The sequence below is a fragment of the Episyrphus balteatus genome, chromosome 3 (genome assembly GCF_945859705.1).
Source record: "Episyrphus balteatus chromosome 3, idEpiBalt1.1, whole genome shotgun sequence".
In the NCBI taxonomy this organism is placed as follows: Eukaryota; Metazoa; Arthropoda; class Insecta; order Diptera; family Syrphidae; genus Episyrphus; species Episyrphus balteatus.
This window is the reverse complement of record NC_079136.1, coordinates 77,939,182-78,000,129: the sequence shown is the minus strand read 5'-3', so window position 1 is coordinate 78,000,129 and position 60,948 is coordinate 77,939,182. Positions and strand designations below refer to the sequence as shown.

The following is a 60,948-nucleotide window of genomic DNA, read 5'->3' as shown; positions in this document are numbered from 1 at the left end:
GTTTCTTTATTAAAACAATCCAGAGGCAACACACAACAGCACCATCCTCTATTGCATATAAAAATTTAATATTAAAGGCATACTGAACTGAAACAACAAGATACATTATCTAGTCTAGATTTATATTGAAGCTTTCCCCTTTTTTCCCACCACACTTTTCTCGACTTCTTTCTCTTCTCTAATGCCTTTTCTCCATGACGACATTATAGCTTCTTCGTTGGTGTTTTTTTTTTTTTTTTTTCTTCTAACGGTGCAGAGAGCTGTAAGTAATGTGGTGGCTCCATCTATCCAACATCGTCTCCAAAAAGATACTCATGCCATGCTTCATGCACCACCACTACCTAACTCAACCAACAAATAGCAACCTCGCTGTACTCTCAGCTGAGTTGTGGATCGATATAAAATGTTTTCCATTGCGCCGCGCTACGTTCAGTTGAAAGCTTAATTCCATACCGATAGCACACTTTATACTAGATATACTACCACCACACATACCAAATTCTTTGGGTATATTTCAGTTTTTCTTTCTTTTTGTTCAATAAAATCTACCTTCCCGAAAAGCAGGAAAAGTTTCCTAGGTTCAGTTGCATTTACCCTAAGTTATCTGACGGATATAATTTAGTTTTGTTCTTGGTCAATTTGGAAAAAAAAAGGACTTTTTTCTCTGTGTTGAAATTGAATCTCTACAAAAAAAAACGTGAACTATATAAAAAAAAAAGGGTGCGATATAAACATAAAAGTGGAAATAAGATTATTTTTTTAAATATAAAATCAAATACAAAATAAAACAACAAAAAAATAACAAAAGATTTAATATATTTTTATTATATTTTACTAAACTAAAATGAGTGTCCTTTTTTTTCGTACTTTACTTTGGTGTGTATCTTTCATAGAAGCTCTTTTTTGCAGCTTCAGCCTTACACAAATCTCTTCTTCCACCCTGTCCTGTCCCTATGCGGTTTTCATTTCACATCTGTATGATTCGAAGGACTTTATGTTTCCTCACATAATATCGATTACCCACTGCAGCTTTTTTCCCCCAAACACCCACACGTTTTCGTTCTATAACGAGATGCACTAGAGCTGCAGCAAAAATAAAAAAAGGACACTCATTGACATATACATCAGAGTAAAACAAAAATAAAATTGTGTTTTGAGTACACCTTGAGATCTTTCGATATTATAGTGTGTTTTACCTGACATCTTTTGTTAGTTTTTTGTTTTATTTTCTTGTGTGTTTTTATGTGTATATAGTGCAAACGAGAGGGAGTAGAACCCTCTTATAGTATTTTGTTTGTTCTCAAGGACTTTTTAAGAAAATCCTTGAAAATAATATAAATTAAACAAAAAAATTGTTCTCTATATTCCCTGCAGGAAAAAATAACAATAATATATAAAAACAGTGTGCTGTTGATTTTTATCGCTATAAAAAAAATTTAAATAAATCAAAAAAAAAATGGCAACATACGCTGCATTTAAACACGTTGAATTATACAATGTTGGTAAAACAAAGAAGAGGTAAGAAAAACTAATTCTATATCCTATCTATTTTTTTTACTGCATAAATTTAGGGTTTTTTTTTTACCTTCATAAAGTTATTTTAGTTTTGTATATCTATTTTTTTAATTATAATATAAAACCAATGTTAATGACCCGCAATGCGGTGATTATTACAAACGCGAAGATACGGCGACGTCACTCCGCAGACCATTCGTCGTCGGCGTTGTTGTCTTGACGTTGTTGCCCCGTTCTGTTGTTCTTGTTGTTGGTCTCTGGCACCCTATAAGCTAAGCACTACTCTTCGTCATTATTATTTTTTTTTCTTCCTTCTTTGTTTTGTTTTGTAATTTTTTGTTTTGTATTTTATAGGAGAATCTCTGGAGTTGTTTTTGGTATAATTTTCGTCTTTTAAATATTTGTATCGAATTATGAGGGGTGCAATTGGGTTTGGTTTCCTTCCGGGAAAGTTTTTATATACAAGTTTTTTTTTTTTTTTTGATAAGGGGCCCTAAGTATTAAAGTTAAACATAACAATGGTGTCTCTTCTTGTTGTTGTTTTTGTTGTAGCTCATGATATGAAAACATAAAAATTCCTTTGTTATACATAAGTTCCAATGAAAGTATTAGATTCGATGAGGGAAGTTTTTTTTTTGTATTTATTAAAAACTCCAAAACATAATGTAATTAAAAACTGTTTTTGAAAATAAAATGGGATCGTTGCCCATAATCGTATATAATTAGGTATAATTCATTGTCAATTTTCTTGTCTTTTGTGGATATGAGTTTTTTTGTTTCTTTGGTTCATTGGTTTTTTCTTTATATGGACACAAATGTGTTTTGTGATGTTTTCTTTTTGTATAGACATAATATAAATATTGTTTGGCCATGAATTTTTTTTTTTTTTAATTTTCTAGACATGAAATTCAACTGCAAATTATTGTATCCACTATTAAACAATTAAACAAACACAAAAATGCTTACTCACTCACTTTTTCTAAATTTATATAAAGTTATTAAATTTTTGTTATTAGCTCTTTAATATTGGTTTTTCGTTTTTTATAACAAAACACAAAAAAATCTTAAATAATACAATCATTGAAAAATATGGATAAAAATTTCTCAGGAAAAAATTTCCAAGCAACATGTCAAACCATTATTTGTGATAATTTTAGTTTCATATGGAAAAATTATATTGTCGAAATGAAATTTTGATGATTTTTGTAGGAAATAACATCAAAATATTGTCATTTTTCTGGTTATAAGATATAAAAGTAAAATAATAAAATTTGAAGAAAAACTGAGTAAAATATGAAGTTTTTTTGCAAAGAGAAAATAGTTTTTTGTCAAACATGTATGTTTAAACGTTTCAAAATAGTCATTTTACTGATTCAATATCTTCTACAAACTGTAATTCTACTAAAAGATTATATATTTGATTCATAAACGTCGATTAAAAACCAATAAATGCCAAATAATCATGGGGCTTTTCGATGATTTTGGGCTTAAAACAGAAAATTTCAAGGGCCAAAATCTTTCTTAACTGAGCCAACTTTGAAAAACTAAGGACGCCATCGTGTTCAGCATACTCGAATTATCTTTAGTAGATAGGGGCGCCATCTGTCGGTAAAAAAAAGTTGCATTTTCAAGCACAGTGTAATCAGACAGAACTTTAACCAAAAGTATATTACCTTTCTTTAACTTCTTTACTTCTCAAAAGCCTTATCATTTCATTTTTTATTGGAAGATGCGACAATACTTTGGTTTTAGTGAAATGACTTTAAGACTTTCTCGGAATTCGGAGCATATTTCAGAGCAAGTCGTTCATCTAGAAATTAAAACAATATTTTTCTCATTTTTTTTGGAAGAAAAAACTTTTTTCTATTAAAATTATTATCTACTTTGACTTTCAAAAAGGAACTTGTCCATAAATTATTTAAAAACAAGACATTCACTGTCCCATAAAGTATTAGAACATTTTTCACATAATTTAAAAAAAACATAACGAAATCTTTTTACTCAATATTTCCCAATACTTGTGTTAAATAAAGAACTAGGAAAACGTGAAGTTTAAAAACAAAATGATAGATCCATAAGATTAAAGGTTATCTTTTGCATTGGTTCTCTGGTGTTTAAAGATGAGTGTTTTCAACACTTTGTTATTTTTAGAAAGTAGTATTTATTTATTTATGGAGAAAATGTTGTTTTTTCAATTCTGTTTTTGTTTTGTGTTTGATGTGGATTATTGATATTGTGACCTTAACTGCCTGGAATTGGAAATGAAGAATTAGAAGAAGAAGTTGCATGACCCACGACTTCTCTGATAAATGAATATATGAAAATTCAATATCGGTTACATAGTGGCACGCAATTATATAAAAGTAGAGTATTAAAAAAACTCTTCATAATCTAATATGAAATTACCAAATCAGAATAATTTGTGTTTTTTTTTTCTTCAAACAACATTTATTTGATGCAGAATTGAAGAAATGTCAACAAAATAACATAAATCATCTTTCTATATATTAAATCACATTATTATACCATAGTTTTTGGTTGATTTTTTCTTTTTAATAAATTGAAATTAATTAATGAAATTAATTTGTATTTTTAATCAATAAATACTATACATAAATATTTCATAACGTTAGTACAATCTTTTTAATTTGATTAGAACAAACACTTCCGCAAAATCTACTGCCAGTCAACTAGGTCTTACAAAAAAAATTACCACCTGGGCTGTCTCGTATAGTTAGTTACTTTTGCCACAAAGTACAAAGTGCATTAAACCCGTCTAACTATTACGTGCTAGAGCAGAGTTCAAAACAAAACCATAAACTTCATCCACCTTCATACTAGCATTCCGCCTAAATACATATTTATATACTCCTCCTGATATAGACTGTTCGTTAGAAGTGTTAAAATAGCCACATCCAACTATGTATATATATACAAATCTATTGGGAATTTTACATTGATTTATTTTGATACAATATACCGACTCGTACACCTGTTTATTGCGTGCGCCTTTAAAATTTCACACTTTGTCACACTTTTTAATACTTTTCCCATGGGCCAAATTTAAAATTATAATTCCTTGTTTTGAGTGTACATTATGTACATTTTTTATAGATTGACATTGGATGAGGGCATTATCCTTTTGATTTAACTACAACGAAAAAACATACAAAAAAAACTTACACTAGCCAAATATGTGTTGTGAAAAAAAAAGGAATAGTTTTCCTATTATCGTCCTGTTTAGTCCTTCTTGTAAAATGTACATAATACAAAAACGTCCACGAAGCGAAAAGAAAGAGTCTTAACAAAAAAGGATTTGTACTTGAGTGAACTCCACAGTCCACAGTATAGTATACAAGTATTTATATATCTATGTAAATATCTAGACACAAAAAAGAAGAACATAGACTTTGAAGGGAGTATAGACAAACAAAGGGAAGTGCACCGTGCAGTAGTAAATCTGCATTCTATATAATGTACTTTCTCTGTATACTTTGAACTAACTGCAAGAGGTAAAATTATGGTTTAACTATAAGAAAAACATTTTCTAAGGTTTCTTAGACATAAATAAGACTTAGTATTAAAATAAAATTATCATAGTTTGTGTAATGTATACATGTAGAAATAACCTTAGAAATACTGGGGACAAGAACTGTCCCATCAGTTTTAAATTATTTATCCGCTCTTTTCCAAGGACTAAAATCAATACCAGAGAAGGATATTGAATCTATGTATTTAAAAAAATAATCTGTTAAAACACACTTAAGTTTCTCTGCAGTCAATTTCGGGTGAACTCATTGTTCATGTCATATAATTTGAGATGAAACATCTAAGTTTGAAGTTGTACTTCCATCGCCATTTTAAAATGGGAAAATGCAAATTAAAAGTTAAAAATTTTTGCACCTCACTAGAAACGATATGGCTTAGTGGTTTCTTAGTATGTAAGAAGACAAAAAAGGACAGACAAACTAAAAATTTAAAATTTTAAAAACGTTTTGGATTGAAGTTATAAGTTTTTTTTTGTTCAAAATATGAGAAATATGCCGATTGCTGATAGGAGGACTTAAGGGCTCTCAGAATTTGATAACTTGTTATCCCGAATCCTTACGGTTTTCGATAAAATGTTCTTGTAAAATTTTGAACAATTTCTACTTTCAAACGGTATAATAACAATACAAACTTACTAGATTATGTTAGTTTTTTTTTCCAGAAAGAAAGAAGCTTTTAATTTAAATTGCCTTTGGATCGTTTTGTGAAAATTTTTTCAAAACTCAAAATTTTCAAAAACAGATCTAAAAATTTTGATAAAACTTTGAACTCGAAAGCATTTAAAAATAAATAAAATCTAATAACGAAAACAAAAGCGTTTCCTTCAGATCGAGCTAAATTTTAGATCCCTACAAAATTGTCTCCAAGCCGAGTAAAAATGTATTCAAGAATTTCAGCTGAAAAATCACGTTTTCGTTTCCAACCCACATTTTTTATGTCACAATTAAGTGCACGGAAAATAAGTGAAGAAAAATGGAGAAAACAATGTCAGCTAAAATTTAGCTCGATCTGTGGACTAGGCATTAATAAAAAAAATGTTTTTTCCAGAAGTTAAAGACCAAGTAGAAGTGCACTATCCAATTAAAAATTAAAAAAAAAACTTATTAAGATATCAAATATAGAAGTTGTACAAAAAACTATCTTATAACAAATACTTACCTTAATTTATTGATTTGGTAGCTTTTTAATCCCCAAGAAATAAATAGTTATTAAAAATTTAAATATTGGCTACCTAAATCAGATCAAAATAAAAAATAATTTAAGAAGCTTTAAATGCAATTAATTATATGAAGCGGCATTCAAATGTATCGCCATCCAATGTGTTTTAGATCTGGATAACCGAAAAATTATGCAAATCACTATTATAATATCGTGAGAAAGGTAAAGGTACAAAAAATCGTTGAAACTTATGTTTAACATTATAAATGGATTAGGTATTATACTATACCCAAAAAGAAAAGAATAATCTGAATAGATGAATTAAAAGCGATCTACTTTAAAAAGTTTGTTTTGATTTGTAACAGATTAATTCATATTAATCAACGGTTTAGATGTAAAAAATGTTGTTTTTTTTTTTGGTGATTAATTACCCATCTGCATGGTACAGACTTGGAAATTAATATGAATGGTTGGTTATGCTTTAAAGTTGTAATAGAATACTTTCAAAAATACCAGTTTCATAATAAAATTTAATCACATTTGGCTGCTTCCCTGCTACACTATCTGTTTTGGCTATTTGCGAAGCAAAACCGATGTTAATTTAGATTCACTTGTCTGCACATAATTATGCAAAACCGTTTGAATTGAATTTTGTTTTACATACATTCCTAAGCTTTTAAGTATTCCACTAGTTATTTTACTTAAAAATTCCACTTAATTGAGCTTCGCTACAAAAAAAAATTAGTTAATTTTGCTAAATACCATCAAAGAATCTAAATTGAATTTAAGGCTATCAAAGTCTGAGCTGTAGTTCAATTCCTTGAACTGATTTCTTAAATTTTAGTTTTGCAGGCGAAATTGTTTGAATTTAAGAACATTTCTTTCAATTATTTCCTTTCTTTCAAAAAGCTTCTAACTACAAACTACAAAAAAGGTCTAAACATTCGGTTAAAAAACCCGAAGGCCAAAAAATCATTTCATTGATTTGAGCACATTGTCGTCATATTTAATGTATATAACAATAAATTGCCTTAGTCTGTATTTGATTTGCTTTTTTTTTTTTTGCTACTTAGAAATAGGAATATTGATCCAAGTGGGATTCACTTCTTTCTTTTAAAAACACGTGATACTCAATGGTTAGCAGAAAAATTTATTCAGGACAAATACGATATAAAATATTGTATACAATGCCTATCAAACTCGTCGTGTGCCAGTCACGGACAATATCAAACATTCCTAAAAATACCTTTGAGCAAAGTTAACTGGCGTGTTCAAATCTGGCAATAAGAGCGAAATAAATGTTGTGTCCTTATGTTCATTATTGTGGGTTTTTATTTTTGCATGTAAAAATAAATGTAATTGTTAAATCAATTGGAAACTATGTACCATCCCACTGTTGCTTACAAAATGAAAGAAAACAAAAACTAAAAAAGAAGGACTAATTTTGATGCGTGGGTTTAATTTATTGATAAAAATGAAAAAGTTACTAATGGAAAACATAATTTATGAGGATTAATTTATACGCTAAAAAACAAAATCAATCTTGTGACAATTTATTCTAAATAACTTTGGTAGAAATTACTCATTTTTCTTATTCATCTTATGTTGTCGAATTTAAAAATAATAATTTTTGTTTATTTCTTTTCTTTGCAGGTAAGGATTTTTTATACGATATGCTTTGTGTGAAGAATGTAATGGTAAATTAGTATTAAGACTGCAATCGAAAGTGGAATCATATTTACAGCCCTATTCTGCTATTCGATTCATGTGAAAGTCTAAAATAAGAAGTGTTTAAAAGGTGGTTAAAATTATATGTAGACAATTTTTTTTTTCTTTAAAATTTCTAAAACAGACGGGAATAACACTTTGCTATCGAAAATTAGAAATTTTTCAAAGCCAATTTGACATGATAAAGAAAGGGAATCCTTCGATTCACGTGAATCGAATAGCAGAATAGAGCTGTTAAACTTTTTATGCAAAAATTTTAAAAGCGCTAATAGGACTAGGAAAAGAAATTTGAAATAGCAAAAACTTCTAATTACACAATTTTTTTTTATAAAATGTCATAAAATTTTAGTTATAAAAAATATTTCATTAATATTGCATAAGTTGTAAAAAATGTTTTATTTAAGAATCAAAATTAAAACTCTTATATCCTAACCCCTAATAAAAAAAACCGTCTTCAAACTCCTTAAATTAAAACAAATGAACATTTGAAATCAATACATTTTTATAGTTAATAAATTAATAGATCTAACTAATACCTATTTGAGAAAATTTGAGTAAAAAAGATAAAAAAATGGTAAAGAAGTTTACGTACATACGTATTTATCAAAGAATATATATATACAAGTAGATTCACGAGGAATGTGCAAAAAAGCTAGTTGCCCCTCCTTTAGCCAGGAGGGGAAATTTTCCAAAAAAAAATTGACTTAATTTGGCAAAAATTGACTTAATTTGTGAAAAAAAAATTAATTAAAACCAACGGTTTCACCTACAGCAATGTGCTGTACCTTTTTGTAATGCCTAAAACCTTAACTTGCTTTGGCATCCATGTAGGTATGTTGTAGACAGATATCTCGACAATTAGGCAACAAAAAAAGAAGCGAAATATCTAAGGGTAATTCCATGAAAAAGTGGACACGAATTTTGAACAAATTATGCAGTCTTTTTTACTTTTTTTATAAGCAAATTACTATTTACAAACGGCAACGCTTTATGCAAGTTGCAAGAAAAGATTCTTTGTTGTATTCCCTTATGGATAGACATAAAATTCAGGGAGTTTAATAATCTTAAAGCATTTTTATAGCATAAGCTTGCCAACAACAGAAGAATTTCACATGAAAATGACGGAAAAACAAGCAAACTGAAAATATGATGAGTCTTATAGTGACGATGACAATATCCCCTCGTGAGTGCTAAAATAAGTTAACATTTAAGCAAGCTTCGTTACACACTATTCGTTTAAAAAAAACTTGAGTGAAAATGCATCTTTTCTTTACTTTTGGAACCACAAATCGCAGGTAACATGAGTTACCAAAATAATGTAACGTGAGTTACCTAAATATTTTAAAATTTTTCCTCGAAATATTGAAAAAATGTTTGGTTTTGTCACTCATATTAAAAGCTTGTCATTTTGTATGTATGGAATCTTCATTGAAAACAAATTAAGATTCTTAATTTCACATAAAAACTTCATACTGTCGGACTCTAAAAATTCGTGTCCGATTTTTGTAACGTGAGTTACCATCAAACTTTTATTTTTCCCAAGCAAATGTTAAAAATATAGACAATTTTTTTAGTTAATTATGAAAGTAATAGTTATGCTCCTTTCATGGATAGTAATTTCGTATCAATTTACATTAAAATTGAAAAAAAAAAATTATTTATTTGTTGGAAATTTTTGTGAATGTAACGTGAGTTACCATGGAATTGCCCCTAAGCATGTTTTTTTTTTTAATAGGAAACTTTTTATTACTATTCTTGCGAAACTACACCAACGTCTTCTACTTGGGTGTACTATTTATATACAATAGTGCTTGATTTTTTTTTTAGGTCAAAAGTAAAAATGTATTAGTGTGTTTGACAAATTGTTTTGCTTAGAACTTTTTTAAAAGAATATATTATTAATAATTAATCAATTTTAATTGACAATTTAACAGAATTTTCACAATAAATAACAATGCTTCTGTTAAATTTTTCATTTTGCAATTGATTTCTTTGGCTGTAAGTGCATGTAAAATGTACATACTCTGTCATGCATAGAAACATTCTAATTAAGGACTCTGTTATTTCAATTAACTTCTCTCACAAAATTTTTTATTTGTAACTTATGCAGAAATCTTCTGTATTACTTCGGTGTAGGAGACGTTAAAATATGCACATTCGACCTATATCAAATTCTTCTATGTTATTGTGTCCTAAGCATATAACATACAAACAAATTTTTGTTTTAAGGCTTGATATCTGGCAGTAATCCGGTATAAAAACTATACCACACAGTGAAACAATGATTGGGATATTTATATAATGTTAAAGGTCGCTACAACACTTTACAGCTGCAATGGTAATTTGAGAACCAAAGAGATTGTTTCAGGGACAAGCAACTTTTTTCGACCTTAATTCCTTCCAAAAATATTTGCTTTGTCACATTTCAACCGATTTTAATTTTTCTTACAGTCTTAAACTATAAACGAAATATCGCCGAATTTTTAAAATCACCCTTATTTCACTTTGCGAAAGTGAAATAAAGCCGAACGTTCGGACTTATTTCACCATGACAAAGTGAAATAACGCCGATTCGGCAATATTTCACGTTTTCGGAATTTATTTTTAAATGACTTCATATTTCCACTTACATAAATTCACATTCAAATTTTATCTATTCGCTCCACCGTTGATCTCATATAAATTGCTTTAAGGCATAGTGACAATTATATACACCAAAATTTTATTTTTGGAATTTATGTCCTAAAATTTATTAAAACTCGAAAATCGCGCGAATATTTTGGTTTTATTTTATCAAACTCTTTAAAACAAGAATTCTAAAAGTTTTTTTTCTCAAATTCTCAAAAACGAAAGTTGCATGAGATGTATTTTATTAAAATTTTCGCTGGGCAAGGTGTAATATACAGGGTGTCCCAAAAGTTAACGTCGAAACGAAAACGGTAGATAGGGTAGGTGGTGACAGTTATCAGAAAAATAATAAAAAAAATCGCAGCCATATATTTTGGGAGTTATGGGCATTTGAAAAAAAGTCGAAAAAATGGCCACCCTGTGACGGTTTTTCATGTGCCGTGACTACAAATCTTAATTTTTCTCATTTTTTTCTTATGTTACGGAACCTAAAATAACCCTGCTATCAAATGCATTCAAAAATTTTAACTCAGCTGCATCAGCTTTAAAGAAAATATTACTTTTTTACCCAACTTAGAACTACAAAATTTTACATGACTCTAATTCAAAGAACCGTAGTGTAAAAAAAATGCACTACGATGTTTCGGCAAGTTGCCTTAAAAGTTGGTGTGTTCAATTCTCTTTTCAAAATGGTATAACATTGTTGGGAATATTTCATAAATAACCGAGATAAATTTTTTTTTCTTAAGAAATCCGACTTTTTTTTAGGTAATTTTTAAATATTATTTAAGTTTTTGTATTCTGAAAGGTTCTGAAAGGGTACAAAACTTGAATAATATGGAAAAATTACCTCATAAAAAAGTCAGATTTCTTAAGAAAAAAAATTGTATCTCGGTTATTTATGAAATATTCCCAACAATGTTATAGGTACCATTTTGAAAAGAGAATTGAACACACCAACTTTTAAAGCAACTTGCCGAAACATTGTAGTGCATGAATTAGAGTCATGTAAAATTTTTTAGTGCTAAGTTGGGTAAAAAAGTAATATTTTCTTTAAAACTGATACAGCTGAGTTAAAATTTTTGAATGCATTTGATAGCAGTGTTATTCAAGGTTCCGTAACAAAAGAAAAAAAATGAGAAAAATTAAGATTTGTAGTCACGGCACATGAAAAATTGTCACAGGGTGGCCATTTTTTCGACTTTTTTCAAATGCCCATAACTCCCAAAATATATGGCTGCGATTTTTTTTATTATTTTTCTGATAACCGTCACCACCTACCCTATCTGCCGTTTTCGTTTCGACGTTAACTTTTGGGACACCCTGTATAAGTGAAGCTAAGGAAATATTTCTTTGTAATCCACTTCATTCATTTTGGTATTGAAATGCCATATTTTTATCACTTCTTAAAATACATCTAGGTTAATTTTTTGGAACGTTTTACCTGGGTGTTATGTCCCTGCGTCTGCTTCTATTCTTATTTTTCTAACATTCGGCCTTATTTCACAGTTGGTGCTCGGCGATATTTCACTTGGAAAAAGTGCAATAAGGATGAATGTTGAAGTTCGGCATTATTTCGCTTTCGTAAATTGAAATAACGCCGAATTTTGGGAGTTGGCGTTATTTTGCTCGACATTATTTCACGGCCAGATTTTTCAACATTTTTTTCATTCTTTATCATTCTAACCTTTTATTTAAACAAGCTTAGTGTTTTTCTTTATACTCCAAAATTTTTATATAATTGAGATAAAACAAATATGTATTATCTTCGCTTATGGTTTCAACACTAATAACAATTTTCAATCTTTCTCCTAACAATGATTCATCAATTTCAATCAAAAGTATTGTTCTTTTATAGAAAGTTATTTTCTTCAATCTGAACAAAAGATTAATAACTTCATTATTGCATTTAACGAAATACAATATAAGTTGAATTTCGAAAACCCATTGCATGCAACTTCTGAAAAACAACAGCGAACGGCATCCACAGGCGGCGGCGGCAGCGTCGGCGCAGCACACACAAATCAATAAAAACCACATCGATATCAAAGACGAAGACAAATTACTTTCATCGGCACGTGGTATCCAATCCAATCCACACACGGTGTGAATGTATCTCCCCATTCAACTGTCTTGTTAACCCTCCTATAAGCATAGCTCTCTTCATAAATAATAATAATAATTTTCTAACAAAATTTTCAACTAAGGTTTTTTTTTCTTCCAAAAGACTTCATCGAACATTCTCTTATGAACTAACAAATAGATTTTCCTTTTTTTTTTTGTGTACAACTTTTCCTGTCAGCGGTTGGTTTCTATTTTAAAAAAAGACCTAGTGATTCCCATTAATCAATGTTGCCTGCTTTGTGAAAGAAAAAACAAAAAAGTAGTAAAACAAAATTGAACAGCTTCACCAAAAAAAAAAGAACCACACTCGCTTAACACTTGTGCGAAACACCAGTCCGAGTCCAGTGTTCTCAAAGCTGATTACAAATTCCACCTTTTCAAATAAACAAGACAAAAATGACACTTTTGCAAGACTGGCAAACAAATCCTTGCGGCTGACAGAAGTGAATGCTAAAATATGGCTAATCGAAGACATACTTTCATATACAAAAAAGATGCCACTTGGACAGCTTAATCAATATATACTATATAATATTGATGACTGATTACACAGTATACTATTAACGTCGATTGTAGGAGAGCTATCAATTTATTTTGCGTGAATAATTTATATGTATACAATTCTTGTAAAACCAGATATGAATAGGTGCCGAACGTCACACAAGTTAAGAGACGATTCAATTATTGCCTGGAGCTTGTGATTGCTGTGTACAACAACAGGCTTTATTTCATCTTTCATCTCTCTGTAGACGCATCCAATTGTCAACTGGGAAACGATTAAGATGCGAAAAGATTTAAGAGCTCGGCACATGTATGTGTTTTTTTTTATGATAACATTTTAAACAAAATAACACGTTAAAGTACTAGCATATTATCATTATATTTAATCATTAGATAGATTTTTCGCATATTTTTTATTTTGAGAACAAACCTTTGAGCTATCTGTTTTCTAACATAGTGACAAAAAAATTTAAAAAATGTAATTATTTAAATTTAAATTTCTTCAGTGACCTGAGCAAACCGAAAGTGTACTTTTGAAACTTAAAATTGAAATACAAAATGATGCTTAGGAGCTGCAAAATTGTTGTTTTTTGCGCAACAAATTAGCTTCAATTTTGGAAATAAAAAAATGATAATTTTCTTGCGATAACTTCAGTCTTATTTTAGCGGAATTTTAAAAAATTACAAAAACTGTTGAGGCTATAAAAACGAAGTTTGTGGAATTGAAAAGCATTTAAAAAGCTTTAGACTTTTTTGAGCGGAAATTTCAATAACTCAAAAAACTTGCGACCTACAAATTTTTGGTTGCATTTAATTAGCTTCAGTTTCTGAAATTAATTTTTTTTATTTCGCCACAAATTGTTTACAAAAGTAACTAACTAGTAACTTTAGGATGAGCAACAATTTTTTATCAAACCTTAAAAGGTTTAAGAAAGGAAAGTGAGTTTAAATTTAATAAAGCTCTTGAAAACTACCACAAACTTTTAATAAAATCGTTATTAAAAAAAAAAATACGTATACGCCCTAGTGACCACATACACAATAAAATTAGGTTGATTTTTACACATTATAAAGTTCATTCGTAGTTTTTAGCGATACAGGGATACTTTTGAACACGAATTGAGAATGAATGGAGGCAGATCCATATTTTAAGCTTAAGAAGATAAAAACTTTGAAAAATCACAATAATTACTAATTTTACTAATTTTTTAGTTAACTTAGAACTTGATTTAAAAAAAAAGTTTTATTTCGTCGCAACCTCGAACTACTTTTTGTCTCATCTTATATGAAAAAAACAATATCATCTAAAAACTCACTCATTGAATTACAATAATTGCTCTGTAGGGTATGTACTGAATTCATGTGAAATTTTTTTTGTGGTTTTAATCAAAATCAACATAACGAAAAAGCCACAGAACTTTTTCATCTTTATCTTTTATTTAAAAAAATAATTAACTTAATAGTTTTTTTTTTCTGAATGTAAAACAAAAAAAAAATGATACCTTGAAAGATTTCACTCTTACAACTTTTTATAATATGAACTTATCGGATCGATACCCAAAGAAACAACTACATTTCAATTTTTTTTTTTTCTAATTTTCCGCTCTATGAATTTTACGTAACATCATAACGACCTATAGTTATTAGTTATTACTGATGCACACAAATGCTAATGAGTAGTGAGGTACCGTTTCTTTTTTAATGGATTATCGATCATTACAACTTCTACTATATTTTGTTTCATTTCCATTTTTTTACGGATGTAAAGATAGATTCTTGATTTTTTTGTTTTATAATCCAGTTGATTGTACAATTCTATCCATTAACTCTAAAGTGAGATTCTGAGTAAATAAAAAAATACAAAATAAGTTAGCCTTTTCAAGTCGGCACATTCTTGTGAATTTGAAGATGGTGCTTCCATAAAACAAGCTGAACATTTTTTAAATCCACAACAGTTAATATATCAATAACAGGGACAGGTTAAACCGACAACCGACGAGAACTTACCAGTTGCCTGCCCATCCCAAAATTCACAAACGCAAACCCAACTTATTTTAAGCATTCAAAATAGAGGTGATTTTTATGAACTTTAGTTGCACCGGAAAAGACTCAAGTTCTTTTGCGGTTTTCAAAAATAAAAAATCAAGCTTAACGGTAAAAGAATTTTAGATGATGACACACCTGATTGCATGACACAGAGTGTATACAATATACAGTTCTAAATTTCACCGACCATCAACACGGCTGCAAAACCAACCAGCCGGCTCGGAGCGGAGTCGGAGCATTCATTTGATTTGAAGGTTCCATTTATAGAAAACAGAGAGATTCGTCCGATTCTTTTCACTTGACTTGTTGTTAATTTCATTTCCTCACTGTTGGCCCCTTATATACCCTAGCCCATGCTTGATTTTTGTCTTTTCAACTTGGCACCTGTGCAATGAACTTTTCAGTTACCGCAGCACAGGTTTACAAAAGCATACTAAACAAAACGAGGGTCACAGTTACGAATGAATGGATACCGCGTTTATATTATTATTTTTTTTTTGTTCGTTTCTATTTAAGATACATTTCCGAAGATGTTCCGAAAAAAAGATACACTCTATTGCGCGTCTATATATCTACAAAAGTGAATGCACTTTCACTTGAATTGTCATTTTGATATGTTGAACATGTGTCGAATTTTGACAACTACATAATCGAGCGATGGTAGCTTGTTAGCATACAATTTTATTTTAATTCTCACTTTACATACATGCTGAGTGAAAAGTGTCTTAAGACAGCAATACCTTATAATTTTATTCAAGCATAAAAGTTGAAAAGCTGAAAATCTTTCAAGCTTCATCATCCATCGAAAGGCTTTCATTGTCGTGACAAAGACCACTGACAAAACAGTAGCTGATAGGTAATTATTATAATAGCAAGCAAAAAACTTTTTGTTAGGCTTTAATCTCATTTTTGCAAGCTTAAGTTTTATCACACAAATATTTAATTGAGAAAATGCTGAAATGACTAACAATTTTTCTAGTTTACACAAAACCCACATACAATCAATTAATTTTATTTGAGAAATTCAATAAAATCGTCCACAATTCAGTTGAATTGTTTGTTTTTTTTTTTTTTAATTAAAGAGTGACAATTCACTAAATGAATTGACATTGACCGATAAATTAATATTGTTGGTGGAAAATGGAAAATCATAATTTGCCATGAAAAAACTTATTTTACTCAAAAATGGGTTCACGATTTTGATTTATGATTAAGTTTTTTTAATAGGCCATTTTCATGATCGATTCAATCGATTTCAACAAAAAAAAATTTATGCAAAAACAATAACTTTGCCGTAAACTTAAAACACTTATTTTTAGATATAAAAACTTTAATTTTTTTTTTTGAAAATGAGTTGAAGATTTTTAGATTCATATTAAAATAAGAGGCCTAACCTTATAAAATGACTATAAAAGAAGAAAAATAAATTATTATAAACGGTTAAAAATTTTGGTGTAGATTCTGCGAAAATTTGGGTTTTACATGTGAGGCAACACCAAAATTTTATTTAAATTTAATACTTTGATTGTATACATTTTTGAGTGTAATACAAAATTTACTAAAATTTAAATATTTTTGTATTAAACATCAAGGACTTATTCCTCAATTTAAAGTTTCAGTTTATTACAATGATATTTCTTTTTTCTTAATAATGAAACAAAAAATTTTATCAAACGCATTTTTCTGAACCCAGGTACTTTTTCAAGTAGCGATAACCCTAAATCCAGACACAAAAAAATTTATTTCTTTTTTAAAATGGCTTCCATTTTCGTTTACGTTTTTAATACAGTTTGACAAAAAATTTGATTTTCTTGGATTAAAAAAAAGAAAAAGACGAGTACCTATTTTATTTCAATTCTTAACCAAATAAAGTTATATTTTAGGTACAGAGGAATTAATTTTTTCAAATTGTCTTATATTTCAATACTATTGATTATATATTAATTTTTTGTATTTGAAACTAATACATTTTAATTTTTTGTATTTAAAATTAATAAAAAGACTATATGTAATAAAATGGCAATATTAAAAACTAATAATTTATGATATTTTGTTCTTTTTCGTCGGCTACAGGTCTGATTTGAATATATATTTTTTACCTGGTTCTCGATTTATTTTAATAAAGAAAGGTCACGAAATAAGGAAGAATCTAATAATTTATGTTTTAAAAAAGGCCCAATTCCAAAGGTTGTATTAAAAACTACGACAAAAAAAAAAAAAAAAATTTGGTTTTTGATAAGACATTTAGGTTAGGTTATCCCACTGGGATCTCGATATTTAAACATTTAAATTTCTACCAATCGAAATTGTGTTGAATATTTTGTTTATGGTTCTTGCATTTAACTTCCTTTTGTTAGTTTGGTGGGGTTACAAAAATAGAAAAAGAAAGTTTCTTAAATTACAATTACAACCTACTTTGTAATTGTAATTATGTGTAGAATATTATTGCTTCCTCTTTATACGAACCAGACCAAGCTGTGCCTGATTAAATAAATCTTTCAAGTAAATATTTTTTTTATTTTAATAGTTTTCTAGTACATTCATTAAATTAAGGTTTATTTATTTTTTTTCCCATGCATTTCAATTTGTTTGATATTCTATTTTGAAATCTCAAGCTATCAGACCTAATTAGTGTCTCAAATTGGCCTATTAAACTGTAAGTGTATATATACTGAAAAGTTAGAAAGTTTATTTAATATACTCTCTTTTAAGTAAAAGTAACCAGTCGAAGACGCCAGCTCATTAAGTCAATTTAATTGCATAGATTTAACTTCTGTAGTACCCTGTTAATGACGACGACGCCAAAGGTACTTTTACTGTCTGATCCTGGTGATCCAAGTCTTAAAGTTTCTCACTGAAAAAAAATGTACTTGAAGCGAATTCTATGTACGTTGGATGCTTTAATACACACCCATTCTTTTGGAATGTAGATAAAAATAAAACACTTATTAATCTATAATTTCATCTAAAGTAAGTTTACCTAGGTTTTCCTTTGCCCCACAAGGATATTTAAAAATAAGCTTGCATTGCACAAACGTAAACAAACTTGGTTTCCCCATCTTAAAAAAAAGGTTTACAAATGTCTTTAGACATAATGCTTTGTTATTTATTAATTAGCTCATAAATGTGTAGGTAGGTGTATCTCTTTTGTATGTGAAAGTAGACCAAATATTGAACGATAAAGAGAGGCAGTTATTTAATCGATATTTATTTATGAATGAAGGACGTTGACTGAAACAAAATTTGCTAATTAAGTATCAATAAGGAATGTTATGTCGTTCTTTTGTAATAGGTAGGAACTTTGTCACGTTTTGCAAGTAAAAGCGTGAAAACTATAAAACTACAAATTAATTAATAATAATTATGACGAAAGAAAAACCAACAGTTTTTTTTTTATACCTTACAATGGGATTTCAGTCACAACTATAATATCGAACATTACCCCATGAAATCTCATAATGCACTGCATAAAAAATCTATTGTAAAGATAGAAATATGTACTTTGTATTTTTCCCATCAAATGAAATAGATTGACATCCGTCAACGTGGAACTGCAAGCATTTTTCTTTTCCCACATAACTCGAGAGGAGTCTTTCTCAAACCTATTCAAATAGAGCGAACATCATATTTTTTTTTGTTTGCGTAGCGTGGGTTACATATTTTTTTTTTAACAGATGTGATGTTGCTATGGAAGTTATTCAGGTCAAACTAAAGGGTGATTTTCCCTTTTCAAAATTTGCAAATATTTTTATATCTAAGGAAAAAAGTTGCAGGTCTGTATAGTGTTTTGAAGGGAAAGTGCAACTGGATGCGTACAATGAAAGTTGATGTAGTATAAGCATCTTATTTGTTACGATTTTTACACATTTTAAACACTTTACATTATAAAAAATGTGTTTATTGTTTTAATTACATATTGTGTTAAGAAAGAATTAAACAAGGCCAGTTAGTTCATTGTTTATAAACTCACCAAATCGTTTGAAAATCATTTTTGTATACAATATTACATGAATAATGATTTTACCAAAACCGTTATTCGTTCATGTCACCAATTCAGTATCCATCGGAATCTTATACTAAGTATACACCATTGCAGGATCTTCCAATATTGGTCGATTTTTTCCTACAAATTTTCACTAATTTTCTATCAACCATGTATATCTGTAAAAAGTGACAAAAAAAAAATTTGCAGCCAATCTTTTGCCAATTTTCTATCAAAAAATTGGTTGACTTCTGTGAACTCATCTGAACACAATTTTTCTTATTTTCAAATAATTGTACAATTGTTGATTGGTCATTGGTCATTGGATGATGTTCTTATTAAAAACATTGTCCAATTTTAAATTGGGAGATAATTTTGTATTTGTTGTTGAGAAATAATTTAAAAGAAGTTTAACTTTTTTTTTTAATTCTTAAAAACGAAAAAACATTTTCGCATCTAGTTTTCTGTTTTTGAATAAAAATTAATAGTAGAGTAACTAAAGCAAATTATTAGGGAACCCGGCCGAACAGCTCTGATTTTGACGATTTTTTTTTCAAACGTAGGTAATTAAAAATACTTTAAAGTCTATAGATTAAAAATTGCCGGTGTTGCCGTATTGTTTTTTAAAATTAAAATTAATTTTTTTTTAACAAAATCATTTTTTTGCTTAAATTTCATAAAACAAATGATAGCAAAAGATTCTCTAGGTTATTTAAGAGAGTATATATAAAGGCAGTAAGGGACAATCTTTCATCGTTTAAGCGATAAATGCAATTTTCTAACATTCTGACCTCAAACACAAAAAAAATATTTTGAAAACAACGGCAACACCTACAATATTTTAAAATACATTTTTAAAAAGCCAGAAGCTCATTCTTATCTCTTAAATTTAAATCCACTAAATTTGATCAAGACTTTTTGAAAAAATGGTCCTCAAACTCAGAATTAAAAAAAAAATGTTATTAGAAAAATTTAAAATGACTTTTTTCCAAACTTTTTCTAATAAAATATGAATTTATTTAAACAAAATTTTTGGCCATAAATATTATCAGTTGAATTTCGAAGCAAAAAAGGTCAAATATATCACAATTTTGAAAAAAAAAATGAAAAATTACTTCAATTTCAATGGTTTTTTTTTATTAAAACTGAATTTTTGCATTGAAATAATTAATTTTCTCAAAGATTGTGGTAAATAGGAACTCTAAATTTTTGCTATTTAACTTTCAACAGTAAGGGTTATTAAATGAATAAAAAATAATTTTATGTTTAGATGTTGAATTTAAAAAAAAAAAAAAAAGTTACATTTTTTTTCAAAACTTTTATTAAAAAAAGTTCTTAGAAAATGAAATACTTTTTAATTTTTTTCATAAACCGTAATACATATTGACATTTCCTTTTATAATTTGAAATCATAATAAATGCGGCCAAAAAAACTTGAAAATAAATGAATTTTATATTACAACCAAGTTTAAAAAACGACATGTTAAAATTTTTTCAAAATCTGAGTTCAATTACCATTCTTTTAAAAGATGTTCATTCAATTAACTTAATTTTAATTTTACATATATGACTAAGCTTCTAGCTTTTAAAAAATGTATATTTGAATATTGTAGGTGTTGCCGTTGTGTTCAAATATTTTTTTTTGTGTTTGAAGTCAATTAATAAGAAAATTGCATCTATCGCTTGAACTATCTAAGATTGTCCCTCACTCCCATATATTTTTTTTCCTTGAATTTCCTAGACAATCTTTTGGCATCAATTAATTTATGAAATTTAAGAAAAATTTTTGAAAAAAATTTGTTTTTGTTCACAAAAATCTTCAATTAAATTTAAAAAATCAAAACGACAACACCGGCAATTTTTAATCTATAGACTTTAAAGTATTTTTAATTACCGACGTTTGAAAAAAAAGATCATCAAAATCTAAGCTGTTCGGCCGGGTTCCCTAATATTGCCAATTTTTGAGCTTTAGTTACTCCACTATAATGAGAGAATTTAAAACAGCGTAAAGATTCAATTACAAAAAATTAAATTATAGCACGTCATTGTGAAATTTTCAATAAATTTTTTTCCAAGCGAAACGGAAATTTTTTTCCTGTCTCTATCCAACTTCAAAATAAAGTTTCATATTCTCCATCATCTGTCAAGAAAATTGTGTTCCAATGAGTCTACCAATTTTTTGGATTCTTAAGTTTTCCAACCATGTAAACAGACAATTTTCAATTGGATGACAAAAAATTCGCGGCAAATGTCAGCTGATTTTTTCCCAAATGATTTGTCTAATTTTTGGATAAAATGATCCTACCGTATAAACAGACAATTTTCACTTGGTAGAAAATTGACAATTGGGAGCTCATTGGTTGCTATTGCAAAACTTTTGACAATTCAGCCAATATTTGAAGATCTGCGAAACGTGTATACTTAGCATTAGCATTATTACGATTTACAACCATCAATTGATAGTTGATAAATATTAAATTTCAATATATTATTACTTAATTCACAAAAGTTGTTAAACCACCCGTTATTAATTGAAATGTAGGTACCTTATTAAAAAATTCCATTTAAAATTTGACCAATTTTCCCAGAGATAAAGTTTTAAAACATCAAATTTCAGTATTTATCAACTATCAATTGATATTTAACATTCGTTAACATACGGCTGATTGTCTTTCTAAGCTCATTTCCGGAAAAATTGTAATAAAAAATAGGTTTTGATAAAAGGATACAACTTTTCATGTACATTTTATTCAGTATGACATTGGCATTTCCTGAATACAATGTTAACATTGTTCAATGAACTTAAGAAACAAAGAAAAAAATGCAAATCATTTGCCCGAGTGCAAGTAATTTTATCTAAGAAATACCTTAGCATATACCTTCTTTATACTTTGACGCGATGCATACTATGCTTGCAAAGCATTTTATATACCTACAAAAAAAAACCTACAACGTGTGAAAAATCACTTGAGCTACAATTACACTCACCCAAAAGATTGGATCTTCATGCTCATTCAACCTTCTTACACCACCTGTGTGTGCGCAATCTAATTAGTTATCCACTTTCGACCATGTTCTCAGATGAGTACCGCAAAATGCACAACTCTTTTTTTTTTGCCTTCGATTAAACTATTTGAATAATCTACTCTGGGAATTGACTGAAGAGAAAAACAAAAAGTAATTCTTCGTTATGCTTGCACTGCTGCTGCCTCCGCATCAGCAGACGCTCTGAACGGAGTCATCAATTAGCAATGAGCAAGAACAACCAATCTTAGTCGCGGTCTAAAAAGAAAGACCGCACGTAAAACCGCGAGCTCTCTGACAGCAAGAAATAATTAAATTGCGCGGTTGTTTTGCGCTGGTGTTCCTCATCACGAAAAATCTCAGGGCAGGAGCCAGCAACACAGTGGTATGTGATTTAAACAAAAAAAAACAGCCTTCCGAGTTCCTCAAGTTTGAAATTCGAATTTGGTTAATTGCGGTGTGTGGTTTTGTTGTGATGACTGCTGGCAGTTTTGATGTTCCCAAAGTATGCCCAACGTTAACTAAGTGTTTATGATCAGCAATTTAAATCTTATATACCTACTTCATTGTTTAAGCGCCACCTAAACCGCTAAACAATCATCATTGAGCTGTAAATATTAGTTTGAAATCTCTTCTTAACTTTAATATTTATAAGGTTACCATTTATTAAATTACAAGAAGATAACAACTGAAATGTACAGTTTTTCAATGGTTCTTTAGAGAAGGACCACCTCGAAAATTATTAAAAATAATTTTTGTATTGCAATTTTTTTTTCTGTACAAATTTAAAGAAAAAAAAATGTTTTCTGAAAATAAAAAATTTTGCATCACAAAAATATTTATTGCAACTGAAAAAAATTTACATTAAAAAAAAAAAACATTTATTGCAACTGAAAAATATTGGCATTTAAAATAAATATTTATTGCAAAAAAAAAATTGCTTAAAAATACAGAAAAAAATTTGCATAAAAAAATATTTATTGCAAATACAAAAATTTTGCATTAAAAAATATCCTGCATTGAAAAAAAATCTAATTCAAAATGTGTGCATTAAATATTTTTGTTTTTAATATTCGTTTTTGACCTTATATTAGGTTCATTAGTTGAAAAAGTTTATTTATTTATGATCAAATAGCCAAAATTGTAAGAAATTCGACAAATATTAAAACAAAATATATGTACAGTGGCGACAAAATAAATAGCACATGTACCCTAAAATTTCTAAAATGAAAGTTTTTCGCACTTTTTTAACTTAAAAGAGCTGTTTTATTAATGAGGAAGTAAGAACACAGATATATTTGATTTATTAAAAAAGAAATTAAGTACACTGAATTCTTTAACAAAAATAACAACAAAATCATTAATACAGCTCATGTTTTTTAGGACAAAATAAATAGCACATTTCCTAAAAACAAAAACAAATTTGTATTTGGTTGGGTAATCCTTATTATTTATCACAGCATAAAACCAGCGGTTAATAGACGTAACAAGACTCCGAAATCGTTCAAAAGGTACTGAGTACCAAGCTCGTCGAAATTCCTGCCAAAGTTTGTCCAAATTTGAGGTATCAGACCTGTTAATCGCTTTTCCCACGACACTCTACAAGTCCTCAATAGGATTCAGATCTGGGGACTGGCTTGGCAATTCCATAACACCGATTTTTTGGACGGATAGCAATTGTTTCTTGATTTTGTCAATTGATATTTTTAAAACCCTAATTAATAGAAGCTTTGTGTAAATTTATAAAATTTATACGAAGCGAAATGTCTTCTTTTTTATTTCTACTACTCTTATCTAATCTCCATTTTCACTTCTACAAAAGAAATCTAAATGTATGTAAGTCCTGCAAAACCATAATATTTGCTCTGGTCATTGCTTTTCCTGTCGTACATAAATGGCAACCCTATTTGTATTTATTTTTTTTTTTTAGTTCTTTGACCCTTTTAATTGGATTTGACTTTTTTTTTTATTTTTGACTCATTGTGTGTTGGCGCCTTTTCGCTTGACTCTCCATTTGAATCTTTTTTTTTTTTAAAGACGGAAGCCAGTAACAAACGCTTAAAAGCTAATTTAACTGTACGATTGTTCACAGTAATTTGCTGCTCAATCCATGTAAGGTGCCCTTTGTTTTCGTTAAACAACCCGCCAGTTTATATTGTATTTAACGGAATAAGTAATATAATACAATATGTGTTGTTGGGTCTGCTGGTTGTGATGGCCAGGTGGCGTTGCTGGCTGATGTTTGCTTTCTTTTAATGAACATTGTTTTAATCGAAAGTTCGTTGTATTGTGACCAATGTGACTTTTGACTGGTATTAATGATGTTTTAATAACCTCGTGCTGGTGAAGTAGAAGAAGCTGTTAAAGGCAACACTTTCTTATTTAAATTAATTAGAAAAAAAAACTTAATATTGGTTATTTATTACAATTTAAAGGTGTAAAGAATGTAGGTACTTTTATTTATTTTTATGTAAATTTCTAGCGAAAAAGAAATGTTGCTCTTTTATAAACGAACTGAGTCATGAATTGGTTTTTTAGATTAGGGTCAAATCAATATTCGGTCGGTGCAGGATCGAAAGTCCACAGACCAAGGGCCCATAATGGACTTTTGGCCCATAATGGGTGGGTTATAAGTCCACAAACCAATTCCAGACTCACAATTCACTTAAATCTCTGTTGATTTAATGTGTCTAGAGACACCTTAATAAGTCCCAATTGTTGAATACAGCTTCTATGAACAACAATGTAAAAAAATTAAACGCCAAGTGCCATAGAAATAACACTGGTTTATTTAAACAATAATCCCGATGCGCATAGCTATTACTGCTTTATATTTGTATTTATTTATGCACTTATTCACATTGAAACACGAACCTGAAAAAATTCTTAAAAAAAAAAATACATAAATGTATACAAATTAACCAACTTCAAAGAAACGAAATACCATTATGCTTTTAATGACTTAAGTAGCACCCCAAAAAAATTATTATTCCTACATGCTTTCGGCTTTTCTCTGTTAATAACCCATTCAATTGAACACGAATCCAAATAAAAAAGATACATTGTTGTTGTGTGCAACAAATTTTAAATTTTTTGTATTTGTTTTAGGTCTTCAACATTGCTGCATGCATATCAAAATTGAATTTTATCTTCCAACAACAGCAATCACATTCCTTTTGCATTTTGATTAATTTAAAAAATATGGGTTAAAAGTATCGTTAGTTAAGAATTTTGATTGATTTATGAGTTGAATTGTTTTAATTTAACCTGCAGCATGCATTTCAATTATGAGTTTTGATTCACTGCTAGTGTCTCAATCAATTCATTGAGGTTATTTTTATTGTGAACAATTAGATAAAACAATGATGGGAATAACTTATAGAATAGGCCAGTGACGTTTGTGATTAAAAAATATTATAATATAGGTACTCAATTACATATTTATGTATTTAAAATAAACTCTATTAAGAGGCGATCTTTCAATCATCAGCTACACTATTAGGAAAATAAACTCAATAAATAAAAATAGGCCAGTCACTTTAAACATCATATGTAGGTCGTGAAAAATTGTACCAAACTGATTTTTATTTGCTCTATAGCATAGGGCAAGTATTGGTTTCGTGTAGAAAAAAAAAAATTCGAGGTTGTAATCAAAACTAACATTACGATGATGGAGAAGATCAAATCTGTACATCGAGCTATTGCCTAAACGGATGGATGGATTTGCTTGAAACTTGGTTTTTATTTTTTTAATATCTGCTTTTTAACGCATATCTCCCATATAACGTATTTCGAAGTATTTCGATTTTTGGTGCAAGCAATACTTTTTCAAAAAATTCGGAGAACGGAAATATGGCGTTGCCGTTTTTCAAAAACTCACATACATTTTTTAAGTTCATATATTTCATCAAACCATAGGCCAATTTTATTCAAAATTTACAGACATCAATTGTCAAGTGTAAAAACAAAAATTTAAAAAAAAATGTTTAACTTTCGATTTTTTTTTTAATTTTTTTTTTCTCGACACTAAACAAAATCTTAAATTTCCAATAGATACTTAAGATAAAGATACTTTGAACTGCAAGAGCAAGTACGTGCGACCCAGTTGTGCATTTTATTTTGGTATGTCGTTAGGAATTAAGATAGATACCAGCATAGTATACAACCAAGTTTGCAAACAGGACTTTCAAATCCTGTTCTAATTTCGTGGTACGCGAAAAATTGCGGGATTTAGAATTTTTTTTTTCAGTTTTTGGCTTAGGTATAGTTTAGCGGATAATGTAAATTACTTTGGGTGAAACTCACATAAGCTTTTGGAAAAATTTACACGTGAAACTCAAGGCTGATTATGAAAAAAGCTACTACGAACCAGTTAATCATTTTTATCAAAAACACAAAACCGACTTCCATCGATCAAAACTGAGTTTTATGGTTTTTCTCATAGTTCCTGTTGCCAGAAATTAAAGGCACCAGCTTTCTAATACAAAAAGAATTATCAAAATTGGTTACGAGGTAACAAACATAAAAAAAAAAAAACAGACAAATTGAATACCTCCTCCTTTTTGAAAGTCGTTAAAAAGGCAAAATTTGCTATTATTACAGTACAACCGCAGCTTTGTAATTAAAAAACTTCTTGAAATAAAACACTATAAAAGTTTAAAATTTTTTTCCACAAAGAAGATTAAGTCAATATTATATGGGATTTGCGTCAAAGGCATACACACATGATACCTGTGTGATAACGAAATAGCAAACGCATTAATAAAGCCAGTATTTTAAGAAGGTTAAATGGGACTGCAACCAAACTGCGGTAAAGGGGAAACAATGATACACAATTTAACAATTTAACCAACTGGGAAGAAATTCCTACGGCGACATTTTACCCAATAATTTTAATTCCTGAAATTACTGAAAAATATAGGCGGCTATTTTCACAAGCAACTGCAATTTTATGTATATTATCTCAACACGCTGTTAAGATAAACAGGAAACAAAGGATCATTATACTTCCATAAAACACTTACAATTTCTCGAATTATGTACTTAGATTCTTTAAAGAAATAATGTAGTTAAGAATTAAGAATAAAATACGACTACACCTAAATTTCCAAAGTCCACTTCCCCCACTTTAATACATTCTTTCAAATAGATGTTCGCTTTCACTCACACTCAAAATCTTTGGACTGTAGGCGCTAAACCTATTACAAGTTTTTTTTTTCTTCTCTCAATTTATGATTCAAAAGGCTGTAAAAATCGTAAAAATATTGTGTTCATTTAGGATTCTTCAATATCAATATAGTACCTACTCATTTAATGCCTTGCCTATGCCTTGCGCCACTTTATTAAACATTTTGTCTAACATAACCTATGTTAATTGTAGACGAATCCTAGTAAACTTTCATTTATTGTTACGCGTTCAAACATAGTAACTCATTTACAAATGTGAAAAAATGTTCAACATTTGTATATAATGAAATAAATAAAACTAACAAACATTTTTACTAAAAAAATGTAAGCTTATTTAATTGCATTTTTCTGAATTTTTTTTAAACACTTTAATGTTCTTATTTTACTCTTTTTCCAAATTCACCCCAATAAATCAAACAACAATTACAATTAGGTATTTGTTTCCTCAAAAAAATTTCATCACAGTTTGTTTAATAGTTTTCTTCGTACGACAGCAAAAAAATGGTCTTGTTGGCAAAACATAAGAAAAAGAAAGCTATTATCCTACCTTTTTCTTTATTTAATTTTACATATATACAAAATTGTATTTTCTCGGGGTGTGTCTTAGTAATCAAATTTCAATTAATAATTTCTTTCGAATTCAACTCGAGCTCCATTATCATCATCACCACTAACCCAACCAACCCAGCCACCACGCAAAACCGCAAACTTCATAAAAACCACATCCATACAAATTACGATCATCAAACATATTTTTCATTACTGAAATTCATTCCTTTCTGATTTTGTTCAATCCTGATTTACTATAACATACAGGGTGATTCTTATTTTGTTTAGACAAACTTCCATTATCTTGAGGTACACGTTGGATACAGGAATTCAGCTTTGAAAACATATATGAAAATTTGCCACACTAGTTAAAATAAAATCATTGAGATTTTGTAAGAACTTATCCTTACTCCGAATCACTTCTTTATTTGTCCCACCCGTGACAGTTGAAAATATGTAGTTTGTTTTTAAAAATAATTAAGTCATCATATTTTACTTTGCATAGATTAATTAATTAAAAAATAAAACTGTTGGTACAATATAAGTCTAGCTAACAATAAATTCAATGTACAAATGTCCCACCCGTGACAATAGATTTTCACTTTAATTGTAACCGAGCTCATAATAAAATAAAAGTATCAATTAATAAAATAATAATATTTTCCAGAGCTTGTTGAATAAAATTTGATTCACCCTTTAAATTGAAACAAAAGAAAACAACACATCCATCGAATCCGACGTTCGAGATGCAATGTCCCATCTCACCCAGAATCACTATTTTATTGAAGCTCTCGTTGTCTTCATCAACATCAGCAACTTCATAGCAATAGGTATTGTGAATGCCACACAAAACAAATGTTAATCATAAAATGCAATAATAATAATTGTAACTTCACTAAACGATTTATTTTTTCTTCCCCCTGCTATCAAAGACTTGAAAACGAGAGATGAGTCATGAATTCAATTTAATTTTATTTTTGTTTTTTTTTTTTTTCAAAAGCAATTCCTTGCAAAATCAAACCTTTCACTTTAAAGAGGTTGTTGTGTCTCTTGGCGTAAGATGTGCGCTCGGACTACAGACAACATCTCTCCCATCGACCATTCGACTGTCTACAAAGTTATAGTAATCCTAATCCAAACTAAAAACTAACCAACTCTGCTGCTACTGCGAGAGGTTGGTCGTGTTATTGTATTATTGGACCGAACGACCCAATGATACCGCTTCGAACTCTTTATGAACACCTTTCTTCGAATATGCACAAATTTATTTATATGTATTTGATATAAAACGATCATTGAGATATTTTAGCAAAAAAAATTCAGTACGATGGACGCGCCCAGCTGGATATAATTTACATTTCTCCAACATTACTTATTTTCTCCAAATCGAAATACTTCATTAAAATTGACATCTCCTTTCCAAATATCATAATTGTGTGAATTTTGAATTTCTATGTTAAGATAAAAGATATTTTTTAAACTCGATATTTAAAAAATTATTACAGTTATGCTAAACCAGAGTAATTCCATGCAAGTTGACCACCAATAGCCAAAAAATGATAGTGAAAATTAGAGATGGGTAGTTCCGGAGCCAAATAGTTCCTGGAACTAGTTCCTCACTCGGAACTAGTTCCACTCGTTCCACAAAATGAATTTAAACAGTTCCATCGTTTCGAGACAGCCACATACAAAAGAAAGAAAGAAGAGGAACAAGAAACAAAACGAAAAAAATGCACAAACCAAAACTACACTCTAATGAATCATGCCCATGGACATGGAACTACATTAATAGTTCCAGTTCCATGTCTTCTTGCAATTGTATTTCTTTCTTATGGAGTTTAGAAATGGGTAGTTCCAGAGCCAAGTAGTTCCTGGAACTAGTTCCAGGAACTAGTAGGTAGATTAAGTTTGTGTCAACTGACATAAGTTTTTCTGATCGCTTTAAACGGCCATCAGGAAAAAATATATACTATTATACTATATCTTTTTTTGATGCATTTTCCTGAAAAAAAATCTAATTCTTGATAGTTCCGCGGAACTAGTTCCGACCGAAAAAAGAACCGTTCCATGTTCGTTCCGGCTTTGGAACTGTTTTGCGCATCTCTAGTGAAAATATAAGACAATGGTGTTTAAATACTTATATTTTTTACTTTAATAATTTCATATTTGTTTAATTTTTTTTATATACCTCAATTTAAAAATTAAAAATAATGAGGATTTTTTAGCAAAATATGGGAACAAATATTAACATTCTAAAAGTTTTAAAATCAAACATTATGTTAAAACCCCCAGAATAGACTGTACCTACTGGCGGTGGACGCGCTTTTTTTTCCAAAATTGAAATAATTTTCTCAAACAAATTTCGAACCATAATAAATGTTTTATTATGTAAAAAGTGCTTAAATTTTGAAAATTACATAAAGTGATTGATTTTTTTCCTTTAATGTTTATATAATTTTAAAATAATTTTTTTTGTTAAAGTCACACCCTTTACAAAATATGTCACACCCGTTACATTTTTGTATTGTTATAAAACCACATTTTTATTAATTTCTTTGAAATATATGCTTACTGGCAACATAATTAAATCACATTGAATACGTTATTCACGACTTTTCATTCAAAAATCTACAATATGGCTTCTAAAAGTCGCCGGAGTCGACTTTATCGATTTTCTAACGTCACACCCGTTACATCTAATCTTAAGAGTTTGTGACATTCAAAGGCAAGTTAGAAAAATTTTATTTTAAACATAATATATAAACAACTAAATATATTAGGTGTTGAGCTATTAAATACCTTATTCAGTGTATAGTAAACCAGGAACAAAATATGAAGTAACTGTCACAAAAAAACTGTAAAAAAAAAGAAAATACTTTTTCTGGCCTCTATTTACTGTTTCGAATTGGTTCTTTTCCTTCTTTCCCACTGTGTCAATTCGGTCAGATTTCAGTAATTGAATTTTGGCGGTTGTGTAATAAAATACCGGTTTGTTTAATACCTTAGTTAAAACTTCTTACTTCACACAATTTTGAAACACCTGGTAATTTTGTATCTATATAGTGTCAGCAATTCAGGGTGTTAAACCGTTAAATATTTATTTTTTGCATCAGAGGTCTAGGGTTCAAATCCCAAGACAGTCCAACCGTGCTATAATCGCTTGTGCTTGACGTTTGAGACCGGTTGCAGTGACCAGGAAAACGTTATAATGTTTTCATTTGTTTTGCAATCCCAGTGCTACAGAAATAATGATAAGTAATGCAAAGAATTTTTTCCGAAAAGTAATGTTTTCAAACACATTTTTATTTCACACATTTAGTTCATATGACATTTCAAACAAAATTCAACAAACCTTTCCCCTGATTTGCATTCCAATTTTCTTTATTTCACTGTCTTGCTTGTGTATTTCAATCAGGAACAATAAAAGCGTCATTAGTTAAGTGTTGCCGACTAACGTAATTTTCCTATTCTTGGAAAAAAGAAAAAAATCATCAACTTTTCCTAATGCGTTTTCCTGATTGCCATAACTAGCCTTTAATAGCTTTAAAAAAATCTAACAAGAAAAAAAAAACAAAGTTTTTCCGACTTACATAAATTCGGTCCCTTCCTGTGGGAAGTAAAAATCAGCACAATTCCATTAAAGTATTCAATTCCTGAAGCTTATTGACTGTTGTGCATTGTTTATTCACAACACTTCATTACACTGAAGCTTTCTAGCTGTTACTGTGTCATTTTTCAATCATTAAAGTAAATTAAAATTTTTTTTCAAGTCGTAAATCCACAATTTTCCAAATTAGAAAAACAAAATCATACACCCATGGGATTTCCTCATTGATTACAAGCAAATTACATTCACATTTCTGAAACGAGTTTCTAATCAAAACTACACACATCTGTGCCACTAGATTACCATGAATTAATCATCATGTACGAATGCGCAATGATTGGCATGTTAATAATCCATTCTCAATCTCTCAAATACATAAAAAAAAAATCATCTTAAATGCATTCTCTCCATTCAAGTGCAAGAAATGCTCATCAGACACCGGCATCTTGTCTATTTTCTTATTGCGCTAGCTAAGACTATCTTCAAACATAGTGTTCAATGTTCACGCACATCATGTCTATCATTTTTAAGCACATGTTATGAATCCCCGCCATACTCGTAAAAACTATGAGTACATCACCTAAACATGAACATTGACATTGAGAAATTTATTCGAAAGCATTTCACTCTCCTCTCAGTGCCGATAAAAAATATCTCAAGGTAATTTTCAACAAATTGCTAATTAACAAGCCTCAGTCTGCCCGCCACCGCTGTACAAATCACATAGCACTGGACATGACGAGGGACATCAACTGCAAAGTAGACTTTTCACACCATTAGTACGCATTCAACATGCTCTTGGAGCTCCGCTCCTCGTCTCCACCCCGTCTTTTGTCATGGATTCGGATAAAATCTCAAACTAGGTTTTGTTTTTTGCTGCTGCTAGTGGAAACCACTGCAGCCATTTCTTTCTATGTGGTTACTGCCACGATCCACTTAAGTGGCAAATTAAAATAATCGCCTTTGGATTTTTGTAATATTTTTTTTGCGGGTCTTTCCTGAGAAAATCTAATTTTCTTCGTGAAAACCAAAGAAATTCCACTTAACACTTGTCTCAAAACATGAATTTAGTTCATTCAGCATCCGCAGTTATAAAATGAAAAAAAAAAGAAAATGAATATCAGGATAATTAGTGCAAAACAAATCTGAAATTCATCGGATCGATTTAAATCCTCTTCCTCATTACTTTAACACTGACGGAGCTTATTTCATGTTTCTCCAACACTGAAGATGAATGCCGACCGATGCTTTTATCCGTTAAGAAAAACACTGTTAGTTTTTGCTTTTGCGCTTATACCGCGCTGAATTAATTTATTTTCACTTGAATGCGTAGCAAGATCATAGAACTCATGAGTATTCCGTGTTAAGCAACAACTTCATTAGTTAAAAAGTCTAGCAGATCAGTGTACTCTACTACTTTATAGATAGACACTAGGTTTAAACTATATACTTTTGTGAAGTTCGTTGTTGTATGAAGAAGAATCACACATAGTAATTTGCTAGTACATAATACTGTACCAAAGTGTTGTGGAAGATAATCTAAATTAAAAATCAAATAGATCTCTTGCCTTTCCATGCATGATGCAGAATCTGAAAAGAGGGTGCATTGTGTTGTCTATGCTGACAAGAGTTGCATTGCATTCATGCTATAAAGTTGAATTAGCTATATCTAAACAGCTTCATCTCGTCACAGAATCTTTAACAGAAAAATAATTAAGTAATGTTGTAAAATGCAACGAAATGGGAAGATTAAGTTAAGGATCACAGATAAAACGAATCGAAGAAAAGATGTTTCTATCACTCCATAATATGTTTGTATATTTCGAAAAACCGAAGGCAGATAGACAGTTTTAGATGAAATCAAACATACCTACTCCAAAATCATATTTGGTTGAACATTTATTTTATTTAAATAAAAACGCAACTTATACCATTATGAATAGCGATAAAATTTAATCCCTAGAAAGGCAAACATTTTCGCCCTGCTTGAGGTTTTTGCCTAAATACAAATAAAGTTTGGAGTAACTAATGTAATTTTGTTTTCTGCTTCATATGAACCGAATATTCTATGTTAAGACCGTTTATTCTCAAATACTCGAGCCAACGAATTAAGAGATCTGATTGGAACTAACGGACTTTATGTTTCAAATTATTATGCCACTCGTTTCGCCCCAAACTCAACTCCTAGTTTTCTTGGTCTTATGATTGTCTCTGGTCCCTCTCAAATGTTTTCCTTCAAGATAAATATTTCTGATCATGACCTCATTTACTGCACCTACAACATTGATTTCTCACGAGTGCCTATAGTCCGGTCAATTTAGACATCCGAGGTTACATTAATTCCCAGCAAGCTGAAAATTGGTAGGATTGTTGGAAACACCATCATAAATTAAATCTAAAAAGTCCTCATCGATCCGAGGTGTGGAAAAAAATTTACGGGGGGTCAAAGGTCACAAAAACTGGTTTTTCACGATTTTCAGCAAAACGGTAAGTCTTATCAAAAAAATTTCAATGCAAGAATTGTAGACCAGATTATTATATATAAAAAGTGTCATGACACTTTTTTTCCTAAGACCCACCGTTTCTTAGGTATAACGATTCAAAAAATTGAAGTTGAGTCGAAATCGTCATAATCAGGCCTATTCTGAAAAAAATCTCCCAACTGAAAAGTTCCTAAAATTTCATTATTTTTTAGCTTGGATTTCGTTCTTCAATGGTTAAGAATATGGGGAATCAAAAAAAAAATGGAAATTTTCACCATTTTTCCGATAGGGGCCCTTCTCCCGAAACCATTTCCTTGAGAATTTTTATTTAGAATAGGTCTGAATATATACAGGGTGTACGATAGAGAATGGACAGCCCTAAAACGGTTGATAGCTACACTTATGACTGTTCTAAAAACAGATAGAAAAAAGTTCTATCGCTACCAGTTCATAAAAAATTGGCTTTTTTTCGTTCAGTGTATTTTAAATTTTATCATCTTATGTTTTCGTTCACTACAACCACGAATGAATGAATTTTATTTATTTCTTTTTTTTTTATCATTTTCTACAATAATTGTATGAGTACATAAACGCTTTAAAAACTGCATTGCTATTGCACATTTTCGTAAAAAAAATTTTGAAATCTATTTTTTGATGCAAAATGTAAAAAAAGTATTTTATGAAAAATTTTAAACACCTGTGGTATAAAATAAATCCATAGAAACCTAGGTGGCCAACTTTCTTAAAAATATTCCCCTTAAACGAGAATGTTTTTAAGAAAGTTGGCCACCTAGGTTTCCATAGATTTATTTTATACCACAGGTGTTTAAAATTTTTCATAAAATAATTTTTTACATTTTGCATCAAAAAACAGATTTCAAAATTTTTTTTTACAAAAATGTGCAATAGCTGTGCAGTTTTTAAAGCGTTTATGTACTCATACAATTATTGTAAAAAATTATAAAAAAAAAGAAATAAATAAAATTCATTCATTCGTGGTTGTAGTGAACGAAAACTTAAGATGATAAAATTTTAAATACACTGAACGAAAAAAAGCCAATATTTTATGAACTGGTTGCGATAGAACTTTTTTCTATCTGTTTTTAGAACAGTCATAAGTGTAGCTATCAACCGTTTTAGGGCTGTCCATTCTCTATCGTACACCCTGTATATATTCAGACCTATTCTAAACAAAAATTCTCAAGGAAATGGTTTCGGGAGAAGGGCTCCTATCGGAAAAATGGTGAAAATTTCCATTTTTTTTTGCTTTCCCCATATTCTTAACCATTGAAGAACGAAATCCAAGCTAAAAAATAATGAAATTTTAGGAACTTTTCAGTTGGGAGATTTTTTTCAGAATAGGCCTGATTATGACGATTTCGACTCAACTTCAATTTTTTGAATCGTTATACCTAAGAAACGGTGGGTCTTAGGAAAAAAAGTGTCATGACACTTTTTATATATAATAATCTGGTCTACAATTCTTGCATTGAAATTTTTTTGATAAGACTTACCGTTTTGCTGAAAATCGTGAAAAACCAGTTTTTGTGACCTTTGACCCCCCGTAAATTTTTTTCCACACCTCGGATCGATGAGGACTTTTTAGATTTAATTTATGATGGTGTTTCCAACAATCCTACCAATTTTCAGCTTGCTGGGAATTAATGTAACCTCACCCCCTTATTTTAGTCTAATTTGACCGGACTACTATTCCATCGAATGTTCAGTTAAAAGATTTTTAATCAATGAACAACTTCGCGCTCCAAGCTGATGCTTTGAAGTTCCCTTTGCATTAATATCAAAATTTCACCAATTCTGCCGATAAAGTTGAATATTTTCAATCTTTGGTTCTCTAACTTAAAACGGTTACAGTTCGTAGATGTTTTACCACAGATGTTATTAGATCAATTAAGAATTGTAGAAAATCATAATCAAAATAGATAATAGAAGCTTAGTCCTACCAATTTGGATTATATTTTGCCGTGCGAAAAATGATGCAAAATTTATGAGTTGCGACTCGCAGAGCCAAAGAGCGATCCTTTATATCAAAATTGGACGAAAATCAATCATCTCGCAACCTCTGAAAAAATCTTCGCACGGTCGGAATCTGGAAAAAGACAGCTTTTCAAAATTTGCATGATCTTAATGCATTGAAAAAAAAAATCATTCATATTGAGAACCTCCCAAAATTTAGATTTTGTGAATTATCAAGTCCGTTTTGTTTTAATTCTGTCGCAGAGTTTGAGGTTTTAGATACAATACGATCAATTGAATCTGATGCTCGTATAGAAAATGGGTTGCCAATATACATATGTATATGTATGTACTTCGTAAAAATGCTTTTTGTTTAGTGCACTCTGAATTAAAATAAATAAAAATAAATGTCTTCAGCTTTCCCATTAATCTGGAAAATAACTTAAGACATTCCTTTAACCAAAAAGCCTAACCCTTTTTCTTGCTGAGTTACGTCCTGCATTCTTCCTTGCCTTTCAAAAGTTTTTGAGAAAGTTCTGGCATTGCAAATTTCGGATTAAATAAGTAGGTTCCAGGGTGTACCACAAGGTTCTATTTTAGGACTTTTATTGTTTTGCATATTTATACTCGTAAATGACCTTCCTAATGTTTTGTTTGCTCATGCTACATCTTATATATAGATGATGTTCATATTTATTTATCCCGTTCGCTTGGTCTACAGGAAAACTTCAAAGATTAATGACAATCTCATGGCAATCTCCAAATGGTCTATTGACAATGGTCTAACTTAAAATCCGCTTGAGTTTCAAATCAGCGATATCTTAGAAATATCCACCTTTACTTTAAAGATACTGTTATTAGTCTAGGTCTTAAAATTAACCGGCCGCTTTCGGCAGATTATCATTATCAACTGCATAGTTAGATTGGAGGAATCCACTCCGTGCTACTCTACGTCATTTTCTACCATTATTCCAGTACGTATTGTCCCACTGACTGAAACGGTATGCAAAAGTTCCATTAACTTTGCAACTTCTATGAACGTCCATATTTTGTCGTATTATTATGAAAATCAGCCTGTCAATTAAAATTCAAAAATCTCAAATCATGGATTTATTTTAGACATACTTGATGTGATATATGAGTAAGTACTTGCAAACTCTTCATGACCTGGTATTACTTTATGTGCCTCGTCTTAGTCATTTTTTCTAAGCAAAAGAAAGACAAATTATACGTTTTCTTGAGACTAACCGTCAAAAATAAGCAATTAAAATTCTTCTATCTTAACCTGAGCATACAAATTCTATATAAATTAACTACAACCGCAGCATTGGTTCGATAGTCTACGTACGGTCAATGAAGATAAACGGACTAGAAAAAAAAATAAACTTCATCTTATAGAAGTGCATTTCACGCTTCTTGGTTTGTTGTGCGTTTTTATGTCTATAACCTAGCTGAGATTTGTTAGTAATCAACAATTAAACGACTTAAAGAAGATTGCACATGGGCAAGCAAGCGTAACCTATATTTTCGTTGATGGAAATCCAACCGAGACAAGTTGGTATTAAACAAAAAAAAAAATAATAATAATGATGTAGGTTAATTCAATTATTTCTTTTGTACGAAATAACTTGACAAAACTTTTTAAATTACTCATTTATGTATTTATTTTGAAATCAAGAGAAAGTGTTTAAATCAAAAATAACAAAAACACTATCAAATTGTAATTCAAATCTATATAATTTTGTGTTGCTGGGAGAACAGATTTTCTTTGTGAAATTTTTTGTTTCTGTTTCGTATTTGTATCTAAACAAAAATACATTTGGAGACACGCGACATTGTTTATTATTTTAACTTTGAATTATATATGTATGAATTGTTTTAGTTTGTCTTATAACTGGTACTGCATTGTACGACTGTTCTCTAATTTCGAATTTTTATTTTTGTTTATTTTTAGGGTCTTGAGACCACCAGGTGGCGGTTCTACTGACATTTTCGGCTCAGATGTCCCATCTACTCCGAGAAGTGTAAAGAATCACATGCAATCAAATATCTTTTCGTGTGAAAAGGGTTCAGTGAAAAATAATGGTAAGTTATTGATTTCATTTTTTTTACTATGACTTAATATTAAATTCAATTTTATTTAAATTAAAATGTTTCAATATATAAATGAATGATATGTTGCAAATTTTGATGTTATCGAGATTACAAATTCTGTTGCATACATATTTCGTTATATTGTTTAGTTTTGCAAAACTTTGCATTATTTCTTATCTGCAGTTTTAAGCTATCCTTGATTGCAAAATTATTCGTTTTTAACATATTGAAAACTGATACATCGTTTATATGACGATCTCAGAGTTTTAAGCAGGTCAAAAGAACTTAAGCCACTACAACTTGCCAGGAGACATCTGACAGTGCACGAAATAAAGATTAGAACCGAAACCATTTTCAGGATTAATAAGTGACTATCGTTAAAAATTGAGCCCAAAATATCCACACTTTAAGATTTTACACCATTGTGTTGTGAAATCGTCCAATTCCAATCAAATTAAACCGAAATAACCATTTAGTGCAATATTTTATCAACTATCTCGAAAATTACTTTAAAAACTATGCTAGTGGTCGGCCATCACTGGTTTCTGCAATGCCAAACGTTGTTTAATTCGAGGTGCATGGAATAGTTTCAAGTCTGCTCGGCAATTGAAATTTGAAAACGATTAACCATTTGGAGTTCGACGTGTTAAGTAGCGGAACAAAATAAAAATTTTAGAAGAGAAAGTGTTCAATCTCGATAGTCCAGATGGATTTGGCTGTTATTGGCACGATTAACGAACAGAATTAAAGATTTGTATAGTAAACGCAAACCGCTGGTCGATTCTAACTCGACTAATCTACATGGATGATCGATAACACTGGTTAACAAAATTAAACTTTTTTTTTGTTGCCGAAACAAAAATATACTTTTCGGAAGGTTTTCGGTGTGCTGAACTCAAATCCGAAGTCAAAAAAAATTAATCAGCTCTCGGTTTTGAAATATTACCGTTAGAAAATGCAGTACTTCGGACCTTATTCTTTTATATAAGGAAAATTGTTTGAGCATATTTAGTAACGGATTTTATAAGAACTATTTTCCACCTTTTGAAATCCGTTTAAATCTTTCCGATATCTTTTTTACTGTCCGAGATATCCTCAGTTGTTTGGTATTTTTATAAATTTTATAATGTCATTATCTCCTTTATGATATATGAAGCCAAACCCACTTACTTCATTTTAAGATATCTCGGGCAATACAAAAGATATTGAAAAGATTTAAACAGATACCGGAAGTTCTTATAGAAACCGTTACTAAATATGCTCAAACAACTTTCCTTAAACAAAAGATAAAGGTCCGAAGAACTCAAAAAAACGTTTTTTTGCATTTTCTAATGGTAATATCTCAAAAACGGGAGCTGAGTAGTTGTTTCTGACTTCGGATTCGAGTTCAGCACACCAAAAACCTTCAGAAAAGTATATTTTTGTTTCGGCAACAAAACCCTTGTAAACCAGTGTAATACAAAAACAGCAGTCTGGAAAAACATTCCCCAATCATCACTTTATAACAGTCACCACAACGAATCATTGCATTACATGATATCAGAGGCAAGTGGACAAATTATGATCTTTCAGAAAATATGACTAAGACCAAAAGCAGCAAGCGGTTCTAAACCTTTTTTGTGCACTGTATGTAGAAATAAATACTTATTGAACCATGATCTAGTTTACAATTGAATTGAACAGCTGACAGTCGTGAAAATTACAATAGTACACAATTATAGACAACGAATCTCATTGCGGATGTTTTTTTTTGTAAATCCTAATAGCTTTACCTAAAAAAAAAACCTAACAGACATTGCTAATGTGATTAAAAGTGGGTACCGCTTTTTTTGCCGTTTACTATTGGAGCGATTATAATCGCTGAAGATAATTGTCTTCAAAACTTAGTTTAGGGTTTGGGTGATTACCTATACTAAAAAATTTTCGATTTTGATTTTTTGCATATTTGGAGTTATGGCATTGTCTCTGATTTATTCTCATTTATTTTTTTAGCCTAAGTCTTCACAAATAAGTCAGACAATTCCAAAACATTTTTTAATTTTTTTTTTTTTCATTTTTATATGCAAATTGCTTTATTTAGTGTTTCACTCTCTAACTCAGTAGTATGAAAAATGTAGTTAAGGCCTTTACGAGATTATGGGCAGTATAAGGATCTAAAACCAATGATTACCTTTTTATAACCAGCATTTTTTTATATGTATTACAAATTAAAAATTACAAATTAAAAAAAAATTATTGTAAATAAAAAAAATTGCAATAAAAAAAAATCAATCAAAACAAACGTTTTCTGCATTAAAAAAAAATTTGCATCAATAGTAAAATTTGTATTAAAATTAATTAAAATTTGTTTAAAAAAATGATATTGTAAATAAAAATATTTTGTATGAAAATATTTGGCACAAAAATTAAAAACTTTTTGCATTAAAAATCAAAACCATAATATTCACCGAATTTCCTTCTTCTTTGATTATTTCCCCTTCCATAAGCTATTTTAACCCACGAAACAGTAAAATTTACTTTATTAAAGTTAACCCTTTCGGGACGCAATTCACTTGTTTGAACTTATATAGTTAACATGTGTACCATGCGTCCCGAAAGGGGGTGAATAAAAGACCAAATAGTCAAAATTGTAAGAAATTCGCCGAATATTATTAAATAAATATTCCGTACATACATTTTGTATTGAATTTCTTCTTATGCTAAAAGCTTTTAATTGCATTAAATGTATGTTGGTAAAATATCAAAATTAAAAAAATTCATAAATTTTATATCTAAAAATAATCAAAAACATTTATTTTGTTAGACACGAACTTTTTGCTTGATATTTTTACAAAATATTTGGTAGGTACTTCGAAGTGCTAGTTACTCCATTTAAAATCAAAGATTGTGCAACAAAAACAAAAAAAAAACCCAAAGTAGTTACACCGTCTGACTAATTTAGCTTAAATCAAGATAATATAATTATTTGGTTTCGCTTTTGATGTTCTTTCCATTAAACATAATATAAATATAAAAAAAAATGGTTGAATATTAATGCGTATTGATTTTATTTGTTTATTTCCTTCCTTTTTTTCTGTCTTTATTTACAGTCCGACAAGGAGCTCACAGATTCTATTTCATTGGTATAATAAAAACAATCATTTATTTAATGTCTTCAAAAAAAAAAAATTACTTAACATAGTTGTAATTTTAACATCACCATGTTACGTTTGTTACGCATTCAATGGTTGAAATTTCAACTTTAATCAATTAAAAATAGGGATTTAAATTTTACACAATTTATAGGGAGTTATGTGTTGTGCAAAACACTGTTTTCCGTAAATAACAATCACAAACAAAAAATTAACAAAATTCTATGATTTTTAAAACATACAAGTAATCCAGTCAAATAAGGGTTTAACCTCGGAATGAATGTTAGTAGAAATTTTTTTTGCTCAATATCTTCCTTTTGCCATTCTATAACATATCTCAAAAGTCTAGAAAAATCTCATGTCCGCTTGTCGCGATTTCAAGGTCAAATCGCGAAATGCAGATTTTCAAAATTAGCAAAAATAGGCTATGGTATTATATACACATATGATACATGATTTCAAGCTATTTTTTAATGCTGATTTCAAAAAATCAAAAATCAAGACAATCTGACGTCTCTGGAAAAAGTTATACCTGTTTTTCATCTGTCAACTCATATTATTATAACAGTTGCAAACTTACTGCCGACAAACATTTAAAAGTTATGGTAGATGAACCAAATTTTGCATGAAGATTTTAGAATCCATCATTATTAAAAATCAAAACAATCCATTACAAAAAATATATATACCTACGAAATAATGGTATTTTTTTATGGAGCGGCAAATTTTAGGATATGCACTAAAGAAGATTCTTGTTCATCTAAGGAATAAGTGCTAATAGGCTAATTTTTTTCATTTTAATCTTTGTTTGGATATTCTTAAACTTCCCTCAAAAATCTAAAAAAATCTCATGTCCGCAAGTCCTAATTTTTTTGGTTTGAAAATAAGGTGCATATTTTAAAAAATTAATAAGAAAAGTTTAAATTTGTATATGTATACCAACATAAGCGACATGATTTAAAGGTATTTTTTAACACTTATTCCAACAAAACTCACAAACAAGTCAACCTGACCATCCCTGAAAAGTAATGCACCTTATTCATGTTGATCTGACACAAATATCTGAAGTGAAGTTTTTCAATCTTTTAAAATCTGCACCTTATTTTCAAACCAAGAAAATTAGGACTTGCGGACATGAGATTTTTTTTAGATTTTTGAGGGTAGTTAAAGAATATCCAAACAAAGATTAAAATGAAAAAAATAGCCTATTAGCACTTATTCCTAAGATGAACAAGAATCTTCTTTAGTGCATATCCTAAAATTTGCCGCTCCATAAAAAAATACCATTATTTCGTAGGTATATATATTTTTTGTAATGGATTGTTTTGATTTTTAATAATGATGGATTCTAAAATCTTCATGCAAAATTTGGTTCATCTACCATAACTTTTAAGGGTTTGTCGGCAGTAAGTTTGCAACTGTTATAATAATATGAGTTGACAGATGAAAAACAGGTATAACTTTTTCCAGAGACGTCAGATTGTCTTGATTTTTGATTTTTTGGAATCAGCATTAAAAAATAGCTTGAAATCATGTATCATATGTGTATATAATACCATAGCCTATTTTTGCTAATTTTGAAAATCTGCATTTCGCGATTTGACCTTGAAATCGCGACAAGCGGACATGAGATTTTTCTAGACTTTTGAGATATGTTATAGAATGGCAAAAGGAAGATATTGAGCAAAAAAAATTTCTACTAACATTCATTCCGAGATTTACCCCTTTTTTCTCCTTATTTTACTGTATTAAAGCACAAAACACCGAAACATTTTACAAAAAAATGTATGACCATAATATTGATACATTTAAAAAGAAAATCTAGTTTTATATCAAATAGAAGCTGCACCTATCGAGTCCAAATTTTATAACATTATTTTTAAAAACTTTGTGTATATGGAGGGCTAAAAGCTGAAGTGAACCAGGTCACAAAAAGTGATTTCGGAGATATACCAAATTAAAGTAAAAACGTTTCCATTGATTCTTATGTTGAATATTTTTTTTTCGAAAAATTGACAATTTGAATCGAAACACTTATTTATCTCGTTACCGAAGCAATATTTTTTCTTGAAACTTCTAGAACATCAACTTTATCATGAGTCGTTAAGACCCACCAAGTTTCAAGAAAAATGATTGCTTCTTCAATGAGATAAACTGGAAACAATCGTCAATACGTCCTCTCCGTTACTTTGGAATGGCCGATTTGTAGAAAAAAAATATGGTCTTAATTTGATAGGCTAACAACTTTGATGCTATCTTCAAAGAAGAATGCTCTGCCCAAAAAATGCCCGATAAAATGTGACCTATATGTCTTGAAAAGCATTAATTGTAGATAACAAATATAAATTTTTGGATCTTTTGTTTTTAGACTTATTTGAGACAATTTTGAAGTAAATGTTTTCTTGAACAATTTTGATTAGATTATCAAAAAAAAGTTATATCTTGTCCATAATTCATAATTTAATTTCGAGCTTTCGATAATTTGATGGGAAGGGCCCGATATTTTACAAAACCTTTACATAAGACCTACTTTTGAATATACTTCCTATGTTTGTTCTCCTTTTTAAGAAAATCATACTTATAGAATTGAAAATGTTCAAAGAAGATTTATTCGCTTCGCCTTACGAGTCCATCCGTAAAAAAACGGATTCAACTATGCCGCTAACCAAGACCGTCTGAATAGAATTGGACTGCAATCCTTAGCCAAGTGTGCGTCCATTAAAAACGCATTATTCACTCTGCTTCCCTTCTACGCGAAATCAACTTAAACACAAATCCCCGATTCTTTCGCTTCCACCCGTTATTTTACCTTTCCCATCATCAAACCAATTATGGCCACTTTGAATCTATGTCCAGAATGACTTTAATATACATAAGTAAATCGTCACTTAGAACAACTCTCAGCACTAATCCTTCCCCTCCAGTTCCCCTTATATGAACACCACCATCTTAAACCCAGAACAAACTTACCTTAGGGCTCGGTCTTAATCAACAACGAAAAAAAAACTATAACAAGGTCCAAAAAAAAAATTAGGGACCTTATTGCGAGTGTCGTTTGTCTATCGATAAACGACTTTTATCGCATTCAAAGTTAAACGACACTCTCAATAAAGGTCTTAATTAAGTAAGTCTAAGTTGGTTTTAATTAGTTTTTAAGTTATAGCCTCTACTAAGCTTAAATAAATATCTGCAAATTTTTCGTTGCCATAGAGTCAAACTAGAGAAAGAAAAACTAAGAGATTACCCTTTGCACTATGAGTTAAGGGTTTCCCTTGATACGCCTAATTTATAAAAAAAAAAAAAAAAAACAATTAATCATAAAAAAATCTCTTAATCCCGTTGTTCATAAATTTCAGTTAATCGCAATGCATAAAATTAATCATTTGTAAACTAAAAAATAAAATTTCTCTTCTCTTCTGTAGCTAAAAGAAAAAGAATGATTAAAGACAACGCCCTATTTAACTAAAGTTGATTTGAATAGCCCATAAAAGTTTAGCACACATCTTTGAATTTTCCCATCATATAACATCCAACTTAACTTAGCATGAGTAGATATTTCACAACAATTGTTTTCTTTGCTGCGAATGAAAGTGTTAAATGGATAAGTCCCAGGTTAACTTAAACTAACATTCAATGGAAAGTATGGTCTCTGCTGCCACTCTATTCTTTGGCGGCATTGTTCACTTTGGTCAAGAAACACAAGGCTTTTGTGTCATTTGATATAGGATCAAAGCTGCGGGCAACTCATTTTAATTTCGCACCCAACTTTATATGTATGTAATGTACCAATGTGGTTTGACTAACACAATTTTTTATGATCAGCACCTGCAGGTGCAGATTTGTTTGCAGTGTGGAAAAGTGGAATTAGAAAGGAGATAGGTTGTGCTTATTCCTCTTTCAGATTACACAAAACTGATCATGTAACCTAGTTGAAGAACCTAATTTCATAATATACATAATAGCTCCACTGTACTAATATGTATTTCTGCACAAAATGTTGTCAAAAATGTACTTCAATTTTTGAATCACTTAAAAAACCAGTGCAAGAACCAAAAAATTGATATGTACTCAATTTATTTATGCATGAATTACATTATTACTCTATAACATATTTGTAGCAAATTTATATTAATGACACAAAATATTGTACAAAATAGAAATTTAATTGAATTTTTTAATTTTTCCAGGTGATCAGCCACGTCGGGGTCAAAAGAATACAGACTCTTATACTCGTCTGTTTGGTGATGTAGATCGTCCATTTACACCAGCCAAGAATCACATGAAGAGTAATCTTGGCTTTAGTGGAAATAATGCCGCTGCAGAAAATGGTAACGGCAATAATGCTACAGCCAATGGTAATGGACATCATGCTAGCAATGGAAGAAATGGTAAATTCGAAAATGGTGGCTCGTCATCATCGGCATCGTCAGTTTCCTCTTCCACTGAAAACTTAAAGATGAATGGCCTCTCAAAGACAGGTGAAAAATTTCGTTTATTTTCTGCATGTTTAAATAAGCACATTTTTTTCTTTTTGAAAATATGTAATAAATAATGCAAACATAATGAGATGCAGTTGCTTTAATATAAGGTTATATTCTAGCATTGCACATTATTTGTAAAAAATCAAAGTCAGTAGAAGTCAATGAACAAAATAAAGGGATTTAGGCATTCGAATTTTTAAAACTTCGAATGAGCACAAAATGAAAGTAGAAATTACAAATTCTCATCCGAAACTTTTTAATTTTTTATGTTTCTATGACAATTTAAAATATTATCGGTTAGCTTATGTAATTTCTTTGAAGAATAGAGGGTTTCCTATAAGGACGATATGTTTTAAAATTAAATAAAAATCGAAAAAAAGTGAAACTTATGGCAATTATGTTTTTTGTTTGTAATGTTTATAACTACAAGCTATTCCAGCAAAGAAAAAAAATATATCAATATTCAACAAAAAAGTGTGTCCACGTACCAGCATCCAACAAAGAACCGCTGAGTGAGATGGTCTTATCACCTCTCCTTTTAAAGTTATTGGTCAACAAACTGCCACTAGACATAGAGGGAAAATATTTCAAGATTATTGTCTACGGGGATGATGTAGATTTTGCCGTTTCTGGCAAGTACTCACAGATCCTTGCTGAACTACTACAAACAGCTTCAAATAAGCTTATAAACTGGGCTAACAAAAAAAGTAAATTGGATATAAATCCCCACAAAAAAGAACTTGCCCTCTTCACGAGGAAATGCAAGATTCTGAACTTCAAAACCACCGTCAACTAAAGATGCTTTATCCAATCAAGCTTAACAGCTAGGACTCATTTTCAATAGAAAACTGACTTTAGGAAAGAGTTAAAAAATCCAATGTGGAACTCTTTTCATGCAAAAAAAAAATGGTCCTTTTCACCTAACATTGCTCACTGGTTGCACACCTCGGTTATAAGATCGGTACTTACGAGTACATACGGGGTGGTTGTAAAGTGGACCGCACTGAACCAAACAATACAATGAACAAAACAATAAAGAAACTTATCAAAGTCCAAAGTATGTGCATAAGCGGCGCGCTAAGGTCAACCCCTCGGACGCCCTCATACTAATAGATATCACACACCAAGACATCTATAGCAAATTCAACGACTCGTCTCAAAGCAACTTCACAAAGAACCAGCAACCATTTTGGCTGCTCTTACATTCTAAATACCTTCAGATTCACCCCGAATCACTTAGACTACGCCCTTCTCCAATTGGTGATCGAAAATAATTTTCAGATTTTTATTCCTTCCAGAACGGTATTGGAGCAATAACTCTTTTATTTTACACTGATGCTTCAAAGACCAATGAAGGTGTAGAAAGTGACTTATTTTCAGAAAAAAAAACTGAATCTCAGTCTATTCTTCTGCCAACCAGAGTATATAGCGTGTTCCAGAGCATGTAGCGTGTTCCAAGTGGAAATTGTGCCATTAACTAAGTTTTATCTTGGTTCAGAGAAAACAATACCGATATTCTGATCTTCTTGGACCAGCCAGGTGGCTGGTCCTCTGTCTCTAGAAAATTGATCACGGTCCTAGACTATCAAACATCTCTAATGGAGACATGTAAACAGTACAACATTCACCTCACGACCAAAAAGAAACATAGGTATACCATTGCTAAATGTAAACTTTTTCTAAAGTAGACGCATTATAGAAAAATATACTAAAGAGAAAACTAAGCTAAGGACTCATAGCAATACTTGCCTGGCAACCAAACAAATACGGCCATGTATAGACTTGAAACGTTAAAACTGTTTGTTGAATTTGAATCCACTTCATATTAGCTCCAACCTAGGTGTTCTAACAGGACACTGTTTAATAGGAAGATACGTCAAAAGACTCGACGCGGCGTGCTATCGACCTTTGTAGGAGTTGCATGGACGAAGAAGAAGAGGAAATTGTTCAACAGTTTCTATGCACCTGCTCAATAAAAGAACACTTCATCTACAAAAGTTCTTCTATGTAAATACTATTTTTATGATGTAATGAAAACGGGCAATGAAAGTCTATCACTATTCATTAGAAGCTCCGAGTTTTTAGACTGGTGAGTTCCAAACCAGGCAGTCTTTTGTGTCATCACAATAGACCCATGAGGTCTAAGTGAATGGGGTCGCTCAATAGCAACTTTAATCTAATGGTGTTTTCGTTTGTTAAATTTATTTTTGATCTAAATCTGTTAAAATAACAATTTTTGATCTGTTCAACTGCAATTAAGTAGTCACAAAAACAGTTTTTTGACAGATTTAGATCAAAAAAATAAATTGATTTTTTTACCAAACCAAAACACCATAACCTAACCTAGGTTGGAAAAAACAATAATTTAAAAAAAATGTTAATTGTTAGTTTCTTTGCCTAAGTTTTGGTTGTTTTCAGTTCCTGTTGCGGTTCCAGAACACTTGACTCGAAAATAAATGAAAATTTTAAGATCAAGATAGTTTTTGTCAACTCAGTATATCAGTTTAAAAATACAATCAAATAAATATTTAGTTTTTGACTTTTAAGTGAGAATTAATTTTGTTTTTCTATAAAATATCAAGAATTTATTAAGTTTTTATTTTATTTTCTGTTGTGCTTTTTTATTCAACGCAACAACGCACATTCAAAATTGTATAAATTTATCTTTTTTGCACGCTGCAAGTATTTTACCGTAAGATGAGTGGTAGTAAGTAAACAATCACTAAAATTTTCTAACATGTTTGTTTACATTACATAGTTTATTATTTTATTTTCACTTATTTCTCATCTTACCACACACAACTACAATACACGCATTCCCCACCACGAACAAATCCAAATTTTTATTTTTGTTTTTTTTACCAAAACACATTAATTGAACGCATCTCTGATCGCACCAATCGATTAATGTTGCAGAACTCGATGAAACATCTGTTGTTTCCTCTTCACCACGACGTTTAATTGAAAGTGGTATATCAAAAGATGAAAAGATCATCATATCCAATGATAGTCCTTCAGCGAGAAGTTCATCATCAATCAAAATAACAGAGAAAACATTAATTGGTGGTGGCGATGGTGGGTCCTCACGCTCACCATCACGACGCACACTCATGAACAGCTCTGAAGACTCAAGATCTGAATTGACAACTTCAACTTCGTTTTCTCAGAAGTCCACTAGTGCAACTAGTGGATCAAATAAATCTTCCACTTCACGAAATCCGATTACAGGATTGGGTCTTGGAGCTGAAGGTCTTAAATCTCGTCGAAATGTCTATCGTAGAGGTATATTTTAACTTTGATTAATATAATTTTTTCTATAATGGAAACATTTTTTTTGTTAAAAGTGTTTTGCATTAATTCAAGTTCTAAGTCCTACTTTTTTTTTTAATTTCTTGGTATAGTATAGTTATTTATCTGTATATATATTATTTTTTTTGCATGAAACCAAAACCCGAGGATCCAAACCATCAATAGAAACATTTCTTTAAAATACAGTTTTTGTAGTTTTAGTCAAGCAAACACCCATTAGGTACCATATTTTGATAAGTTTCCGAAGGACACAAACTTGCATAGGTCTTTCCATGCATTGGATCTTTATCTTTAGATGTTTTAAAAAATAAAGGGACATGAATGTGTTAAAGATCGATAAGGTTCACTTGTCCCTGGTTTAAGTATTCTTTTCACGTTTGTCTCGTAGTCTAAGACTAGAGGTATAACCAAATTATTAGAACGTAGGTTTAGAAATTAAAGCATCGTAGGTTATTTTGACCTTAGGTTTTTATTCATTTTATTTTGAATTTTTAATTGCAAATGAAATATTCATGGCATTTATAAAATCTATCACGACTTGAAGAGGGGTGGTTACCTATTGAAGCCGAATCCTTTTTAGTTTTGTGTCATTAATTTCGTCTTAAATTCATAATTCTACCAAGTATCTTTTGAAATAAACTTCTTTCTCATAGCGCTCGATTTCATGAAATACGTACCAGAACTTCTGATATAGGCACATTAAATATGTTTTCGAAGATTCTACCAATGGATAGAATTGCTACATACGAGCATCTAAATTGCTTCAATTGAAGGTTTTTACAGAGAACATTCGACTGAACCAAATAAGGGACTCGATTGTATCAAGTAAGGTGCTGTTCATTCATATCTTTTTCAAAAATCTCTTAAGCAATCCCTTAATTCATTTCATCATCGTTACTAATTTTACATCTCCAACCAGCTCGGTCCCTATCTTACTGTCTCCAGTTACGCACATCAAGTTGGTTTATGTTGTTCTCCAACTGAGCGCGACACGTTTAGGTCTTCATCTTCTACATTCCCTATCTGAGTTGGAAACGTAAACTCGACTCGCTTGTGCTTCGGTGTTCATACGCTCCACATAACCCAGCCATCTTAACCGCTGAATTGTCAGCGTTCTGAACAGTATGATGTAGCTGTCGTATAGGGTATAGTTCGTGTTTGTATCTTCTTTTCCACTCTCCGCCGATGCACACTGGACGGCAAATTACACGAATAATCTCTCTCAAACCAAAGGTTTCATCCGCTCGTGTCAAAACCAATTCTTACGCCTCATGAGATAATTAAGGGCTTTTTTGGTTCTTTAAGAGAGGGCTTTACTGCCTAGTCCGAATAAACAGCGATTGGCAAGAGTGATTCTTCACGTTATCTCTGCACTGATGTCATTGTGCGATGTTATAGTGGATACCAAGTTTACAAAGTCTCTCTCTTCTTCAAAATTTTATCTGTCCATTGCGATTTTCTGAAGGAGTCGGTGTTGTTGTACCTCTCTTCACGATGCCAGCATATACTTTGTTACTGTATCATTCACTGCCAAACTCATTTTTGCCGCCTCCATCTCAATACCAGCAAACGCACCACTGACCGCTCGCTTCGATCTGCCGATAATATCAATGTCATTCGTGAAGTAAAACGGACTCTTGAAAAATTGTGCCACTGGTGCTGACTTCTGAGTTGCGCACAATTACTGCAAGCAAGATGTTAACGCATCGCTTTGTCGTAAACATTTCTCGACATCAATGGCTTCGGTGATGTTCTAGCTAACTTTGACGGAGCAGCGAGAATTCTCCATAATCATCTTTCACAAGTGAGTTTGGCAGGGAAGCCAAGACGCGATATGGCTCTATATAGCTCGTCTCTATTTATGCTATCATAAGCGACTTTAATTAGTTCACCAAGTTTTGCAAATTTAAATGCTAAAAATCAAAAACAGGATATTTCTTAGTAATTTTTCCTCAGTGTTTCTAATTATATTTCCACACAAAATTGGACTATATTTTATATTTTTTGCAATATTTTTCTTTTGTTGGATAAATTCTAAAATTATATTTCTAAAATATAACAAGGATTATATCATCACTCGTGATTGCTAAAAATTTGTTAAATATTTTGTATTTTTAGTAAGAAAAAAATAACATTTTGTAAACAAAGGAGAACGTTTCTAATTATTTTGCCACCACTGTATGTGGTAGGCAACATTGTGGTGACCAAACGAACCAATTTCCTTGTTCTTCAATAAGCTAAAAATATCAGAAGGGAAAATTTGAACACAAAGATGCTGTTGTATATTATTACAATTCCTTTTTTATTAGGAAACAAGCGCATGAGTGAAAATAAGAATTAAAAAATCGGTTCACAGCTCTTCTTTCTTTAATACCTGCTTTGCCTTAGCCAATTGTATGCTATTATTCATGATTTGATATTTTTATTTATTTATTTAGTATTTTTCTTGTTTAATATTTACATACAAAACTTTACCTTTTTAAAATCGTTACCAATTACCTAGGAATACACTACCCAAAAAATAAATAAAATGTACCCTACAAAATACTTAATTTTATTTTGAATATTTTTAATTTATTTCTTTTTCTAAATTAATTTCTCGATTTTTTTTTTAGATGGTAACCCTGTCACTGGAGAAGGATATAAACCAGCTGGCGCTGAAATTAATACAACCATCCCAAGTCTAAATGGTGCCAACCAAGTGATTAACAAAAATCGCATTCCACCTGGTGGCTTTTCTTCCGGACTCTGGTAGATAAGATTCAATGGCGGATCCATCATAAATTTTGTCACAATAAAAAATAACAAATTAAAATATTTTTAAAAAATATTAAAAGAAAAAAAAATTATAAAATAAACAACAACATTTGCTAAAACCAATATTATATAAAAAAAAAAATAATAATTAAAACAAAAAATAGTTATAACGCGGAATGCATTTAGAAATGAAAAAAAAAAAAAAACACCATACATATGTACATCTAGAATCATTACAAGCAAACGACATAAGGACTTAAATAATTATTATTTAACACAAGCTTAATAAGAATTTTTAAAAAATACATGATTCCAAAAACAAGTATATTATTATGACTTACATAATAATATACAATAACTCAAAAAACCAAGAAGAGAATTTAAGCAGAGAAGCGCGATGTTATTTGTTTTAGTTCACTGTCATACATCTGATAGCAATTTTTTTTACACTTAACACCATTTTAGAACACGCTACTTGTGTTTTCTTTGTTTAAACAAAAACAAAAAAATGTTTATCTATTAACTTTATTATCTAAAAACGACATTATAATAAAGGAAAACAGATACAATTAGACTGCCGAAATTAAAAACGACAACACAAAAATTAAAAATAATAAAAAAAACTAAAAATTTAGAAAGACAGAATCCATTTAAAATCGAAAGAAACAAATACATAAGTTGTTTTAACATTCATCTGCATATTTTTATTTTTGTCTTAAAATTAATTTATTAATTATTATGTCACATTTATATTTAGTACATAAATTATAATCGAAAAAATTAAGATTTGTATCTTATAATAATATTTTATTTTTTTCATTCACACTTGACTGACATACGTTTATTAAATAGAGAAAACAAAAATTAGGCCTTAATCGGAAACAAAAATCTTAAGGAATATTGACAAAAAATATAACACAAAAGAAAAAAATTAAAATGTAGCTCAAATTGTAATAATTATATAAATTTGTCAATATTTCGCATGAAAAAAAGCATCCTATACCAAATTTAATTTTTTGCTGTCACTAACAAAAAATGTTTTATTCATTTATCATTCATCATTAAATTCAATTATGTTCTTTTTTCTATACAACTATTTTTTATTATTATTAAAAAAATAACTCATTTATACAAATTTAAGTATACATTTAATTTTCATGTATTTTCTTTTAATATTTTCTAATAATTACTTAACTTTACACATTACATCTACATTTTATATTGTAAAATATTCTCAATAAAACAAAATTGATTTGTTTAATAAAAAAAAAATTAAAATAAAATTAAGATGTGTTGTTTTTATTCAATGATTTATGATTTATTCTTAGGTCCTTGTTCAGCAGAGAATTACTTGGAACAGAAACATTTGAAAATGTTCATGAATATTTTCTATCCTCTTATGACTCAAAATCAAATGCAGAAGATTTATTCTAAATTGTTCGAGGCAACGTCATTGGAAAGTAATCAGCAGCAGTTTAGAACACAGGAAACCTTATTGCACAGTAAAAAGTTGTTTACATTTTACATTTCTGTTGCGAATAGTGCAGGCAGACATTTGCCCCGTTCTTTTGGAGGTTGTAAACTGTTCATGAGTAGTAAATTGTATTGATTTCGTTGAAAGTGCGCTGCATTAAAAATCGTTAGCAAAGTACTAGCAGTAACAAAATAAAATTATTCAGCCTCCAAAAATTCAGAAATTCCACCTAATACCCGCATAATATCACATGATCCTCTGCTCGAGTAGATAAAATGTTTGAAATTTCTAGCAACGGATAAAGGGCCAACTATAAAAGGCATGAGCTTATAAAAAATCGACCAAACTGCTTCGTCCTGTTTCTGAGTAGCCATAATGAACATTGTGCGCGCATAACTTTCTGTCACAATTTACATTTTTGTTTTCCATAATTTGTGTAAAAAAACAAGTTGAACTACCCACAAATATTTTTTTCTTTAATCCACACTTCGTTTATCACATTTTTCTTTATTGGTGTTTTCGTTTGGCAAAAAAATTAATTTATTTTTTGATCTAAATGTGTCAAAAAAACAATTTTTGATCTTTTCAACTACAATTAATGGGGTTTTCGTTTGGTAAATATATTTTTTTGATCTTTAAATTGATTTTTTTCGTTACGAAACGAAAACGTTTTCAGATTGATTTTTATTTGCTATATTATTGGTGTGTATTTGTGTCTGTGAACCAGGCAGCGTTAGCAGTTGTCAAATATTGATTCGGCCGTTGATTTTTTTATCCGAAAATGGACGAAAATGGCTTCCATTTGAACTCAAAACTACTTTAATTCTTTATTGAAACCGAAACAAATTATTAGGTCCGTTGCACACTCAGTTTACAACTGCCGAATTTAGTAATATTTGGTTATTTTTGGTCAGAGTCTGTTCCCAACTTCAAAAATTGTGTAGAAGAGAGCGCTCACGAGAGAGTAAAAAATTTCCCCACCCTGACAAATTTAGCCCAAAGAATTTCTTCCGGCAGAAATATGAGTTCTGTCAAATGAAAAGTTGACGTATGTCAAACAAATAAATAAAGATGAAAACAAATCAAATTGTAGTGATTTTTAAATTGAATCGCGTTTACGTGTTTTTTGCATTAAAAAAGTGTTAATGTTTATCGAATTAAGCATAAAATATGAAATTGTGTTGAATATTGGTGTTCAATTTGTTCCTGACTTTTTGGCAGTCTTTCGTAGTTTTATATCCTTCTGAGAGAATTCTCTCCCAACTCTCATTAATTTGACAGACTGCCTAATTTAGTGCACAAAAAGTCTGGAACAGACCTATTATCAAACAAAAACTTGTCAAACTAATGCATGTTTTAGTAAAAAAGGGGTAAATCCGCCGAAAAATCAAGATCGGGAAAATTGATCTATGATCAAAAAATAAATCAATTTTTTTTGACCAAACGAAGGCATAAAATGTCAAAATCATTTTTTTGACAGATCTCAACCAAAAAATAAATTGATCTTTGTACCAAACGAAAACCCCATAAGTAGTCGCACCAACAGTTTTTTGACAGATTTAGATAAAAAAATAAATTGATTTTTTTACCAAACGAAAACAACATATGTAAGTGAAATTCTAGTTTGAGAAATTTACTCCTGCCATGCGGTTCGGAGCGAGCAGAACGATGTGCCCTTTTGATCTATGAATACTTGAATGATTAAAAAACTAGTATCAATAAATTTAAAACAAAGTTTTCAAACCTTTATTTTTTTATCATATCGCATTCACCTCCATAGGATTTGTCAAGGATCTCTTTCCGCTGACGATTACGAGTAGATTAGACGGGAGTACATCACAAAAATTATTTAGCCCTATTACGTAAGTCGTTTGTACTTCTGTGAATTTGCATTTGCCACAAAAAATCAATTAATTTTGTTTTTTGTCAAAAAACACAGGGAAATAATGGTATCTTATATTCTATTTGCCAAAACAGATAATTTATTTTTGATTTGAGATCAAATTTCCCAGATCTTGATTTTAACTAGATTTTCTCCTATTTGCACACGCACTTTCACCCACACCGCTGTATTTGGCAATTATGTGAACACTTTTTTTTTTGTAAATTCTTGATAAGGCTTTTTACATAGAAAAGTTGCTCACACACAGTTATAAATAAAAATAAATCCAATGTCAATATCAATATCCATTTACCATGAAAGATCAAAAAATCCCTATTTCAAATGGAAATGGACATTTTAACAACAAGAAAACGAATTATTGCTCTAGGAACGCCAATTTGTGTTATATAAGAATTTTTACCTTCGCATTTCGTACAAAGTGCGTCGGTTTTGTATTAATGTGAATTTTCTAACGGTAATATTTCGACTGACTTCAGATTCAAGTTCAAAAACCCTTGGGCAAATACCTATATTTTAGTCTCCGCAACAAAAATATAAGAAGTATAATTTGGTAAACTAGTGTTATCGTTTTTGCTATTATCGTTTTGATAATTACGGAATGTAGAATCTATTTTCATATTCTGTCTCCACATGATTTTCTACTCACATTTTTGACTCTTCTAGAAAGACAAGGGGTCTATTACGTAATACGAAACGAGCGACAAGTTAACGATACGGAAGCAAACGATAGTCACGACAAAGGGCGATTATGTAAAACGAGAATGTCGTAGGGGCAAACTAAACCGAAAAAAATAAATTTTTGAGGTTCACATGCATTCTAACTGCAGATGCAACATTATGAAAGCTTAACGAAAACGAAAGTCAAACGATAGGCAAATGGCGTCTAAAGGTTGACGAGTATCGTTGAAACAATACGATAATCGTAATACCTATTCGCATTTGAACGATAACGAATTAGTTTCAACGATAAATCGTTTTAAAAAAAATGGGGGCTGAATTTATTATCGTTATCGTTAAAATGCGTAATGCATAGTACGATAACAGTTGTTATATTGTCTATCGTTTAAAATTTTATAAGTAGGATCTAGGATGTAAAAATACATTAAAACTATAAAATAACAATAATTCCTTTAAAATGTAAAAACACGGCAAAAAAAAATAGTAAATGGTCGGTCGTGCAGTTACCAATAGCCAATACATGTATTTCTTCCATTGCCCACTAGGTGCCGCGATATCAAATGCTGCGTTCAGATATACATCCCAGTTCCCAGCTATCCGACAGCTTGCCTGATGATAACAAAACCCTCATGTGAACAAACAACAAAACGAACATCTGTTTCTCTTGTAATCTACTTCTACCACTCAAACCCTTCTGGTGATTTATTTATTAAATTTAAACACTTCTGTATTAAAAAGAGAATTTATAAGTTAAAAAATGAAAGCCGTCGTACAAAAAGTTACATCCTCAAAAATAACTGGTAAACTGAATATTCATCTGTATTTTTAAATAAAATTAAACTTTATTCTTGGTTACAGTTGAGGGCGAAGAAATATGTAGCATAGAAACTGGGCTCTGTGTTTTTGTGGGATTTTCCAAAAAAGACACCGAAAAGGATGTCGATTACATGTAAATATCAATTTACCATTTTTAATTTACAATATAAATATAAAATTAAAGAACTTAGGGTAAAAAAGCTATTAGCTTTGAAACTATTTGAAGACAAAATAACCGGGAAACGATGGCAAAAAAATGTCAAAGACTCCAACTATGAAATATTGTGCGTTAGTCAATTCTCGCTCTACAATAAATTAAAAGGCAACTCGTTGGAGTTTCATCAAGCAATGCAAGGTGACGAAGCGAAAGAGTTCTATTATAGTTTTTTGAAAAAATTGGGTCAAAACTATTGCGAGGAAAAAATCAAAGGTATGTTTTAAAACAAGTAGATTTTTTCATTTGGAGAATACAAACATAATTTTTTCAATCTTTAGATGGACGATATGGTGTTGTAAGAATAGTTCATATTCAAAATGATGGGCCAGTTACAATTACACTAGAATCTCCAGTTTTGGATGAAAGTAATAAAGAAAAATAAAATGAAATAAACATACTTATAAGCGTATAAAATTATATTGTTTGCTTAGTTTTTAAATGCTTTCTTCGTTTTGTAAGGAAAAAAGTATCAATCACTGTAGTGAGATGGATCGATGAAATGAGAAGCAAAAGAACAACTGAGGTAAAGGCAGGTCTTATGTGACTATCATAACAACAAGAGGTTGTCCTCAGGGAAGGGTCCTATCACCCTTGCTGTGGATTATTGTTATCGATGTAAAGTCTGACCTCCCAAGGTGTACCCTGACTTGGTTTTTCCGATAACAGAGTAATAACAGCCAGTAGATAATTTGAAAAAAAAAAAAATAATAAAACACTACATATTATTTAAGAAGGATTGAAAATTATTAGGAGATGGTGTCTTCCAATCCTACCAAGCAGACATTGTTTTGGTTTTCATAACCAACTCAGCTGTTTTTGTTTGAATCGACAAGGCTAAATTTTAAATGGCTAACTAACATAATGCAGGTCATCGTGAATAAAAATTTCCCTGGGAGTGTTTCCCATGTTTACGAAAATGATCATAAAATGTTTCCCTCGGGCTTTATTGGCATCGGCAATAAATTTTCCAGTGAAATTTAGCTGTCATTTCGTAGGATTTTTTGTTCCCTGAAAAAAATTCCGAGGCTCAAAAATTTCGAGGGGAACAAATTCCCCTGGAGATTTGCGATAGGGCCCTACTAACTACTACAACTTCGAAACACAAGAGCAAGTTCGTGCGACCCGGTAGTGCATTTTGTTTTAAGTATATATTTTTCTGAAAGATACCTTAACGTGGTCGTAATGGAGTTACAATCCGCTGTGGATTTGGGCCTCAACCAACCAGCATCTCCACTCAGCTCTACCCCTAGCTCGTTGCTTCCAGTTTGGCTCGCCAAGTTGTTTGATGCCCCTTCCACTGCCCCGCCACTTTGAGTTGGAGTCGAAAACTTTCCGGGACGGAGCATTGTTGTACATGCACTCCATATGACTACGCCATCTCATGCGCTGTACTTTTACACTCTTGGCTAGGTTAGTGTCTTTCTCTTAAATCACCATCAGTGCATACGGGACCCAAAATCGCTCGAAGAACTTTTCTCTTGAAACAATCCAAGATGTTTTCATTCGCCAAAGTAGTTGGATTTCAGCGTTATGTTGCTGTCTGTGTTTATAGCGGAGCCTAGGTAGACGAAGTCCTTTACTACCTTGTTGTCATGTCTGTCGATACGTCGGTGTTGTGTCTTTTTTTGCCGAGTCGGCATATACTTGGTTTTGCACTCATTGACCTCTCAACCCGGTTCTGCCCTTTCCGCTTCGATACTTACAAAACATTGACATCACGCTGTGTTCTTCCGATTATGTCAATATCGTTGGCGTTAGAGGTGTGTATAATTCTTTCAAGAATGATATTTAAGAAGTCGCATGACAGCGCGCTGCAGCGCCTTGCTTGTCTAAAACCTTTTTCTTCATCAAAGGCATTGGTTAGATCTTTACCGAACTTGACGGAGCAGCGTGGAATGTCCATCGTCAGCCTGCACAGGCGGACAAGCTTGGCAAGGATGCCAAAACTAGACTAGCTCGTCTCTATAGATCCTGTCATACGCGGCCTTAAAATCGAAGACAAGATGGTGGGTATCGATTTGATGTTTCTGGCATAATGTGAATATTTGGATACATACATCTTCATAATATACATACAGCTGTTCCCCAAATAAAATTGCTGAAATATTGAGAGACTACAAATCATTCATTGTCTGGAAAGTTTTTTTTTTCGACCACATATTAAATTGTTTGAAAAATCATAACTTTAGATCAATTTAAACAAATTTACTCTTTAATACCTTTATTAAAGGTAATAATAAAAACATAAGAATAACTAAAAAAAATCTTAAATCTAGCTTATAGTTATTCTTTTATTAATGTTGACAACTGTTGAACTTTAAGTATGTGCTCGGCCTCATCATACTTTAACCTGTTTTCCAAGTTTCTCTTTTCCATATTTAAAATGTGTAATCTTTCGTTATGCTCCCGTTCTATAAATTCCATTTCTTTTTCTTTCAATCGTTTGCTCATTTTATAGATTTCATCATTTAATCTTTTATCTTGGCTATCAACCTGGAAATACAGTTAAAATATTGTATATAAAGGAACAGTTTTATTTAGATGGGTTTAATTTACCTGTGAAATGGAGTCTGAAATCTCAGACCTCATTCTTTTTGAATTTCTTGTTAGTTCAAAGCATGGATTTTCAACACTATTAAGTCGTTGTCTTACTAAATACGATTGGATAAAATCCATTGATTCCTGAGCTTTTTTTTCTGGAAGTTTTTTCAATTGAGAAGCTATAGACATTCCAAAGCATTCAAACTCATTTTGTTCTTCGTCTGGAGGTTGAGTCAGTGCTTTACAAATAACTTTTAAATCTGCTATGGCTTTTTCAGTCGCAAGACTTTTTGATGCTGGTTTTGGTTTTTCAATTGTAGACGTTGCAAACCTAGTTCTGGGGTAAGACTTATTTAAATGTTTTATATCCCCTCCTATAGCAACAGGATCTTCTAGGTCCTCGGAATTGTCTAATGCCTGTAATATATTTGTACACTTATTAAACAATTTATAACTGTACTTAAATTGATTGTGTACATTAGGGTGTTTCAAAAAAAAATTGTTTGATTTTCACAGAACCAGGCTAAAAAAACGGAGCCAAAACGGCCTAACCCAAAAAAATTCGTTTTGAAAAAAAACGGATTTAAAGAATATTATATCTTCAGGGTTTTTTTTTAATCATCAATTTCGAAGTTAAAGCGTTACTTTAGAACAATTTTTTTTCTTAGAATATACCCAAAAATCAATCCACGTACACATAGATTTATAAATTTTGGAGTATTGTTAATCAGTAGTAAAAAAATATCAACTTTGTTTTTGATAGTTCAAAAATTATTGTCATTCTATTAAATTCGTTTTTATTGTTCAATTCGTTTCTCAATAAATATATTGTATTTGTATTTATTTTGTATTTGCATTAGTATGGGCCTAGTCGCGAATATTAATAAAACTTAATTTTTGATTTTGATTGAATTTTTATTTGAGATTTTCGAATTGGTTGTTTCTGATTTCTAAGAATGGATTTAGCGAAGCATATGAAGCTTTTGAGTGGTGAGTCTGATTGGCCTATTTGCAAGAGGAAAATTAAGGATTTGCTAGACTATCATGAAGGCGCTCTAGACGCGATTGATGAAGAAGCCGGATGAAATCAGCAATTACAGAGAACAGAGCAATTAAAACTTACAGATAGAATAGAAACAAAGGTTTAAGTGTAGAAATAACTTAATCAATATGTCTTAAACATAAATTAATTTGCCTTTGTTCAATTCTTATTTTTAATTTTGAGAAAAATGTATATTTATTTTAAGAACTGAACAAAATTTGCTGTGTAGATACGCGGTTCAGGCAGAAACGGGACGATATGCTACAGAGTTGAGTTCAGTGGATTGATAATGTTGCCACAAGACATGTCACTAACTGTCCTGACTGGTTCATCGATTTTGAAGAGTTTGAAAGTCCTTGTAGAATTCAAGCTGTTTGCAAAGAAATATTAAGCGCTGTTGGAAGTACAACACACAACAATAATGTGTATGTTCTGACAACGGGTCATATA

General features: G+C 30.4%; 3 protein-coding genes across 10 annotated transcripts in view; 2 read left to right on the top strand and 1 right to left on the bottom strand.

Moving 5' to 3' along the window:
• The first annotated feature begins 499 nt into the window (after positions 1 to 499).
• LOC129914237 (microtubule-associated protein Jupiter) lies at positions 500 to 52,038 on the top strand. Of its 7 annotated transcripts, none has more exons than XM_055993391.1 (7): positions 500 to 739; positions 1,375 to 1,518; positions 38,010 to 38,140; positions 41,239 to 41,271; positions 45,468 to 45,758; positions 48,445 to 48,468; positions 51,686 to 52,038. In XM_055993391.1, exons 2-7 carry the CDS (start codon positions 1,457 to 1,459, stop codon positions 51,823 to 51,825), a joined length of 681 nt encoding a protein of 226 aa, XP_055849366.1. In that variant the 5' UTR covers positions 500 to 739; positions 1,375 to 1,456; the 3' UTR covers positions 51,826 to 52,038. The 7 variants fall into 7 exon arrangements, with proteins under 7 accessions (XP_055849366.1, XP_055849362.1, XP_055849364.1 ...); XM_055993387.1 differs by lacking the exon at positions 500 to 739 and adding an exon at positions 48,678 to 49,043 and having other exon boundaries at positions 1,371 to 1,518; XM_055993390.1 differs by lacking the exons at positions 500 to 739; positions 1,375 to 1,518 and adding exons at positions 37,856 to 37,921; positions 48,678 to 49,043.
• Positions 52,039 to 56,502: 4,464 nt separating this feature from the next.
• LOC129914250 (D-aminoacyl-tRNA deacylase-like) lies at positions 56,503 to 57,332 on the top strand. The gene is made up of 4 exons (XM_055993413.1): positions 56,503 to 56,682; positions 56,741 to 56,831; positions 56,890 to 57,128; positions 57,194 to 57,332. Exons 1-4 carry the CDS (start codon positions 56,640 to 56,642, stop codon positions 57,295 to 57,297), a joined length of 477 nt encoding a protein of 158 aa, XP_055849388.1. The 5' UTR covers positions 56,503 to 56,639; the 3' UTR covers positions 57,298 to 57,332.
• Positions 57,333 to 59,108: 1,776 nt separating this feature from the next.
• LOC129914238 (uncharacterized) overlaps positions 59,109 to 60,948 on the bottom strand; it is a 3,450-nt gene continuing 1,610 nt past the window's right edge. The window contains exons 2-3 of one of the 2 annotated variants that reach the window (XM_055993396.1): positions 59,472 to 59,873; positions 59,109 to 59,408 (exon numbers count right to left, since the gene is read on the bottom strand). In XM_055993396.1, coding sequence (XP_055849371.1) covers positions 59,199 to 59,408; positions 59,472 to 59,873 — 612 coding nt within the window. In that variant the 3' untranslated portion in view covers positions 59,109 to 59,198. Of the gene's footprint in view, positions 59,409 to 59,471; positions 59,892 to 60,948 lie in introns of both variants that reach the window. The other variant, XM_055993395.1, reaches the window with a different exon arrangement.

What these genes read in the sequence shown, in the direction of transcription:
- LOC129914250 (XM_055993413.1), top strand. Translation starts at nt 56,640, where the DNA reads ATGAAAGCCGTCGTACAAAAAGTTACATCCTCAAAAATAACTG. An exon ending in TACATCCTCAAAAATAACTG is followed by an intron (nt 56,683 to 56,740) that starts GTAAACTGAATA and finishes TCTTGGTTACAG; the next exon opens with TTGAGGGCGAAGAAATATGT. An exon ending in GAAAAGGATGTCGATTACAT is followed by an intron (nt 56,832 to 56,889) that starts GTAAATATCAAT and finishes TAAAGAACTTAG; the next exon opens with GGTAAAAAAGCTATTAGCTT.
- LOC129914237 (XM_055993387.1), top strand. Translation starts at nt 1,457, where the DNA reads ATGGCAACATACGCTGCATTTAAACACGTTGAATTATACAATGTTGGT. An exon ending in GTTGGTAAAACAAAGAAGAG is followed by an intron (nt 1,519 to 38,009) that starts GTAAGAAAAACT and finishes GTTTATTTTTAG; the next exon opens with GGTCTTGAGACCACCAGGTG. An exon ending in GGGTTCAGTGAAAAATAATG is followed by an intron (nt 38,141 to 41,238) that starts GTAAGTTATTGA and finishes CTTTATTTACAG; the next exon opens with TCCGACAAGGAGCTCACAGA.